At 38.9% G+C, this 72,089-nt stretch overlaps 3 protein-coding genes across 4 annotated transcripts in view; 2 read left to right on the top strand and 1 right to left on the bottom strand.

The window, feature by feature from the left end:
• Positions 1-7,004, top strand: part of LOC309500163 (uncharacterized protein) — a gene marked incomplete at its 3' end in the record, with an annotated part of 19,511 nt that extends 12,507 nt beyond the window's left edge. The window contains exons 7-8 of the mRNA XM_082171727.1: positions 3,998-6,013; positions 7,000-7,004. Coding sequence (XP_082027853.1) covers positions 3,998-6,013; positions 7,000-7,004 — 2,021 coding nt within the window. The remainder of the gene's footprint in view (positions 1-3,997; positions 6,014-6,999) is intronic.
• Positions 7,005-25,318: 18,314 nt separating this feature from the next.
• On the top strand, positions 25,319-39,334 carry LOC309498987 (uncharacterized protein). The gene is made up of 8 exons (XM_082169983.1): positions 25,319-31,696; positions 31,826-31,939; positions 32,601-32,714; positions 34,745-34,903; positions 35,057-35,139; positions 36,609-36,753; positions 36,970-37,152; positions 37,732-39,334. Exons 1-8 carry the CDS (start codon positions 25,525-25,527, stop codon positions 37,878-37,880), a joined length of 7,119 nt encoding a protein of 2,372 aa, XP_082026109.1. The 5' UTR covers positions 25,319-25,524; the 3' UTR covers positions 37,881-39,334.
• A 1,482-nt stretch (positions 39,335-40,816) lies between these two features.
• Positions 40,817-49,303, bottom strand: hapln1a (hyaluronan and proteoglycan link protein 1a). Of its 2 annotated transcripts, none has more exons than XM_082170061.1 (4): positions 49,046-49,303; positions 45,248-45,571; positions 42,945-43,271; positions 40,817-42,863 (listed from the first exon to the last, which is right to left on the bottom strand). In XM_082170061.1, the coding sequence occupies exons 1-4, from the start codon at positions 49,107-49,109 to the stop codon at positions 42,574-42,576; spliced, it is 1,005 nt and encodes a 334-aa protein (XP_082026187.1). In that variant the 5' UTR covers positions 49,110-49,303; the 3' UTR covers positions 40,817-42,573. The 2 variants fall into 2 exon arrangements, with proteins under 2 accessions (XP_082026187.1, XP_082026188.1); XM_082170062.1 differs by having other exon boundaries at positions 42,945-43,247; positions 49,046-49,300.
• Positions 49,304-72,089: the final 22,786 nt, after the last annotated feature.

Below are 72,089 nucleotides of genomic sequence, written 5' to 3'. Positions count from 1 at the left end.
AGCAGTTTCTGCCAACGAACCTGTATTTTTGAATGGGCTGAGGCTGGGATTTAGCGGGTTTGAAGGGAAAGTATATGATGAACATATACTATGTGCGGAGAGCATTCGCTCAATATCATCTCATTTTTGACAGAGGTGGCATTTAGCAGCTTTGCATCGGAAGTCTTCACTTTAATCGTACAGAGAAATGATTTTTGACACTGTGATTCTGTGAGGAAAAAAAATATGCTTTCATGATGATTCAAACTGGTCCACGTTGTGTTCCATAGGACTTAGCATTAAAAAAGGAAATCAAAAAACAAATATGTGTTTAAGTTTAACAAACAAAAACACATGCATATTTATAAGCACACACACATATTCATGCTGGGATGAATTTACGATTGACTGTCTGCCTCCATTTGGCTTGTTTTCAGTACATATAACATTTAGTTTAGAGAGCTGTGTTTTAGGGGATGCCTTAGCAAATCTGTTCTCCCAGTGATTTCTGTCAGTGACTGCAGGCTTGGCAGAATAAGGCTTTGGACCCTTACCAGCGGAAACATAGAGTTCTGTTAGTGCACTGATGTCTGGACACTACAACATGGCTGATGTCATCTCTACAGCAGAGTCTCATCTGTATAGAGACGGCTGAGTAAGTGGTAGTGAAGAGAATGTGAGAATAGCATTTTTCTGTTGGCCTACTTGTTTGCTTGTAAGAAATAAGCATAAGACCAAAGGAAAGCAAGGGTGTAATAATAATATATTACACATTTTTTGTCAAAATATTATGACACAAAGATTAAACTAATGAGTCCAGGACATTACCCAGGATGCTTAGGCCAGTGAGGTAATGATTTAGGTACAAAAGCACATTTGTGCCTGCCTTCAGCCCTATGTACTGCTCCCTTTTTTGAGAATGCTCCAGCTTGTTTTAACAGACGCATAAAATGATGCTGGGAACTTTGGGTTTGACCATTCCCCTGTGTCTGAAAGTTGGGCAATAGGCAAACGAATGACAATGAGAGGAGGTTTTTTTTTCTTTCTGCATTCAGTCCGTCCAGACTACTATTTGCTTAACCAGGTGTCTCCAGATATTAACCTCTGTCCCTGCAGGTGTTCCCAACATCAGCTACTAATCTCGAAACTAATCAAAAGTTTGGCTTGTGGGAAATATTGGTCCTTTTCCAACCTTGAAATATATATCAGTAGCTGTGTGGGATGTTTAACTGATATGACCAACTTTTCTGTAAGATGAAATGGTAGATATTTAGGGCTTTAGTTTGTGGCAGCCGGTCATGTTTACTAAGTCAAGAAGGAACCGGATGTCTGTCTTTCTCTGGGCTCTGATGACACAGTCACAACAAGGAGTTTTTGTGGAAAGGATCAGTTGTTGTGGGGTCTGTTAGTGTGGATGCAATGAAAAGCCCAATTGTGTTGTTGGTTAAAAGGATCCAGTATATAACTTAGGCAGTTTACTTAAAATATTTGCCATTTCTTTTTGGCTTTATTGGGCCAAGATTTTTAATATGGCATAAATACACAGCCTCTACTATTAAATCCTGTGAGATTATAATGTGCCTATACATTGAAAAAGGGGGGTGTTTAAATTCCACTCCAGGCAGTCCAATTCCACCAAATCTCCCTCTGGGATGGACATGGGTACTGGCTCACACACCTGTTCATATTTTCATAATAATAGATTATATTTATAATGCAATGATAATCGATATAGCCTTTATCATTATGCAGAATACTATAAAATAATATATTTTCTGTCAGATTTTTTGATCCGACGCCAAATCAGATCACAGAAGGTTATTTAAAACACTCGACTTTGTGTTATAAAGTAAGTTTGGAGCAAAAACATGGTTTTAATCTCATAAATTGTCATACGTTGATGGTGTGCTAAGCTAACATGCTAGCGAACCCTAAGATGCACCTGCCTCCTACACTCTTAATAAAAATGGTTCTAAACAGTACCAAATTAGGGTTCTTCAGCTTGTAACAATAGCAGAACCCTTTTTTGGTGCTAAATAGAACCCTTTTTATAAGGTTTCATAAATAATCATGCTTTGAAAGTGCTGTATATAGAACCTTAATGGTGTTATAAATAACCTTTTCAACAATTTATTTTCATTACTATTAGTATATTATCTTCATATTATTAACATTAATATTATTAATATTTTTTTCATATAAATTATTTATTAATATTGTTTTTTAGCCCTCTATCTGTCTGGACTTAAATCTTGTTGTGTCTATTTGGGTTTTAGGTTTTTTTAAAAACAGCATGTTCTTGTTTATGTACTTTTATTTTTTATTGACATGGCAGATTGTACCAAAAATGACAGTGCTCTAATAACAGTTGTTGAATACATTAATAAATAACAATTGACATTTAACACGATATGTGACCCTGGACCACAAAACCAGTCACATGGGTGATTTTTTTTAAATTGAGATTTATACATCATATGAAAGCTGAATAAATAGGCTTTCCATTGATGTATGGTTTGCTAGGATTGGACAATATTTGGCCGAGATACAACTATTTGAAAATCTGGAATCTGAGGGTGCAAAAAATCTAATTATGTGTGTATTCTGAGTGGCAGTTTATCTCTGCAGATGATGAGGTTATGGTACGGGACAGCATCTGAAAAATACAATTGAGTTTAGAGTTACATTGTGTCTCTTTCATTTGATTATGTAAAAACATTTATGTTCATGAAGGCCAAAATGAGCAAAAATGGACAGAATGATCCTTTTACCATGTTAAAAGGTAAAAGTAATATAAAGTCATGGTATAGCTTTAATGTTTTTTTTGTGACTGGGTATGTTTAGGCATAAAGTCATAATAAAAAAAAAATCAAACAATATGGATCATAAATTCCATATCTCTGTTACTTGTGGAGAAGAGAAGATGAGTATCCTTAACTGAACAGAGCTGCTCACACTACATGTTCTGTTAAACTAAAAGAGAAAAAGACATGATTGTTAGGAAATGATTGTTACAATTTTGAAAGTTATAATTTATAGACATTTTAAGAAATAAATAATTTACCTGTTGAAAGTAAGTTGACAGTCTGTGTAGTAACTATAGTTGTATAGCTGAGCTCCAGAAAATCAGTAATGAGGAGGCTTTGACAGTCACAGATTCTAAACTCTACCCTAAACTCTAACACAAAAAAACCAAAAACATTTCAGCATATAAAGGGTTCTTCAGGACAATACGGTACTAAATAGAACTGTTACTACATGTAAAGAACCTTTAAAGAACCATAGTTTTTTTTAGTGTAGCTGTTATTTTTATGAATAATTTTGAATAGGAATGCTCACAGAAATGTCAATTTTTTAAAGAAGGTCATTTGATTCAAATGTGAAGTGAGAACATTGATCAAAGAAATTAGGATTGAAACAGCGTGAATAGACAGTCGTTAGTAATTATAATGAAGACAAAAGAAAATAATAATTAGAGCCATAACCAGGCCAGAGAGGTGTGAATGTGTGTAGGAAAGACTGCGACTGAATTGGGCTCATTTGCACCACAAAACAATAAAGACAATACACTGAATTGATGCTTAGAAAATGACAATAAACATCAGTTAGCATTTTAGAGTCTTCTCAAAAAAAAAAAGAAAAAAAAAAAGAAAAAAACAACAACAACACATAAGATTATCTTTATAAACATTTAATAAAACTCAGTTTTATAGACTTATCATCTTCAGATTTAAAATATAACATGGTCAGACGTAGCTGCAATGAATTTCTAGATTAATACAATGCCAATTTTATTCTCCTTCATATATTTCATAAAAATACATTTCTAAAAACTTTACAAAACTTTGAAGCTATTTATAACTATTTTTTCATTATGACAATAATTAATTCTGACTTTACAAAAAAAAAAAAGAACAAAAAAAAAAAAGTGTATGCTTTCAAATGAGACCATACTTGTGCTTTTGAATTTAATGAATTTAATCCCATGTTTCTTTGATCCCCCATTTTTTTTCAACAGTTAATCAAAACCTGATGCCTTTTGGAGAACAACATCCTTACATTCCCCAGTTGGTACAAATTCCCGACATACCTGCTGATCTTTTTCCGGTTGATCAGGAGACTGTTGTGGCAAGTGGGGATTTCTTGTCCTCTCTAGCCATTTCCATGACCCCAACAGTCAGCTTCATAAACGGCAAGCTTGAGGTGACACTTCATCCTAAAGATGTGGCAGAAGAAGTTAGAGGAGATAAGTTTGGAAGTGATTCCCTTAGAGTAAACAACTTAAGTGAACAAATGGAAACAACATTTGAATTTGATAGTTCATTAGTGGAGGCTGGCAGAACACCACATGAATCATTGGTGTCAGGATCTTCAATGGTGTCCCCCTTGTTTTCCACAACCCTTGATCCAGACATTGATTTTGGTCTACGAGGAATAGTAGTAGAATCCACTCCGCCATCACCTCCCATAACAATTAGTGAAGAGGAGATTCTCATATCTGAAGGAACTGTCATTCCAAGCATATCAACCACCACAACTGAAAAACAACCTTCTGTAAAAGATGTACACCCAATAGGATCCACAGATATTCCTTTGGATCTTGATGACTCTACTAAGTCATCTATATCTCGTTCAGTGCACAGTACTAGCTCTATAACAGAAAACAAAGCCAAAGATACAGCTGCTATAACACAGGTCATGGGAATGACAACTCAGAAAGATGATTTGTCTAAAACGGCAACACCCACAGTTATTACTGCCCTAGAGTCTACTTCTGAACATATGGACCATTTGGATACAGATGAAGCAGACGTAAGTGTTCAGACACCTGAAGTGTTCACTTTGACGCTGCCAACTCAAGTACGTAGTACAACAGTAAGTCAACTGGGCATAATATTTACACTTAGACCATCATCGAGTGAGACTGTTAAAATGCAGAAAGAGGCAGCTTCACAATCCATGATACCATCAACAAAGAATTTAGGGATGACCACAGCAAAAGATGAGCTTTCACCATCACATTTTTCTAAAGTTTTACAGTCTTCAGAGTCTGAAGCTTCAGTAGATGAGAAATCTTATATGTTTAAAACCACAACGATAAGTTCAGAATTATATACAATGACCAAATCAGACCAAGAGCTCAACAAAACCACAAAAACAATCTCAGCATCAAGCTTAACAGATGCTGAGACTAGAAGAGATCAGACAACTGAGGTACATAGTAGAGAACCTGTTTCCTCTCCTGACTCTACTTCATCAAACACAGTACATACATTGAGTACTAGGGCATCAACAGGGCGAATGGTCACAAGTCAAGATATTACATCACATACAGCAACAACCACAGCGACCGTGATGGAGGACAAAGACTTGTCAGCAAAACCATCTGTGCCCACCATCATTAATGTTTCAGAGTCTATGTTCTTTTCTGCCCAGACTGAACATTTAGACAAGACATTATCTGAAAGTTCAGTCATAATGACCTCAGAGATGACAGCTGCCAAAGATGGTCTTACACCATCAAGTTTTTCATTAACCATGCCACCAACAGAGTCTGAAGGTTCAGGAAATGAGACCTCTGATATGTTTATCAAAGAGATCTTGACGACAAGTTCTTCCATTTATGCTGCAACCAAATTGGACCAAGAGATTACCAAAACACCATCTGATAAAGCAGAAATCTCAGTGTCCAGCTCTTCAGATGCAGTGAGTACAGGAGATCAGACAACTGAGACACATAGAAGAGAACCTGTTTCCACTCTTGACTCTACTATAACTAGTACCATATCTACATTTACATCATTGAACACTGGGGTCTCAACAGGTAGAACAGTCACAAGTCAAGATGTTACTTCAAATACAGCAATAACCACAGTGACTATTATGGAGGACAAAGAGCTGTCAACAAAACCACCAGAATCCACCATCATTGATGTTTCAGAGACTCATTTCTCCTCAGCTCAGACTGAACATTTAGACAAGACATTATCTGAAAGTACAGTCAGAATGACCCCAGAGATGACAACTGCCAAAGGTTTGCCGCCACAATCAAGTTATTTTTCAAGCTTGCCATCAACAGAGTCTGAAGCATCAGGAGATGACACCTCTGAAATGTTTAGCAAGGATTTGTCAACCAGTTCCTCACATCATACTACAACAAAATCAGACGAAGATCTCACTAAAACGCTGTCTGACAGAACAGAAACAATCTCAGTGTCCACCTCATCAGATACTTTAGTTACACAAGATCAGACAACTGAGACACATAGTAGAGAACCTGTTTCCTCTCTTGACTCTACATCATCAAGCACAGTACACACATTAACATCACTGAGTACTGAGCACTCAACGGGACAAACATTCACAAGCCAAGATGTTACTTTACATACAGCAGCAACCACAGTGACTGTTATGGAGGACAAAGAGCTGTCATCAAAACCATCTGAGTCCACCATCATTGATGTCTCAGAGACTATTTTCTCCTCTGCTCAGACTGAACATTTAGACAAGACATTATCTGAAAGTACAGTCACAATGACTTCAGAGATGACAACTGCCAAAGGTTTGGTGTCACCATCAAGTTATTTTTCAAGCTTGCCATCAACAGGGTCTGAAGTATCAAGAGATGACACCTCTGAAATGTTTACCAAGGATTTGTCAACCAGTTCCTCACATCATACTACAGCAAAATCAGACGAAGATCTCACTAAAACGGCGTCTGACAGAACAGTAACAATCTTAGTGTCCACCTCATCAGATACTTTAGTTACACAAGATCAGACAACTGAGACACATAGTAGAGAACCTGTTTCCTCTCTTGACTCTACATCATCAAGCACAGTACACACATTAATATCACTGAGTACTGAGCAATCAACGGGACAAACATTCACAAGCCAAGATGTTACTTCACATACAGCAACAACTACAGTGACTGTTATGGAGGACAAAGACCTGTCAGCAAAACCATCTGAGTCCACCATCATTGATGTCTCAGAGACTCTTTTCTCCTCTGCTCAGACTGAACATTTAGACAAGATATTATCTGAAAGTACAGTCACAATGACCTCAGAGATGACAACTGCCAAAGGTTTGGTGTCACCATCAAGTTATTTTTCAAGCTTGCCATCAACAGAGTCTGAAGCATCAAGAGATGACACCTCTGAAATGTTTACCAAGGATTTGTCAACCAGTTCCTCACATCATACTACAACAAAATCAGACGAAGATCTCACTAAAACGGCGTCTGACAGAACAGAAACAATCTCAGTGTCCACCTCATCAGATACTTTAGTTACACAAGATCAGAAAACTGAGACACATAGTAGAGAACCTGTTTCCTCTCTTGACTCTACATCATCAAGCACAGTACACACATTAACATCACTGAGTACAGAGCACTCAACGGGACAAACATTCACAAGCCAAGATGTTACTTCACCTACAGCAGCAACCACAGTGACTGTTATGGAGGACAAAGAGCTGTCAGCAAAACCATCTGAGTCCACCATCATTGATGTCTCAGAGACTCTTTTCTCCTCTGCTCAGACTGAACGTTTAGACAAGACATTATCTGAAAGTACAGTCACAATGACCTCAGAGATGACAACTGCCAAAGGTTTGCTGTCACCATCAAGTTATTTTCCAAGCTTGCCATCAACAGAGTCTGACACATCAGGAGATGACACCTCTGAAATGTTTAGCAAGGATTTGTCAACCAGTTCCTCACTTCATACTACAACAAAATCAGACGAAGATCTCACTAAAACACTGTCTGACAGAACAGAAACAATCTCAGTGTCCACCTCATCAGATACTTTAGTTACACAAGATCAGACAACTGAGACACATAGTGGAGAACCTGTTTCCTCTCTTGACTCTACATCATCAAGCACAGTACACACATTAACATCACTGAGTACTGAGCACTCAACGGGACAAACATTCACAAGCCAAGATGTTACTTCACATACAGCAGCAACTACAGTGACTGTTATGGATGACAAAGATCTGTCAGCAAAACTATCTCAGTCCACCATCATTGATGTCTCAGAGACTCTTTTCTCCTCTGCTCAGACTGAACGTTTAGACAAGACATTATCTGAAAGTACAGTCACAATGACCTCAGAGATGACAACTGCCAAAGGTTTGCTGTCACCATCAAGTTATTTTTCAAGCTTGCCATCAACAGAGTCTGAAGCATCAGGAGATGACACCTCTGAAATGTTTAGCAAGGATTTGTCAACCAGTTCCTCACATCATACTACAACAAAATCAGACGAAGATCTCACTAAAACGGCGTCTGACAGAACAGAAACAATCTCAGTGTCCACCTCATCAGATACTTTAGTTACACAAGATCAGACAACTGAGACACATAGTAGAGAACCTCTTTCCTCTCTTGACTCTACATCATCAAGCACAGTACACACATTAACATCACTGAGTACTGAGCACTCAACGGGACAAACATTCACAAGCCAAGATGTTACTTCACATACAGCAGCAACTACAGTGACTGTTATAGAGGAAAAAGAGCTGTCAGCAAAACCATCTGAGTCCACCATCATTGATGTCTCAGAGACTCTTTTCTCCTCTGCTCAGACTGAAGATTTAGACAAGATATTATCTGAAAGTACAGTCAGAATGACCTCAGAGATGACAACTGCCAAAGGTTTGCTGTCACCATCAAGTTATTTTCCAAGCTTGCCATCAACAGAGTCTGAAGCATCAGGAGATGACACCTCTGAAATGTTTAGCAAGGATTTGTCAACTAGTTCCTCACTTCATACTACAACAAAATCAGACGAAGATCTCACTAAAACACTGTCTGACAGAACAGAAACAACCTCAGTATCCACATCATCAGATACTTTAGTTACACAAGATCAGAAAACTGAGACACATAGTAGAGAACCTGTTTCCTCTCTTGACGTTACTTCATCAAGCACAGTACACACATTAACATCACTGAGTACTGAGCACTCAACGGGACAAACATTCACAAGCCAAGATGTTACTTCACATACAGCAGCAACTACAGTGACTGTTATGGAGGACAAAGAGCTGTCATCAAAACCATCTGAGTCCACCATCATTGATGTCTCAGAGACTCTTTTCTCCTCTGCTCAGACTGAACGTTTAGACAAGACATTATCTGAAAGTACAGTCACAATGACCTCAGAGATGACAACTGCCAAAGGTTTGCTGTCACCATCAAGTTATTTTTCAAGCTTGCCATCAACAGAGTCTGAAGCATCAGGAGATGACACCTCTGAAATGTTTAGCAAGGATTTGTCAACCAGTTCCTCACATCATACTACAACAAAATCAGACGAAGATCTCACTAAAACGGCGTCTGACAGAACAGAAACAATCTCAGTGTCCACCTCATCAGATACTTTAGTTACACAAGATCAGACAACTGAGACACATAGTAGAGAACCTGTTTCCTCTCTTGACTCTACATCATCAAGCACAGTACACACATTAACATCACTGAGTACTGAGCACTCAACGGGACAAACATTCACAAGCCAAGATGTTACTTCACATACAGCAGCAACCACAGTGACTGTTATGGAGGAAAAAGAGCTGTCAGCAAAACCATCTGAGTCCACCATCATTGATGTCTCAGAGACTCTTTTCTCCTCTGCTCAGACTGAAGATTTAGACAAGATATTATCTGAAAGTACAGTCAGAATGACCTCAGAGATGACAACTGCCAAAGGTTTGCTGTCACCATCAAGTTATTTTCCAAGCTTGCCATCAACAGAGTCTGAAGCATCAGGAGATGACACCTCTGAAATGTTTAGCAAGGATTTGTCAACTAGTTCCTCACTTCATACTACAACAAAATCAGACGAAGATCTCACTAAAACACTGTCTGACAGAACAGAAACAACCTCAGTATCCACATCATCAGATACTTTAGTTACACAAGATCAGAAAACTGAGACACATAGTAGAGAATCTGTTTCCTCTCTTGACGTTACTTCATCAAGCACAGTACACACATTAACATCACTGAGTACTGAGCACTCAACGGGACAAACATTCACAAGCCAAGATGTTACTTCACATACAGCAACAACCACAGTGACTGTAATGGAGGACAAAGAGCTGTCATCAAAACCATCGGAGTCCACCATCATTGATGTCTCAGAGACTCTTTTCTCCTCTGCTCAGACTGAAGATTTAGACAAGATATTATCTGAAAGTACAGTCAGAATGACCCCAGAGATGACTACTGCCAAAGGTTTGCTGTCACCATCAAGTTATTTTTCAAGCTTGCCATCAACAGAGTCTGAAGCATTAGGAGATGACACCTCTGAAATGTTTACCAAGGATTTGTCAACCAGTTCCTCACATCATACTACAACAAAATCAGACGAAGATCTCACTAAAACGGCGTCTGACAGAACAGAAACAATCTCAGTGTCCACCTCATCAGATACTTTAGTTACACAAGATCAGACAACTGAGACACATAGTAGAGAACCTGTTTCCTCTCTTGACTCTGTATCATCAAGCACAGTACACACATTAATATCACTGAGTACTGAGCACTCAACGGGACAAACATTCACTAGCCAAGATGTTACTTCACATCCAGCAGCAACTACAGTGACTGTTATGGAGGACAAAGACCTGTCAGCAAAACCATCTCAGTCCACCATCATTGATGTCTCAGAGACTCTTTTCTCCTCTGCTCAGACTGAACATTTAGACAAGACATTATCTGAAAGTACAGTCACAATGACCTCAGAGATGACAACTGCAAAAGGTTTGGTGTCCTCATCAAGTTTTCTTTTAAGCTTGCCATCAACAGAGTCTGAAGCATCAGGAGATGACACCTCTGAAATGTTTAGCAAGGATTTGTCAACCAGTTCCTCACATCATACTACATCAAAATCAGACAAAGATCTCACTAAAACAGCGTCTAACAGAACAGAAACAATCTCAGTGTCCACCTCATCAGATACTTTAGTTACAAAAGATCAGACAACTGAGACACATAGTAGAGAACCTGTTTCCTCTCTTGACTCTACATCATCAAGCACAGTACAAACATTAACATCACTGAGTACTGAACACTCAACGGAACAAACATTAACAAGCCAAGATGTTACTTCACCTACAGCAGCAACCACAGTGACTGTTATGGAGGACAAAGAGCTGTCAGCAAAACCATCTCAGTCCACCATCATTGATGTCTCAGAGACTCTTTTCTCCTCTGCTCAGACTGAAGATTTAGCCAAGATATTATCTGAAAGTACAGTCAGAATGACCTCTGAGATGACAACTGCCAAAGGTTTGCTGTCACCATCAAGTTATTTTCCAAGCTTGCCATCAACAGAGTCTGAAGCATCAGGAGTTGACACCTCTGAAATGTTTAGCAAGGATTTGTCAACCAGTTCCTCACTTCATACTACAACAAAATCAGACGAAGATCTCACTAAAACACTGTCTGACAGAACAGAAACAACCTCAGTATCCACATCATCAGATACTTTAGTTACACAAGATCAAAAAACTGAGACACATAGTAGAGAACCTGTTTCCTCCCTTGACGTTACTTCATCAAGCACAGTACACACATTAACATCACTGAGTACTGAGCACTCAACGGGACAAACATTCACAAGCCAAGATGTTACTTCACATACAGCAACAACCACAGTGACTGTAATGGAGGACAAAGAGCTGTCATCAAAACCATCTGAGTCCACCATCATTGATGTCTCAGAGACTCTTTTTTCCTCTGCTCAGACTGAAGATTTAGACAAGATATTATCTGAAAGTACAGTCAGAATGACCCCAGAGATGACTACTGCCAAAGGTTTGCTGTCACCATCAAGTTATTTTTCAAGCTTGCCATCAACAGAGTCTGAAGCATCAGGAGATGACACCTCTGAAATGTTTACCAAGAATTTGTCAACCAGTTCCTCACTCCATACTACAACAAAATCAGATGAAGATCTCACTAAAACACTGTCTGACAGAACAGAAACAATATCAGTGTCCACCTCATCAGATACTTTAGTTACACAAGATCAGACAACTGAGACACATAGTAGAGAACCTGTTTCCTCTCTTGACGTTACTTCATCAAGCACAGTACACACATTAATATCACTGAGTACTGAGCACTCAACGGGACAAACATTCACTAGCCAAGATGTTACTTCACATACAGCAGCAACTACAGTGACTGTTATGGAGGACAAAGACCTGTCAGCAAAACCATCTGAGTCCACCATCATTGATGTCTCAGAGACTCTTTTCTCCTCTGCTCAGACTGAAGATTTAGACAAGATATTATCTGAAAGTACAGTCAGAATGACCCCAGAGATGACAACTGCCAATGTTTTGCTGTCACCATCAAGGTATTTTCCAAGCTTGCCATCAACAGAGTCTGAAGCATCAGGAGATGACACTTCTGAAATGTTTAGCAAGGATTTGTCAACCAGTTTTTCACATCATACTACAACAAAATCAGACGAAGATCTCACTAAAACGCTGTCTGACAGAACAGAAACAATCTCAGTGTCCACCTCATCAGATACTTTAGTTACACAAGATCAGACAACTGAGACACATAGAAGAGAACCTGTTTCCTCTCTTGACTCTACATCATCAAGCACAGTACACACATTAATATCACTGAGTACTGAGCACTCAACGGGACAAACATTCACTAGCCAAGATGTTACTTCACATACAGCAGCAACTACAGTGACTGTTATGGAGGACAAAGACCTGTCAGCAAAACCATCTGAGTCCACCATCATTGATGTCTCAGAGACTCTTTTCTCCTCTGCTCAGACTGAAGATTTAGACAAGATATTATCTGAAAGTACAGTCAGAATGACCCCAGAGATGACAACTGCCAAAGTTTTGCTGTCACCATCAAGGTATTTTCCAAGCTTGCCATCAACAGAGTCTGAAGCATCAGGAGATGACACCTCTGAAATGTTTAGCAAGGATTTGTCAACCAGTTCCTCACTTCATACTACAACAAAATCAGATGAAAATCTCACTAAAACACTGTCTGACAGAACAGAAACAATCTCAGTGTCCACCTCATCAGATACTTTAGTTACACAAGATCAGACAACTGAGACACATAGTAGAGAACCTGTTTCCTCTCTTGACTCTACATCATCAAGCACAGTACACACATTAACATCACTGAGTACTGAGCACTCAACGGGACAAACATTCACAAGTCAAGATGTTACTTCACCTACAGCAGCAACCACAGTGACTGTTATGGAGGACAAAGAGCTGTCAGCAAAACCATCTGAGTCCACCATCATTGATGTCTCAGAGACTCTTTTCTCCTCTGCTCAGACTGAAGATTTAGACAAGATATTATCTGAAAGTACAGTCAGAATGACCCCAGAGATGACTACTGCCAAAGGTTTGCTGTCACCATCAAGTTATTTTTCAAGCTTGCCATCAACAGAGTCTGAAGCATCAGGAGATGACACCTCTAAAATGTTTACCAAGGATTTGTCAACCAGTTCCTCACATCATACTACAACAAAATCAGACGAAGATCTCACTAAAACGGCGTCTGACAGAACAGAAACAATCTCAGTGTCCACCTCATCAGATACTTTAGTTACACAAGATCAGACAACTGAGACACATAGTAGAGAACCTGTTTCCTCTCTTGACTCTACATCATCAAGCACAGTACACACATTAATATCACTGAGTACTGAGCACTCAACGGGACAAACATTCACTAGCCAAGATGTTACTTCACATACAGCAGCAACTACAGTGACTGTTATGGAGGACAAAGACCTGTCAGCAAAACCATCTCAGTCCACCATCATTGATGTCTCAGAGACTCTTTTCTCCTCTGCTCAGACTGAACATTTAGACAAGACATTATCTGAAAGTAGAGTCACAATGACCTCAGAGATGACAACTGCCAAAGGTTTGGTATCATCGTCAAGTTTTCTTTTAAGCTTGCCATCAACAGAGTCTGAAGCATCAGGAGATGACACCTCTGAAATGTTTAGCAAGGATTTGTCAACCAGTTCCTCACATCATACTACATCAAAATCAGACGAAGATCTCACTAAAACGGCGTCTAACAGAACAGAAACAATCTCAGTGTCCACCTCATCAGATACTTTAGTTACACAAGATCAGACAACTGAGACACATAGTAGAGAACCTGTTTCCTCTCTTGACTCTACATCATCAAGCACAGTGCAAACATTAACATCACTGAGTACTGAACACTCAACGGAACAAACATTCACAAGCCAAGATGTTACTTCACCTACAGCAGCAACCACAGTGACTGTTATGGAGGACAAAGAGCTGTCAGCAAAACCATCTCAGTCCACCATCATTGATGTCTCAGAGACTCTTTTCTCCTCTGCTCAGACTGAAGATTTAGACAAGATATTATCTGAAAGTACAGTCAGAATGACCTCAGAGATGACAACTGCCAAAGGTTTGCTGTCACCATCAAGTTATTTTCCAAGCTTGCCATCAACAGAGTCTGAAGCATCAGGAGATGACACCTCTGAAATGTTTACCAAGGATTTGTCAACCAGTTCCTCACATCATACTACAACAAAATCAGACGAAGATCTCACTAAAACACTGTCTGACAGAACAGAAACAACCTCAGTATCCACATCATCAGATACTTTAGTTACACAAGATCAAAAAACTGAGACACATAGTAGAGAACCTGTTTCCTCTCTTGACGTTACTTCATCAAGCACAGTACACACATTAACATCACTGAGTACTGAGCACTCAACGGGACAAACATTCACTAGCCAAGATGTTACTTCACATACAGCAGCAACTACAGTGACTGTTATGGAGGACAAAGACCTGTCAGCAAAACCATCTGAGTCCACCATCATTGATGTCTCAGAGACTCTTTTCTCCTCTGCTCAGACTGAAGATTTAGACAAGATATTATCTGAAAGTACAGTCAGAATGACCCCAGAGATGACAACTGCCAAAGTTTTGCTGTCACCATCAAGGTATTTTCCAAGCTTGCCATCAACAGAGTCTGAAGCATCAGGAGATGACACCTCTGAAATGTTTAGCAAGGATTTGTCAACCAGTTCCTCACTTCATACTACAACAAAATCAGACGAAGATCTCACTAAAACACTGTCTGACAGAACAGAAACAACCTCAGTATCCACATCATCAGATACTTTAGTTACACAAGATCAAAAAACTGAGACACATAGTAGAGAACCTGTTTCCTCTCTTGACTCTACATCATCAAGCACAGTACAGACATTAACATCACTGAGTACTGAGCACTCAACGGGACAAACATTCACTAGCCAAGATGTTACTTCAACTACAGCAGCAACCACAGTGACTGTTATGGAGGACAAAGAGCTGTCAGCAAAACCATCTGAGTCCACCATCATTGATGTCTCAGAGACTCTTTTCTCCTCTGCTCAGACTGAAGATTTAGACAAGATATTATCTGAAAGTACAGTCAGAATGACCCCAGAGATGACAACTGCCAAAGGTTTGCTGTCACCATCAAGTTATTTTCCAAGCTTGCCATCAACAGAGTCTGAAGCATCAGGAGATGACACTTCTGAAATGTTTAGCAAGGATTTGTCAACCAGTTCCTCACTTCATACTACAACAAAATCAGACGAAGATCTCACTAAAACACTGTCTGACAGAACAGAAACAACCTCAGTATCCACATCATCAGATACTTTAGTTACACAAGATCAAAAAACTGAGACACATAGTAGAGAACCTGTTTCCTCTCTTGACGTTACTTCATCAAGCACAGTACACACATTAACATCACTGAGTACTGAGCACTCAACGGGACAAACATTCACTAGCCAAGATGTTACTTCACATACAGCAGCAACTACAGTGACTGTTATGGAGGACAAAGACCTGTCAGCAAAACCATCTGAGTCCACCATCATTGATGTCTCAGAGACTCTTTTCTCCTCTGCTCAGACTGAAGATTTAGACAAGATATTATCTGAAAGTACAGTCAGAATGACCCCAGAGATGACAACTGCCAAAGTTTTGCTGTCACCATCAAGGTATTTTCCAAGCTTGCCATCAACAGAGTCTGAAGCATCAGGAGATGACACCTCTGAAATGTTTAGCAAGGATTTGTCAACCAGTTCCTCACTTCATACTACAACAAAATCAGACGAAGATCTCACTAAAACACTGTCTGACAGAACAGAAACAACCTCAGTATCCACATCATCAGATACTTTAGTTACACAAGATCAAAAAACTGAGACACATAGTAGAGAACCTGTTTCCTCTCTTGACTCTACATCATCAAGCACAGTACAGACATTAACATCACTGAGTACTGAGCACTCAACGGGACAAACATTCACAAGCCAAGATGTTACTTCAACTACAGCAGCAACCACAGTGACTGTTATGGAGGACAAAGAGCTGTCAGCAAAACCATCTGAGTCCACCATCATTGATGTCTCAGAGACTCTTTTCTCCTCTGCTCAGACTGAAGATTTAGACAAGATATTATCTGAAAGTACAGTCAGAATGACCCCAGAGATGACAACTGCCAAAGGTTTGCTGTCACCATCAAGTTATTTTCCAAGCTTGCCATCAACAGAGTCTGAAGCATCAGGAGATGACACTTCTGAAATGTTTAGCAAGGATTTGTCAACCAGTTCCTCACTCCATACTACAACAAAATCAGATGAAGATCTCACTAAAACACTGTCTGACAGAACAGAAACAATCTCAGTGTCCACCTCATCAGATACTTTAGTTACACAAGATCAGACAACTGAGACACATAGTAGAGAACCTGTTTCCTCTCTTGGCGTTACTTCATCAAGCACAGTACACACATTAACATCACTGAGTACTGAGCACTCAACGGGACAAACATTCACAAGCCAAGATGTTACTTCACATACAGCAACAACCACAGTGACTGTAATGGAGGACAAAGACCTGTCAGCAAAACCATCTGAGTCCACCATCATTGATATCTCAGAGACTCTTTTCTCCTCTGCTCAGACTGAAGATTTAGACAAGATATTATCTGAAAGTACAGTCAGAATGACCCCAGAGATGACTACTGCCAAAGGTTTGCTGTCACCATCAAGTTATTTTTCAAGCTTGCCATCAACAGAGTCTGAAGCATCAGGAGATGACACCTCTGAAATGTTTAGCAAGGATTTGTCAACCAGTTCCTCACTTCATACTACAACAAAATCAGACGAAGATCTCACTAAAACGCTGTCTGACAGAACAGAAACAATCTCAGTGTCCACCTCATCAGATACTTTAGTTACACAAGATCAGACAACTGAGACACATAGTAGAGAACCTGTTTCCTCTCTTGACTCTACATCATCAAGCACAGTACACACATTAATATCACTGAGTACTGAGCACTCAACGGGACAAACATTCACTAGCCAAGATGTTACTTCACATACAGCAGCAACTACAGTGACTGTTATGGAGGACAAAGACCTGTCAGCAAAACCATCTGAGTCCACCATCATTGATGTCTCAGAGACTCTTTTCTCCTCTGCTCAGACTGAAGATTTAGACAAGATATTATCTGAAAGTACAGTCAGAATGACCCCAGAGATGACAACTGCCAAAGTTTTGCTGTCACCATCAAGGTATTTTCCAAGCTTGCCATCAACAGAGTCTGAAGCATCAGGAGATGACACCTCTGAAATGTTTAGCAAGGATTTGTCAACCAGTTCCTCACTTCATACTACAACAAAATCAGACGAAGATCTCACTAAAACACTGTCTGACAGAACAGAAACAACCTCAGTATCCACATCATCAGATACTTTAGTTACACAAGATCAAAAAACTGAGACACATAGTAGAGAACCTGTTTCCTCTCTTGACTCTACATCATCAAGCACAGTACAGACATTAACATCACTGAGTACTGAGCACTCAACGGGACAAACATTCACAAGCCAAGATGTTACTTCAACTACAGCAGCAACCACAGTGACTGTTATGGAGGACAAAGAGCTGTCAGCAAAACCATCTGAGTCCACCATCATTGATGTCTCAGAGACTCTTTTCTCCTCTGCTCAGACTGAAGATTTAGACAAGATATTATCTGAAAGTACAGTCAGAATGACCCCAGAGATGACAACTGCCAAAGGTTTGCTGTCACCATCAAGTTATTTTCCAAGCTTGCCATCAACAGAGTCTGAAGCATCAGGAGATGACACTTCTGAAATGTTTAGCAAGGATTTGTCAACCAGTTCCTCACTCCATACTACAACAAAATCAGATGAAGATCTCACTAAAACACTGTCTGACAGAACAGAAACAATCTCAGTGTCCACCTCATCAAATACTTTAGTTACACAAGATCAGACAACTGAGACACATAGTAGAGAACCTGTTTCCTCTCTTGGCGTTACTTCATCAAGCACAGTACACACATTAACATCACTGAGTACTGAGCACTCAACGGGACAAACATTCACAAGCCAAGATGTTACTTCACATACAGCAACAACCACAGTGACTGTAATGGAGGACAAAGAGCTGTCATCAAAACCATCTGAGTCCACCATCATTGATATCTCAGAGACTCTTTTCTCCTCTGCTCAGACTGAAGATTTAGACAAGATATTATCTGAAAGTACAGTCAGAATGACCCCAGAGATGACTACTGCCAAAGGTTTGCTGTCACCATCAAGTTATTTTTCAAGCTTGCCATCAACAGAGTCTGAAGCATCAGGAGATGACACCTCTGAAATGTTTAGCAAGGATTTGTCAACCAGTTCCTCACTTCATACTACAACAAAATCAGACGAAGATCTCACTAAAACGCTGTCTGACAGAACAGAAACAATCTCAGTGTCCACCTCATCAGATACTTTAGTTACACAAGATCAGACAACTGAGACACATAGTAGAGAACCTGTTTCCTCTCTTGACTCTACATCATCAAGCACAGTACACACATTAATATCACTGAGTACTGAGCACTCAACGGGACAAACATTCACTAGCCAAGATTTTAGTTCACATACAGCAGGAACTACAGTGACTGTTATGGAGGACAAAGACCTGTCAGCAACAAAACCATCTGAGTCCACCATCATTGATGTCTCAGAGACTCTTTTCTCCTCTGCTCAGACTGAAGATTTAGACAAGATATTATCTGAAAGTACAGTCAGAATGACCCCAGAGATGACAACTGCCAAAGGTTTGCTGTCACCATCAAGGTATTTTTCAAGCTTGCCATCAACAGAGTCTGAAACATCAGGAGATGACACCTCTGAAATGTTTAGCAAGGATTTGTCAACCAGTTCCTCACATCATACTACAACAAAATCAGACGAAGATCTCACTAAAACGCTGTCTGACAGAACAGAAACAATCTCAGTGTCCACCTCATCAGATACTTTAGTTACACAAGATCAGACAACTGAGACACATAGTAGAGAACCTGTTTCCTCTCTTGACTCTACATCATCAAGCACAGTACACACATTAATATCACTGAGTACTGAGCACTCAACGGGACAAACATTCACTAGCCAAGATTTTAGTTCACATACAGCAGGAACTACAGTGACTGTTATGGAGGACAAAGACCTGTCAGCAAAACCATCTGAGTCCACCATCATTGATGTCTCAGAGACTCTTTTCTCCTCTGCTCAGACTGAAGATTTAGACAAGATATTATCTGAAAGTACAGTCAGAATGACCCCAGAGATGACAACTGCCAAAGGTTTGCTGTCACCATCAAGGTATTTTTCAAGCTTGCCATCAACAGAGTCTGAAACATCAGGAGATGACACCTCTGAAATGTTTAGCAAGGATTTGTCAACCAGTTCCTCACATCATACTACAACAAAATCAGACGAAGATCTCACTAAAACGCTGTCTGACAGAACAGAAACAATCTCAGTGTCCACCTCATCAGATACTTTAGTTACACAAGATCAGACAACTGAGACACATAGTAGAGAACCTGTTTCCTCTCTTGACTCTACATCATCAAGCACAGTACACACATTAACCTCACTGAGTACTGAGCACTCAATGGGACAAACATTCACAAGCCAAGATGTTACTTCACATACAGCAGCAACCACAGTGACTGTTATGGAGGACAAAGAGCTGTCAGCAAAACCATCTGAGTCCACTATCATTGATGTCTCAGAGACTCTTTTCTCCTCTGCTCAGACTGAAGATTTAGACAAGATATTATCTGAAAGTACAGTCAGAATGACCCCAGAGATGACAACTGCCAAAGGTTTGCTGTCACCATCAAGTTATTTTTCAAGCTTGCCATCAACAGAGTCTGAAGCATCAGGAGATGACACCTCTGAAATGTTAAGCAAGGATTTGTCATCCAGTTCCTCACTTCATACTACAATAAAATCAGACGAAGATCTCCCTAAAACGCTGTCTGACAGAACAGAAACAATCTCAGTGTCCACCTCATCAGATACTTTAGTTACAAAAGATCAGACAACTGAGACACATAGTAGAGAACCTGTTTCCTCACTTGACTCTAAATCATCAAGCACAGTACACACATTAACATCATTGAGTACTGAGCACTCAACGGGACAAAAATTCACAAGCCAAGATGTTACTTCACATACAGCAGCAACCACAGTGACTGTTATGGAGGACAAAGAGCTGTCAGCAAAACCATCTGAGTCCACCATCATTGACGTCTCAGAGACTCTTTTCTCCTCTGCTCAGACTGAACGTTTAGACAAGACATTATCTGAAAGTACAGTCACAATGACCCCAGAGATGACAACTGCCAAAGGTTTGCTGTCACAGTCAAGTTTTCTTTTAAGCTTGCTATCAACAGAGTCTGAAGCATCAGGAGATGACACCTCTGAAATATTTAGCAAGGATTTGTCAACCAGTTCCTCACTTCATACTACAACAAAATCAGACGAAGATCTCACTAAAACACTGTCTGACAGAACAGAAACAACCTCAGTATCCACATCATCAGATACTTTAGTTACACAAGATCAGAAAACTGAGACACATAGTAGAGAACCTGTTTCCTCTCTTGATGTTACTTCATCAAGCACAGTACACACATTAACATCACTGAGTACTGAGCACTCACCGGGACAAACATTCACAAGCCAAGATGTTACTTCACATACAGCAACAACCACAGTGACTGTTATGGAGGACAAAGAGCTGTCATCAAAACCATCTGAGTCCACCATCATTGATGTCTCAGAGACTCTTTTCTCCTCTGCTCAGACTGAAGATTTAGACAAGATATTATCTGAAAGTACAGTCAGAATGACCCCAGAGATGACTACTGCCAAAGGTTTGCTGTCACCATCAAGTTATTTTTCAAGCTTGCCATCAACAGAGTCTGAAGCATCAGGAGATGACACCTCTGAAATGTTTAGCAAGGATTTGTCAACCAGTTCCTCACTTCATACTACAATAAAATCAGATGAAGATCTCCTTAAAACGCTGTCTGACAGAACAGAAACAATCTCAGTGTCCACCTCATCAGATACTTTAGTTACACAAGATCAGACAACTGAGACACATAGTAGAGAACCATCTGAGTCCACCATCATTGATGTCTCACAGACTCTTTTCTCCTCTGCTGAGACTGAACATTTAGACAAGATATTACCTGAAAGTACAGTCACAATGACCTCAGAGATGACAACTGCCAAAGGTTTGCTGTCACCATCAAGTTATTTTCCAAGCTTGCCATCAACAGAGTCTGAAGCATCAGGAGATGACACTTCTGAAATGTTTAGCAAGGATTTGTCAACCAGTTCCTCACTTCATACTACAACAAAATCAGACGAAGATCTCACTAAAACACTGTCTGACAGAAAAGAAACAACCTCAGTATCCACATCATCAGATACTTTAGATACACAAGATCAAAAAACTGAGACACATAGTAGAGAACGTGTTTCCTCTCTTGACGTTAATTCATCAAGCACAGTACACACATTAACATCACTGAGTACTGAGCACACAACGGGACAAACATTCACAAGCCAAGATGTTACTTCACATACAGCAACAACTACAGTGACTTTAATGGAGGACAAAGAGCTGTCATCAAAACCATCTGAGTCCACCATCATTGATGTCTCAGAGACTCTTTTCTCCTCTGCTCAGACTGAACATTTAGACAAGATATTATCTGAAAGTACAGTCAGAATGACCCCCGAGATGACTACTGCCAAAGGTTTGCTGTCACCATCAAGTTATTTTCCAAGCTTGCCATCAACAGAGTCTGAAGCATCAGGAGATGACACTTCTGAAATGTTTAGCAAGGATTTGTCAACCAGTTCCTCACTCCATACTACAACAAAATCAGATGAAGATCTCACTAAAACACTGTCTGACAGAACAGAAACAATCTCAGTGTTCACCTCATCAGATACTTTAGTTACACAAGATCAGACAACTGAGACACATAGTAGAGAACCTGTTTCCTCTCTTGACGTTACTTCATCAAGCACAGTACACATATTAACATCACTGAGTACTGAGCACTCAACGGGACAAACATTCACAAGCCAAGATGTTACTTCACATACAGCAACAACCACAGTGACTGTAATGGAGGACAAAGAGCTGTCATCAAAACCATCTGAGTCCACCATCATTGATGTCTCAGAGACTCTTTTCTCCTCTGCTCAGACTGAAGATTTAGACAAGATATTATCTGAAAGTACAGTCAGAATGACCCCAGAGATGACTACTGCCAAAGGTTTGCTGTCACCATCAAGTTATTTTTCAAGCTTGCCATCAACAGAGTCTGAAGCATCAGGAGATGACACCTCTGAAATGTTTAGCAAGGATTTGTCAACCAGTTCCTCACTTCATACTACAACAAAATCAGACGAAGATCTCACTAAAACGCTGTCTGACAGAACAGAAACAATCTCAGTGTCCACCTCATCAGATACTTTAGTTACACAAGATCAGACAACTGAGACACATAGTAGAGAACCTGTTTCCTCTCTTGACTTTACATCATCAAGCACAGTACACACATTAATATCACTGAGTACTGAGCACTCAACGGGACAAACATTCACTAGCCAAGATTTTACTTCACATACAGCAGGAACTACAGTGACTGTTATGGAGGACAAAGACCTGTCAGCAAAACCATCTGAGTCCACTATCATTGATGTCTCAGAGACTCTTTTCTCCTCTGGTCAGACTGAAGATTTAGACAAGATATTATCTGAAAGTACAGTCAGAATGACCCCAGAGATGACAACTGCCAAAGGTTTGCTGTCACCATCAAGTTATTTTTCAAGCTTGCCATCAACAGAGTCTGAAGCATCAGGAGATGACACCTCTGAAATGTTAAGCAAGGATTTGTCAACCAGTTCCTCACTTCATACTACAATAAAATCAGACGAAGATCTCCCTAAAACGCTGTCTGACAGAACAGAAACAATCTCAGTGTCCACCTCATCAGATACTTTAGTTACAAAAGATCAGACAACTGAGACACATAGTAGAGAACCTGTTTCCTCACTTGACTCTAAATCATCAAGCACAGTACACACATTAACATCATTGAGTACTGAGCACTCAACGGGACAAAAATTCACAAGCCAAGATGTTACTTCACATACAGCAGCAACCACAGTGACTGTTATGGAGGACAAAGAGCTGTCAGCAAAACCATCTGAGTCCACTATCATTGATGTCTCAGAGACTCTTTTCTCCTCTGCTCAGACTGAACGTTTAGACAAGACATTATCTGAAAGTACAGTCACAATGACCCCTGAGATGACAACTGCCAAAGGTTTGCTGTCACAGTCAAGTTTTCTTTTAAGCTTGCTATCAACAGAGTCTGAAGCATCAGGAGATGACACCTCTGAAATGTTTAGCAAGGATTTGTCAACCAGTTCCTCACTTCATACTACAACAAAATCAGACGAAGATCTCACTAAAACACTGTCTGACAGAACAGAAACAACCTCAGTATCCACATCATCAGATACTTTAGTTACACAAGATCAGAAAACTGAGACACATAGTAGAGAACCTGTTTCCTCTCTTGATGTTACTTCATCAAGCACAGTACACACATTAACATCACTGAGTACTGAGCACTCACCGGGACAAACATTCACAAGCCAAGATGTTACTTCACATACAGCAACAACCACAGTGACTGTTATGGAGGACAAAGAGCTGTCATCAAAACCATCTGAGTCCACCATCATTGATGTCTCAGAGACTCTTTTCTCCTCTGCTCAGACTGAAGATTTAGACAAGATATTATCTGAAAGTACAGTCAGAATGACCCCAGAGATGACTACTGCCAAAGGTTTGCTGTCATCATCAAGTTATTTTTCAAGCTTGCCATCAACAGTGTCTGAAGCATCAGGAGATGACACCTCTGAAATGTTTAGCAAGGATTTGTCAACCAGTTCCTCACTTCATACTACAATAAAATCAGATGAAGATCTCCTTAAAACGCTGTCTGACAGAACAGAAACAATCTCAGTGTCCACCTCATCAGATACTTTAGTTACACAAGATCAGACAACTGAGACACATAGTAGAGAACCATCTGAGTCCACCATCATTGATGTCTCACAGACTCTTTTCTCCTCTGCTGAGACTGAACATTTAGACAAGATATTATCTGAAAGTACAGTCACAATGACCTCAGAGATGACAACTGCCAAAGGTTTGCTGTCACCATCAAGTTATTTTTCAAGCTTGCCATCAACAGAGTCTGAAGCATCAGGAGATGACACCTCTGAAATGTTTAGCAAGGATTTGTCAACCAGTTCCTCACTTCATACTACAACAAAATCAGACGAAGATCTCACTAAAACGCCGTCTGATGAAACAGAAACAATCTCAGTGTCCACCTCATCAGATACTTTAGTTACACAAGATCAGACAACTGAGACACATAGTAGAGAACCTGTTTCCTCACTTGACTCTACATCATCAAGCACAGTCCACACATTAACATCATTGAGTACTGAGCACTCAACGGGACAAAAATTCACAAGCCAAGATGTTACTTCACATACAGCAGCAACCACAGTGACTGTTATGGAGGACAAAGAGCTGTCAGCAAAACCATCTGAGTCCACCATCATTGATGTCTCAGAGACTCTTTTCTACTCTGCTCAGACTGAAGATTTAGACAAGATATTATCTGAAAGTACAGTCAGAATGACTCCAGAGATGACAACTGCTAAAGGTTTGCTGTCACCATCAAGTTATTTTTCAAGCTTGCCATCAACAGAGTCTGAAGCATCAGGAGATGACACCTCTGAAATGTTTAGCAAGGATTTGTCAACCAGTTCCTCACTTCATACTACAACAAAATCAGACGAAGATCTCACTAAAACACCGTCTGACAGAACAGAAACAATCTCAGTGTCCACCTCATCAGATACTTTAGTTACACAAGATCAGAAAACTGAGACACATAGTAGAGAACCTGTTTACTCTCTTGACTCTACATCATCAAGCACAGTACATACATTAACATCAATGAGTACTGACCACTCAATGGGACAAACATTCAAAAGTCAAGATGTTACTTCACATACAGCAGCAACCACAGTGACTGTTATGGAGGACAAAGAACTGTCAGCAAAACCATCTGAGTCCACCATCATTGATGTTTCAGATACTTTTTACTCCTCTGATCAGACTGAACATTTAGACAAGACATTATCTGAAAGTACTGTCACAATGACATCAGAGAAGACAACTGTCAAAGATGCTCTTACATCGTATGGTTTGTCTATAAGCTTGCCATCAACAGAGTCTGAAGGTTCCGGAAATGAGACCTCTTATATTTTTATCAAAGAGATCACAACGACAAGTTCTTCCATTTATACTGCAACCAAATCAGACCCAGAACTTACCAAAACACCATCTAATAAAGCAAAAATATCAGTTTCCAGCTCAACAGATGCTGAAGCTACAAGAGATCAGACAATTGAGGTACATAGTAGAGAACCTGTTTCCTCTCCTGACTCTACTGTAACTAGCATAGAACATACATTTACATTGAGCACTGGGGTCTCAACCAGACGAACAGTCACAAGTCAAGATATCACATCACAAAAGGCAACAGTGACTGTGTTGGAGGACAAAAAGCTGTCAGCAAAACCATCCGAATCCACCGTCACTGATGTTTCAGAGACTCTGTTCTCCGATGTTCAGACTGGACATTTTGTACAAAGTACAATGCTACCAAAGAGGACAACATCCAAAGATTTTCTGTCCCTGTCAAGTTTAGCTTCCATTTTGCCATCTTCAGAGTATGGTGGTTCAGGAGATGACACCTCTCATAGGTTCGGTAAAGAGTTCACAACAAGCTCATCGCTTCATATTACAATTAAATCAGATGATGAAATCAGCAGCAATACAGCTTCTGTAAAAATGCAAACAGAGCAAGTTGCCACACCAACCCTTTCCACAATACCTTCTATTGACATGACAAATGCAAGCTCAGTGTGGACTTTAACTCATGCAGAGATCCCAAAAATTCAGCCAACAGAGAGACATCAAACAGAATCCCTCTCCACATTTCCCTCTACCATCTCAGAGAAAACAGTTCAACAAGAGGTTTCAAGTGATGAAGACAGGATTACACCGACAACAAAATCATATGATCATTATATTGTAGCCACTGATGAGGCAGAAATTCATGAGACTGACCAAACATCAGAACCAGTGAGGTATGAAAGTTCTTCACGTTCCACATCATCCACAACAGAATTGTTTTCTAGCACAGTCCAAACAGTGGTTACAGACTCATCTTCTGAGCAAGGCAGTGGAGAACTTTCTGAAAATGAAGTGGTTGAAGATGGTGGCTCTGGTGAAATATCTTCTGCTGTTGTAGAATCTATTCCTCCCCAAGTTACACCATCAGAGGACAAGACAACTGTTGTTGGTTTTGAGTCCATTTCTGATTTTGGAGTGCAGCCATCAGACAATATAACTGAAAGTATAGATGTTAAAACAACTGTGAGTGGAGAAGCTAGATCAGTCACAAGTCAAGAGGTCATGACATCTCAAAAAGAGATTGTCTCCTTAGCAACTGAATATGAATCAAGTTACACAACAACACAGCCTGTTAGTATAAGATTCACAGAGTATGTTATTGCCACCCAGACAGCCCCATTGTCTTCCAGACCTTCTCATACTATTACAGAATTGACACAGTTGACTAGTCACACCCCAGAATCAAGTCATTCTGCAATTGGATCAAGTAAACCTAGCCACTCTTCAGTGGCAACAGTTGAATCTGGCCACACTGTACCTCCAGCTATCCAAACAACACCTGGTTATTTTAAGCAGAGCCAAACATCAACAGTCACTGAAAGTTACGAAGCAACTTCAGCTCCTCTCAAGACAAGAACAATGATTACCCCATCTTCTAGCAAAAGCCTTAGCAAGCACACAACAATCTCATCTGTAGATTCAGAGGATGACACAACAGATGATGAAGGATCAGGGGAGTCCCCTGTCATACATGTTTCATCAGAAGCCATCAAAATGCAGACTGGTTCCCCTACAGTTCTTATAACCAACACTGGCTTTACAGTACTTGACAGGGACATCACTATAACACAAAGTTCGAGCTCCATTACATCTACCTTTGAAGACAGAGAGGGGTCTGGTATTGTTGAAGATGACCAGGAAACCACTCACCAAGAGGGTTCTGGTGAGGACGACAGAGTGAGTCCAACAGCTGAAATCTATGATAATTATACTGTGGCCACAGGTAAGGTTGAAATCAGTGAGGCTAACCGCACGTCAGAGCCAGTGAGTTTTTCTGGTTCCTCCCATTCCACATCCTTTACAACTGAATCAACATTACAATCTAGCACAGTCCAAACAGCAGTGAAATCCTCATCTACTGAAAGTATTGAAATCACAGCTGAAAGTGAAGTTGATGAAGATACTGGCTCTGGTGGTGAAATATCCCCAGCAGCTCTTGAGACACAAACACAGAGAACTGAAGCTTCACCTGTTGCAGTAGTGTCAAGCACATCTGAAGCTTCATCAGTTTCAGAGACACAAAAGAGTTCCTTACAGCCAAGTACTCCAGAAATCAACTTCAATGGGTTTTCATTATTAACCACAGAATATGACAAGGAATTTTCCTCACCTGAAGATCCTACTGATGAGATATCTAAAACAGCAACAACTAAGTCATATGAGGACCTAACTGTAATAACTGATGAGGCAGAAGTTTATGAAACTGAGGATAAAGCAGGAATCTCAAGTGCTGCATCTTTCACTGGCAGTACAGACTTCATACATCAGTCAACTTTATCCCAATTTCCCTCGTCCCTGAGCTCCACCCTGTCAACTGTAACATTTACAACTTCACTTTCGGAGGATGGCAGTGGGGAAGACTCAACTGAGGGGGATGGAGGAGAAGATTATGGATCAGGTGATGACACAACTCCTGTGACATCGTCACCTTTGCTCTCAAAAACGAAAGAAACAACCATCAGCATTACATCCTTTAGCTCAGTCAGAGGTGGACAATACAGTACATACAAAGTTGTTTCACACAGAACCACAACACCTCAAATGCAGAGTGTGTTCTCAAGCTCAAATGCTGAAGGTTTCACTCTGGTCTCAGAGACAGCACAGACAGAGAAGGAACTTTCTGGTGGTTCTGTCTCAGAGTCAACAGCCACTAGCTTTACTGCTCCTGAAACACATTCTGATGTGGTAACCAGACACACTGTATTGCCTTCTTTAGTGACATCTCAAGGTCCTGTGTCCACCCCTACTCCATCTGTCTTCTCTAAGGACAATGCTGATCAGCAAGTCCCTCCAACAAGCCCAGTCTTAATATTCACAGGGGAGGATGAAGATGAAGATATGCTGTTTTCAGCTGTAACAGAGAGTATGAGAGATCATAGCATCCAACCAGATGTTATCACTAAGGATGAAATTATCCTTGATGCAGATACTATGTCTGTTTTAGAGCAGTCTTCACCTTTTGCCCCTACAATTGTAACAGAAGAAGCAGGTGGAGCAACCCCAATTGTCATGATGCCACATTCCTCAAGCATTATGACAGAAGAACCAGAAGGATCTGGAATGGATGGCACCGAGTTACCTCAGTTACATGTGCCATTTGAAACCTCCACAGATGAGTTAATAGTTCAACAAACAATATCAACCCCAGACATCCTGCAGAGCAGTTCAACATATGTAGATGAGGAAACACAAGCAACACAAACAGAAACTCCTGAGGCTACTGATGCTGATGTAAATGAACACACAATAGATCGTCAGATCTCCACAGAATCCAGACAATTTACAATGGAGACACTGACTGACGACTTCTCGAGAGACACTGTGTCTACTAAAGATTACAATGTGAAAACATCCATGTTAACCCCCAAATCATCTCAAGTGTCCACAGACAGAGTCATAGACATAGTTTCAGCTGAAGAGCACCAATCTGAGGATGTTTTAAACATTCAGACCCTATCAACACAGGCTCCCAAGACCAGAAAGGAAACAATGTCACCAACAGCCCTAGAAAGAAAGACAACACCTCTACCCCTTCATACAATATCTTTAGAGGTGGAAGCTTCAAGTGAACTAACAGACCTATATGAACCAGTTCAAACAACTATGTCCAGTCACCATTTCACTTCATCCATTGCTGTTACAAGTAGTTCTCTATATGTTGATTCTGTTTCACCTGAAGAATCAATTTACTTTACTGGAAAAGATGCAACATCTGCCTCATCAATTTCTGGTGTGAATGTTTCTACTCAACATTCAGATGAGATCACAGACTCTGAACAGTCAGTCTCTCAAGATCAGACGTCTGTCACAGATTCAGTAACAGTACTTATGGATTTAGAAAGTGTTAGCATGGCTGAACCTGCCAAGACCACTTCAAGTACACACACTGAAACAGCAGTTACAGATGTTAATGATTTAACAGCTGACACAGAGGAAACATTAGACATCACAAATGTTGATTTCACAAATGACATTGTATCAAGTAGTCCCACTTCTGATGAGGTAATTCAGGGAAGTGAATTAACAAACACAGATATTACATCTGGTATTTCAGAGGAAACCACAGGCACATTATTTTCTTTAACAGATGATGGCTCAGGTGATCAAACTATTGAAATGTTTATAGGACTGTCTGATTCAACAGACTCTCCTTTATCAGCTGCAGATGATTCAGTTTCAACATCTGTGGAGGCTGTGACCGCCTTGCCTGAAGCAATTACAGTAACTGATGGGGATCCAAATCAGCAAGCTTTGTCTGAAATGACAGTGACACATAAGCCCGACACAGACACTATGACGGATGAAGATATGCCGTTGCCATCAACAACCATTCCCACACCTCGTATATCTGCATCAATAATTAACATGACTACGGACATAGTAACATTAGTGGGGTCTCCTTCATCTACATCCATACCAGGTCTGAGTGACAAAACAGAAACTCCGCTTTTCTCTGAGGAAGGGAAAGACGATGTAATAGATTATGACACAAAAACTGAACCTTACAAAGTTGAGTCCATACCAGATTTCATGAACAAAACAAACATTGAGAATAAGACTGCCTTAGACATTAGCTCAGAAGATGTGACCAGCATTGATGACATCACCAAACCTGTAGGGGTGAAGAGCTTCACCACCCCACAGCTTGATGTTGCGACTGATTTTGAGACCACATCACAGCCTAATTTTGAGACAAGCTTTGAGACCACCTCCCAGCCTGATGTTGAGACTGGTTTTGAGTCCACTTCACAGTCTGAAGTTGAGACTAGATTTGAGACCGTTTCACAATCAAAAATTTACATTGGCATTGAGATCTCTACAAAACCTGAGAATAGTGCAACAAATATTGATGGAAGCACACAAGTAGAAGTTTGGAATACAGAGACCATCTCTCATCTTGACATTGAAAAAAGCTTCGAGATAACCGTGCAACCCGATATTGAGAGTGTCTCAAGAACTGAGAGTGATGCTTCACTCATCAGCTCACCAACCAGTGGAACAAGTGGTTCAGATAGAAGCATGTCTGGGGAGTTAAACACAGTCTCATCCAATAAGCATCTCATCACAACAACAACAAGACTTTTTGATGTCACAGATAAACCAAGTTCTGCTTCTTTAAGTGAAGAAAAATCATTGGAAGAAGAAAGAGCCATACAAGAGGAACATACAACCCAACCCGAACAAAATTACACAGAATTCAGGACCACCACACAACCTCAATATGATGGTTCTGTAACTTCCAGTGGCTTGAAAAGCAGTTCAGAGGATGATTCAGTTATCACAGATATCCCATCATCTCATGAGGTTCAGGCAGTGATTATGTCCACTGCATCAACCTCACCTATACCTCTGACACCTGAGACTGATGTAAAGATTGTCAGTAAGGAGACTGCCTCAAGGAAACAAGAGGCAGCTGGTCAGATTGAGGAAGCTGTAACTCTTGCAACTGAGATTCCTTTTCAAGAAACAAAAGATCAGATGTCATCATCAGTGCCTACAACTCCGAGTGAGACTGCAACACCATTTGCTTCTCATGAAGATGTTTCTGAGGCAACTTTGGTTGAAAGCTCATCCCCAAGGTCACAGAATGAAAGCAGTGCAGCAGACCTTGCATTCACAATGATCGGGCAAACAGTAGATATTCCAGGTAGGATGTAAACACTGTTTTAAAAAGAAATTTAACATAAATTATATTATGCTACTTTCTATACCTATATCAATATACTGGTTTTTCATGTGCACAATGGCATGCCTATATCTTTCCCTCTTACTGCAGGTGTTCACTCCTGTTCTGATGATGTTTGCTTGAATGGCGGTTCTTGTGCAAAAATAGGCAGTGCTCAGATCTGCAGCTGTCTACCTGGATACAGTGGTGAACTCTGTGAAATCGGTACGCTGCAGTGATATTCCATGTATTTATTAAAAGTGCACTGCATAACTTTGGGCTCTCTGTTGCCATCTGTGGCCGAAACATGAAAGTGCATGTTACTTGCAACCTTGTTTATTTTTGTATCCGTTATGCTGATACAAAATGCACTTGCACTTGAAGCAATGCTGTTCTCCGCTGAATAATCTGGTAGTTTGAGTAAATAAGTAGTATATCTGTCGCTATAATGCTGAACCTTCTTTACTCTGTTTATGGACATGGCATAAATAGGCCAAGGCAAATGATGTAAACCATTAATTTCCCACCAAATACATCCCAACAGCTATTTTTCCATCCAAAGTTGCATACGTTTTCTTATTGGATAAAAAAGGTATCCAACTCAAATGAGCGCATACGTTTTTTATGCGCATTTTTAAAATTATAATAGCATAAAAATAGGTGGATGGAAACATAGACACTGTTGTGAATCAAAATTAGACAACTTTTAAACTGTTTCAAACTGATTTTTTTTTTTATGTACTTAGTCAATAATTGGATTTAGTTCATTTTTACTCAAAAATATTTGGTAATGCATCTTTAACTTATCATCATCTGGCTTTTTGAATTTATCTTATTGCACTTCAGTACATTATTTAATCATCATATAATTTTATTTATTTATTAGACATTGATGAATGTCACACAAACCCTTGTCGGAATGGAGGAACATGTATTGATGGCCTAAACTCATTCACCTGTGTATGTCTTCCGAGTTATGCAGGAGCACTGTGTGAGCAAGGTAAGATTATATTTATCAAATAATCACTTGTTCAATATACCTAAGAGAGGTAATCAATCAATGTAGTCACAATACTAGATCTTTCAACTTGCTGATATTGCGTGACACTACTGTAGCCACTGAGGTTGATGTGGAGATGTAACAAGTGAACCTCTGAACTTTCATATGAGGTCATTGCTAGATGACATATGCGTGTGACTCGCAGTTTGGTAGATTCTGAAAGTTGATAGATTTTTTTATGAAGATACATACATAGATTTATGTAAGAAACTGGGTGTGTTCCAAAACCGTTTTATGCTAGCAGACAGACAAAGTGATGCTGTACTTTCCACTATTTAAGAGGATACCATTTCTCACAGATCATTTGAGCACAGCTGTTAAGACCATCAGCCATCACTCTTTCCCTCATTACACTGTAGACGTTGATTTACACTTTACATGAGTGAGATTACCTTCTTGAGAGTTTTATCCCCGTCAAACCATTACAAGTGTTTATACACATTAAAATGCTTCATAAACTAAAATATTAATCATATCAAAATCTCTCACATCTGACTTTTGTCAGAATTAAAACAATTGTAAACTGTCGTCATGAATGCATTACCCTCTTGAGTACGCTGAACAATCTCTTTATCTTAAACTTGAGATAGCATCAACATTACTGATATGAAGAAGTGTCTCTTGTAGAGGAACTGCCTCCTGTTACAACTCAGTGATTCAGCAGTGACCCAGAATGTAAGGGGTTCAGTCTCAGGGGCCGTTCACACAGAACAAATTTTTGCATTTCCTCTGTGCTTTTTGTCCATTGCTTTTCTATGCACATGCGTTAGAAAGACATGTTTGACCATTGCACTCACGTCAGGCATCTTTTGCAATGTCTGGCACATGACACAGTGTTTATAAAACGCGTTTTTAATTCCTCTGACCAGTGTCTCTTGTTATAAACTGTAAAAAGGAGTTCTCTGTGAATGCCCCCTCAGAGTGTTAGTGCGCAGACAGCTGTTTACAGAGAAAGCAGAAATGCAGCAAACTGCTGAATGCAATCTATGCAAAATAAAGTAATTATGTCATTCAAGTCATAAGCCAATTATGGTTTGTGTATTTTAACATATATTTTTACTGATGCATAATATATTGGTTAATAATTTGTTAATGAGAGTTTTAATGATTTTACTGTTTATTTCAAACAAGCAATCAAAGCTATCAGCCTGATGTTGAGCAGGGCTGGTCCACAAACAGTCAGTAAGTGCGTTTACATGCACTTTAAAAGTTTGTTTTCAGTTGGGCTAAAACAATAATTTGTCTTTTCAAAATATCATGTGAACGCTTTAGTCTGACTGAAGTTGTACCAGTAGAGACTGTGGCTCAAAAACCAGCTGTAGCTAGCTTGATTGTACCGGCGTACATAAACATACTTTCTGTTATTGAAAGGACACACTTTATTTGCAAATTTAATGCAACCAAATTCTAATCTAGAAACAAGACTAATAACTTGCTGGGTTGATAATATGTTTACTTTAAAACTCTTTGAGTTTCCCAAGCGGTTACAGTGGCTATTTGTTTGACAGAATTTACTTTGTTATAATATCTTTCTTAAACAATGCCTCAGAGCAAAGCATCCAATCTTCTCCACAGCACTGCAGACATTCGTATGCAAAAATGAATTGGCTTCCTGATTTGATAGACACATGGGAGTAACTTTTGCTCTAAGTGATATTGCTGAACTGGCATGTAATTTAAAATGAGGATGAAAGGGAGTTATATCATATTCCCTCTGGTCCAGTGTGAGGGGGAAATCATCTCACTTGAAAAGAGTGCCACTGAACAAAAGAGGTTTGATTTATTGTACTGATAAGAACAGCCTTACAGTGTAAGCCCAAAGGTAAGGACTAATAAAAAGAAATTGACAGCAGACTATACGAAGCACCTTTTTTTCTGACTTGCAACAACAGGATTATCTCAGTTTCAGGATCTACATGTCAATCTTATGTGTAGTAAATCAACAGTAATGCATACATGCTTTTCCACAGACACCGAAACATGTAACTACGGCTGGCACAAGTTCCAGGGCCACTGCTACAAATACTATCCTCATCGACGTAACTGGGACACAGCAGAGCATGAATGTCGTCTCCAGGGGGCACACCTTGCTAGTGTTTTGTCCCATGATGAGCAGCAGTACATCAACCGTGAGTATGCATAAAACAAGTTATGGACATTCTGTCTATCATCAGCTCTAATTTACATCTTCAGTTACATTTCCATGCAAAAATAATGATGCTTATTTATGAGGAAGGATACTTTGCTAGTGAATTTACCTTTGTTTCTCTCTCCTCTTGTAGGCCTCGGCCATGACTACCAGTGGATCGGTCTAAATGATAAGATGTTTGAGAACGATTTCCGGTGGACAGATGGTAGAGTTGTGGTAAGAAAATTCTTCAAAACGTACTTATTAGTTTCTAAAATGTGTTTTGAAAGAATGGTGTTGATGCGAACATACAAAGTTTACTTTTTTTCTTTAAAAAGCTATTACTAAAGCAATGGGAACTTTAAGCAATAATATGTAGATGTGAAAAAAAGGAAAACAGAAGACATATTATGCAAACAGCTCCCTGGTTCTAGAGGTGTTCCTCCATTGAACATGAAAGTGGCCAATTACAGTCGTTTAGTCCTGACTGGGCTCTCACTTCAAAGATAATGGCAGCATTTTGTGGGGAAGGGCCAAAAAAGCCCTGGGGGGGGGGGGGGGGGGGGGGGGTATGAGATAAGAGTTTTCAGCTGTGGAAGTCCTCTCCGGACTGGAGGATAAAAATAAAATGAGTTGAGAGGAAGCTTACAGGTGTGAAGGATGAGCAACACCTGGAACAGGCTGCACTAAAGATAATACAGACCTAGAATGTGAGTGGGTGACATTTCAATCCATTTGGTATCAGTGAGGTACTATAAACAAATCCGCTGGAGTTTGCTCTACTCTTTTTCTATTCTGTTTACAGAAGAGTTACTCTATTAAGAGTTTGTTTCTTCATGCATTTAAGTATGTGCCATTGGAGTTATCCAGACGGTCAGAAACTGCATTACGTCAATTTCCAAGCAGGGAGCGCACATTCCTTTTGTAAGAGGATAATAGCAGGACGTTAGGTGAATTGTGTTTGAAGAAGGTAATATTCACAGGCTTGATGAAAGATTGTAGCTCCGACCTGCGTCGATCAGATATAATTAGCCTACGCTATTTTTAATATATGTACAAACTTTGCAGTTTTAATTTAAGCAAAAAATTAGATACCCTAGATATAGAAGAATGCCAATATACATTGACATACATATTTATATTGTCCACAGTGCATTTGTCCACAGCTGAGAAAGATGACTGCAGACATCACATCTGCACCATGTGGTGTGTGCAGGGGGAAAATATAGTAGTTGGACAAGAAAAAAGAGGATGCAGAGAAATATAGCGAATAAAGTTTGTCCATGATAGTAAAATACTCTTACCTTGACTGCTGGCTGTTTTTTAAAATGTCTTTCAAATGCATTACACTTCTCTCTGCAGCTCCATATTGCAGTTTAGTAGATGTACTCAGCGCCCCCTACTGATGTGTCTGTATCATTGTCATTTTAATGACCTCCTATGTGTTCCAGTATGAACATTCTCTGCTTGAAAGCCTTTGAAGGCTTTAACACTGTGTTCAGTGACTTTAATGTAACAGTACTGTATAGTGCTGTTTTTGAGCCAGATTGAATTTGAAGTGGTGCGGCTGTAACAATCAAATACTTTTTAAACACTGTCACAAGTGTACATCATATCATTATTATAAGATCTAAAACACATTTCTTTAGGTTTGTTGTCTCCCTCACCTTGCCGTTCTCATCACTAGCTGTATGCTTCCCCTACAGCAATATGAAAACTGGAGACCGAACCAGCCGGACAGTTTCTTCTCCTCAGGGGAAGATTGTGTGGTAATGATCTGGCATGAGGACGGCCAGTGGAATGATGTTCCCTGCAACTACCACCTCACCTTCACCTGCAAGAAAGGCACAGGTGAGGTTTCAGCTTCTGGATGAAGATCATTTATAGAATACTAGGGCATGTAAAGATATATGATTATTTTCAGTCAAGGTTTATCTGTGGTTGTGGTTGAAAAATCTAAAACTGCTCTCATCTTACAGTCATATCTATAGTGGTTTAAAGCAGCTAACATTTGAAAAGAAAATTTCTGATTCAGTGCTCCACTGATGGTTACTCTGTTGTCAATAGTGTCCTGCAGTCAGCCTCCTCTTGTCCATAACGCCCGCACATTTGGCCAGCTGCGCCCACGCTATGAGATCAACTCCCTGATCAGGTACCAGTGCATGGACGGCTTCATCCAGAGACATGTTCCCACTGTTCGCTGCAGAGGTGACGGCTCATGGGATTTGCCTAGGATTTCCTGCACGAGTCGTAAGTATTCTGTGAAAATCCAGTCAATTTTTAAGAAACCATCCCAATATAAATATTGTTTTCTCTTATGCTCACCAAGGCTACATATTTGATCAAAAATACAGTAAAAACATTAGTATTGTGAAATATTATTAAAGTTTTCTATTTGAGTATATTTAAAAGTGTAATTTATTCCTGTAATGCAAAGGTGAACTTTCAGCAGCCATTGCTCCAGTCTTCAGTGTCACATGATCCATCAGAACTCATTCTAATATGCTGATCTGGTGGTCCATAAATAAATAAATAAATACATTTAAAAATGTATTATCATCAGTGTTAAAAACAGTTGTGCTGCTTAATATTGTTGTAGAAATAGTTGGATTTTAAGAAATTTTAGGATTATTTGATTAAATAAAAATTTCAAAAGAACAGCATTTATTTTAAATAGAAATATTTTGTAACAGTGTAAAAGTCTTTATTGTATATTTTGATCAATTTAAAGCAGCCTTGAAGAATACATTTTATTTTCTTCTTTATTAGTTTTTCTTTATAAAAAAAGAGAAAGGAAACTAATTCAATGTACTTGTATTTACTTTCCAGCCTCCAACTTCCAAAGGTTATATACAAAACGGCATCAGACATACAGAGGAGTGCTTCGCAGTTATCAGAAGAGATCTGCAGAAAAATCAGTTGATGTACTACGACGACACCATCGCCATGGTGTAAAACACAACCTTACACGACAATAGTTGCTATGGTGACACAACCATAATGTAAGGGCCATTTTAACGTATTTTGATAACATGTGACGGACCTGCCTGCTGGCTGAAAGAAAGGAAAAAAAAAATTAAAGAAAAGATTATGAAAAGGACCTGAAATAAGTTCAACATAGAGTGGAATATCACTGGAATGAAACAGTGCTTTTTTTCTGTTTTTTATTTTTTAAGAGAGATGTTTTTTTATAAACTATATAAAGGACACATTCAGCTGGCCTCTGAAAACACACAAAGATTCTCTGACCTGCCCTCCATCTGTTCTGCTTCTTCTTGGGAATACGCAGTGCCTTCATACATTATAACTCACAATCCAGATATAGTGAGCTATAATAGTGCAACCAGAATAATATTATAATGTTCGTGGCATTTTAGCCTGCAAACATAATGGTACATTTTTAACACACTAAAAATTGCCGTATGATTCCGTTCAGTCTTTCTTCAAGTTTACAAGAACCACAGGTGTATGCAGACATATTGCTGAACAAATGAGAAATCATACATATGAATGTGAACAAATATATTTATATAGAGAGAGTGAGCAATGGCTCACATTGAGTTAGTGTTTGTTGTGGTAGAAAAAGGTCAATTATATCATGAAAACACCTGTATGCACAATGCAGTGGATGGTTTTGATATCTGAAAGTCAACACAATATGTTTAATACTTTGACTTTAAGGTATTCAATATTGAAAAGCCATGTAGATTTTAGATTATTTATATTCCTCTGTTTGATGTCTCTTTCAAGTGTTTACAATGCAAATCTTGTTTCTCATACATTTAATTCCACCATTTTTTTTTTTTTTTTACATCTATAAACCAAAGAAACTTACTGTATGTATTTCACATAATTTCAACTTTCATGTTTTTTTTCTTGGACTTTTTAAAACTACTTTAAAGAGAATGTATTTTGTGAGATGCTTAAAAGACTTGAACAAATGTCTTTTTAACAAGATGCCTATAATTTATTTCTTGAGCTGCTCATTGTCTTCTCATTGTTGTAATAAAATACAACATACTGAGGATTTAACTTGGCCAAACTGCACATTGACAGAATTCAGTATATTAGAGTAAAGGACAGTGTGTCAATAGCTGGCGTTGGTGTGAGTAATGGACGACATTTGCAACTCACAGAATTTAGATGGATTTCATTATGACATTTGGGGTGTATCAATGGACCAAAAGAAGAGGATTCATAGTAACAGTTTGTTATTGAACTGGTCATCCATTTGTTTATTCCCAAGCATTTTTTCTTTAAGATTTACTTGTTGTCATTTTTATTTTATTTTATTTTTTTAAGTGCACATATCTTTTTATATTTATAGTATAACTTGTTTATTGTCAAATGTGATCGTCTAGAATGTTTGTGAAATGGAAAAATTGTAAGGAACGTTTTTATGCCTTCTATGTAAACAAAGTTTATTATTATACTTGTGTTCCTAGTCTTTTTTTCATTCTGATATATAGAGTGAGTTTTGGCTATAGGGAAGGGCTTAAGGGTAGACATATAATTCTCAAACATTAACTGAGGCGACTAGCATGTTAATATGGGACGCAATTCGATTTATTTTAAAATGTACATACATCTAATATATTAATCTATATATCAATATAATGAAATGCACTGTGACAGGAGTAAAGACATTGCACTTCATGTGTTTTAGTATAACTATAAAAATAACTAACTAAATAACTCATAAAAATGAGTAACTAATGTATGTGGTTTATCGGCAGTGCCTAATGTTGACCACCAGATGGTATCAGTTCACTAACACAAAGACACTTGAGCATCGGAATAGTTATATCAGATTCTTTGAGTCATTAATGATAGTCAATAATTTTTTACAAAAAATGTTTCACAAAAAAATAAATACAAATAAATAAATGTATAATAAAAATTAAAATTCAAGGTTTCTTAATTCTTAGTTAAAAATTATAGTGTTCCTAGTGTTTCAGTATTAGTGTTCCTTAGTAAAATTTTTGAAAAAAGTTCTCTAAAAGTTAAATGTCAGTTCTGAGGACAAAAACAAAACAAAAAACATCTTACATATATTGTTGGCTGATGCCATTTGGTTTGATATTGTGTTTTCTATTGTAATAACAGTCACTTAGGATCTGTTGTCAAGTTGCATACCTTTGTGGATTATAGTTTTATAAATATGTTGCATTTAAAGTCGTAATGTCATGTAGAAGGAAAAACAGACTTTTGATGTGCCTTGGGTGTTTGAGGTCCCATTGCTATATTTTCAGTTGACATGAGTGTATTTCCCTGCAGGTATACCGCTGTTTCATTGTTCATTAATACTTGTGGGTTTCTCATTTGTCTTGGAAGACAACCATTTTCCATTGCAGAATTTGTTTATTTGTTTATTTATTTATTTATTCATGTTAAACAACTGGTATTAATTTACATGTAAAAAGGCTGAATTAGTCATAGAGTATTGTATAATCAGGAATTTTCCCTGCAAATGCTTCCCAGACTTCTCATAGAGATTCTCATAGATCTAAAGTTGAGATAGAGCTACTCTGAATAAAGTATTTTAAAATCCTCATTTTATAGGCCTACACACACACACACACACACACACACACACACACACACACACACACACACACACACACACACACACACACACACACACACACACACACACACACACAAAATCAGTAACATGATGAGAACTCTCTGTTCCCAGAATAAGTGGAATATGTGGTACTATGCAATCAGCTTATTTCATGTTGTTTTCAAGTTGTTTCAATGGTTTTTGTTGGGTAATTTAATCCATGCCCAGCCAAGCTGGCATTCATACGGCAACAAACATTGCATACTCAGCATCTGGACCTTCAACATCCATGGTTATTAGGCACTGTAGATTTACAACACAGTTTAGTGGAGAATAGAACAAAAGCCATTTCAATTTTTATGGATTTTTATTTTTCATTAAAAATTTATTTCATTCATAAACCGTACACTGCACTTAAAAAAAAAAAAAAAAGAAAAAAAAAAAAGAAGATATTTTGTGCATAGACAAAATCTAACTAAATATAATGTATGTGCACTGTGGCTTCTGCAGTTCAAAGCTTAAAGGAGGAGAATCTTTTCCCCTCCCAACCCCATAAACAAACAACATCTATCAATACAAAGTGACAAGTAATAGATGTTACGTTCAAAAGATCTCATTATCTGAAGTCAGCCACACTTTGCTTGTCATACCATTCCAATGAATCTATTAGAATCAAACTGTGTGTATGTGTATGTGGTTTTTAGTGCTGTTTATCCCTTTTTACAGAGAACAGTGGCATTACAATATCATTACACTGAGATTTACATCTACACTTAAGCAACTAAGGCTCAAGCTAGTCTTGAAATGTTGATGCAAAAATACAACTGGGTCCTAAACGATTCTCTCAGAGTAAATTATGTGTGTAGTTCTCTGCCATATAGCAAAGTTCAATGCATCATCAGCAATTTGTCAAATTCTGTCAGTCTCTGGTTAAATACTTGTCAAAATTCTGTGCAGGGATGAACATATTTAAACAACTTTTAAAATCTTCACCAAGGCCATCAAGTTCAAAACTGAGAAATAGCTTCTCTAATGATTGACAAAAAACAAAACAACAACAAAAAAAATAGAGCAAGTAACAGGTGAGAAAATACATCACAATATTGCAAACAAAGGGTAGACATGAATAATGAAACAATGGAATTATTTATGAATATAAAGCATTAACACTACAGGCCAAACACATTCATTTGATATTTCAAACAGATAAAATAAGGTCACAGTTCGGAGCATTGGATAATACACCAACACAAGAAAAGAAAAATATATAGCTATATAGTTTTAAGGAAATTGGAATTTGAGTAAGATCACAAAAGTGTTTCATGAAAAGAAAGGTGTCAGGTCCATATACTTTGCTTTTCTGTTTTAGGAAATTTCAAAAACTTTCGGTCAAGTTTATACTATTTGTTATGTTTAATTATTTTATTGAAATGTCACAATTGAGATTCTTGACAAACTCACACTTACTACTTACTAAAAGGGGTTTTCATCAAAATGGTGTGACTTCAACTTTCCTTCCAGCTGAATATACTTTCTGAATGCAATTTGTGTTTGTTTTTCATACATATGGTGTAAAAATCTATATAAAATGTAAATAATAGATAAAATAACTGTTTACAATAATATTGTGATGTGAATGTTGCAGTACGGTCTTTACAGTATGCTTTCTATAATAGTTGTCACAGGATGAACGTGATTTCACCTAATGCAAGATGTTCCTGGAGCAACATCTTTGTTGGTGCTGGAACAACATTCCAATCAACCAATCAGATTTGACGTACATGTTTACAGTTTAGTTTAGGCTTACAACCAGGTTCTACATAATGCTTCTACATTAGTGTTATTCACCTGTGATTTCCCTCTGATTTTAGGGATAACTTATGGGTAAGGTTAGGTTTAGGGGTAGGACTACATTTTCGGGCAAGGATGCTGTTTCAGGATAAACAAACTATATTGACCCAGGAACATGTCTTACTTGGCAAAATCACGGTGACCATTGTCACAGTTAAGGCTAGTTCATGCAAAAAGTCCTTCATAAGTTTGGAGGAGGACACCGATGTATTGCTACTCTTTGGTTGGTGACAGGTAACGTGACATGAAGCGCTTCACTGTTGAGGCTTGTAGCAATAGACACCGTACAGCTTCTGCTTTTTGTCAGGGAAGCCAACAAAGCGAACCGCAGCCTCCGTGGGGCTGCAGTTCTTCCTGGGCCTGGTGATAGGGTAACGAACGCTACCGTCGGCCAGCCAACCGGCATCACAACGGTCGTATCCACGCAGCTTCCAGGCAGCATACATATGGCCCACCTTTGCAATCTCAGCTCCATCTCTCTCGCACGCATTGACAGCCTCCTCATAGTCCAGCTTCTTGGGCTGGATCAGGAAGTAAAAGCTGCCTGTGATGTAAAACAAAGAGTTTCAGGGTTGTGGACACAGACACTGCTAAATGTTATACAGAATTTAACTGTTTAACTCACCTTTAAGGCTGGCTGTGAAGCAGAACACATCATAGCGGCTGTTGGACTTGTCCCTCCTGCCGTAGTTTCTCAGTCCGGCTGAGGTCCTTGCACCTCCACAGGGCTCTCTGGGTTTGGTGATAGGATACTGCACGGTTCCGTCATTGAGCCAGCCGGCATTGCACCAATCCAGCCCACTTCTCCATTCATCGTAGAGCTGCTCGAAAGAGGCGACCACAGCGTCCTGCTCCAGACACGCAGCCTCAGCGTTTTGGAAGTTGAAGTTGTACCGCCCCAAACGAGGGGAGTATGGGAAAACAACCCCTGTGAATGAAAGTGAATTTTCCCCTGAGGAAAAGTTTGACTGAGTTTAACATTAGGTTGATTTGATGAATGTATTTTATGACCGCCCAAATGACCGAACGCATAAGAGCGATATTAGTAAAAGCCTTAGTTTTACAGAGTTCCCTGCTTAGTTAAAAAGATTTACGTACATGGTACAGTGTTAGGAAAAAAAAGCTATTCAAAAAGAGAGAAAATTACTTGCAGGGTTTAGGCTTTTCAATCTTATACTCCATTGTTCCAAGGTAACAATGGCTAGTTATGCCAGCCTGCTTCATTATGCTCATGCACCTCACTTTTGTGTGTAAAGATCCCCATAGTTTCTCTGGAACCAAGTCTGCAATGGTGGTCTTGGCCAAGAACAAGAACTACAGGGTATTACAGGAGAATGAGCTAATGATAAGTGGGAAATACAAAAGTTGAAAGAAACATAAGAGAGCATCTTCACATTTCAAGTGCTAATGTGTAGCTCTGTGGTAATGTTGATGACTGTTTACTAAAATTACCTGTTACCAGAATACAAATTCTGAACTATAGAAAGTAAATAAAATATGTTTGTAAAGTAATGGCAATGTGTTTTAGATTACAGTCAGTTCATTTTTCAAGTGTGCTGCACACATCCTGAAAAGTGAAGCCAAAACATTTCGATTCCGGTGGCTAACTGCAGTATAGGTCATAAACCCCACCCTCTCCATGTAATCGAATGGGACATGAGCCAAAAACACACACACACACACACACACACACACACACACACACACACACACACACACACACACACACACATATATATATATATATATATATATATATATATATATATATATATATAATTAAATTCCAATTACTCTTCAAATATTTTTTCCCTAAGATGTTGTCTGTCATTTGAGGTATTTCTTATCATGCCGATGTAAGTTCAAGTGTTTTTCCTCCCAAAAAAGTTTGGTTTTAGTTAGTTATTTGATGCTATAAAATGGGGTGTAACATCATTATTGACAGCTGTGCTTGTGATCGAATCTGCGGGAGTGGGAATATGGGCAGGACCTTGACGCAGACTTGTGCTCAGGGCTGCACGATTAATCGCAATAAAACCGCACGCGATTTGGCAAAGGCTGCGATTATCTTATGCGCAGCGGGTCAGTGGAGTGCGGCTGATCGGTAGTAAATACTGCTCCATCTGAACGCCAGAGGGCGCTCTCATGCAAACACGCTAAATATGCCCCGCTGCAGAACTACAATAACGCCGCATCATTCCAGGAAATCCCTATCGCTGTTGCTGAATAAACAGAAGATTGAAACGCTTTGATTAAACATGACTTATAATACATGACTGCCTTGTGTGTAAGAAGGCACATCTTCATCTCACAGAAGGATGCTCAACTGTCGTTATGAAGTGAGTTTGGAGTAAATGCATGTTATTAAATGTTGTCTTTTGTTGGACAAGAGGTTCATAAATGATCTCGTGTTTTGGAAAGATGTTTTGACGCGTGTTGCTTTTTAAAATGCACGTTATAAGTGACTCAAACTCACAGTGCTTTCAGATGGAGCAGCGTTTACAGAGCCGTACATTACTGACTGCACATAACAAATAATCGCAGCCTTTGCGATTTCAAAATCGCGATAATCCAAATCGATTTAAGTGTGATTACATGTAAATTGCGATTAATTGTGTAGCCCTACTTGTGCTCCAACTGATGTAATCGGCAACGACCATTTCTGGGTTTCTATTTTGGCTTCATTTTTCTATACAGTGGAAGGAACTGGAGACACTTCATCATTTTTTTTTATTTTTTTTTTACAGTCTATAATACATGCCAATGCAGACACATATAACATATCTGCTGTTTTATGACCAGTTGGCTATTGATTGTTTAATTTTCAATAGTAAGTCACTTTGGTTTAAAAGAGCCTGCTAAATGAATACATATAAATGTTACAGGTTAAATGATTACTTATGTGACAGCATAAAAAACTAAAGTTACCTTGCAGTTCAAGGTCCACTTCGACAGTCTTGTCATTCAAGCCATTGATGATCTCACACCTGTATGTGCCATAGTCCTTCAGATTTAGGTTTGTAATAACCAAGGTAGCATCATTGTCATCCGCCCCCAACAGGTAAACGCGGTCCTCGAAATTTCCGTATTTCTTCTTGTGGAACCCCATGGACATCAACACGTCGGTCTCAGTCGAGTCATCCTCAAGCTTTGTCCACTTGATTCTGTTTCCGAACAAATTGGACAGACCTTCCAGTTTGCAGGGCAGAGTGATATTGTCTCCTCTGTTGGCGTAGACCTTGATTCTTTCATCTAAAATGAAACAAATAGAGGTTTCTCTCTCAATGGCTTCTTTGTATTGAAACCACACAGTAGGTCTAGTATATTTGTTTTATATGTTTACAAGGACAGGATGAGTTTAATTATATGAGATTTCCTTCCATCCTTTTATTGGTTTGATTTTATCCATATGTCTTAAAGTTTTAAAGAAGCCTGCAATCTTCACAAAACGGGAAGAAACACAGTGCCACGCAAATCTCAGCCGAAGAAATACTCAAATTTAATGGAATCAGATGGTACACTTGCACACAAACTGGGCTACCACAGACATTATTCTCCCATTTTGTGTCAATAAGGACATATGTTCCCCTACCCCTCTAAAACTGTTTGCTAACTGATGCTGTGTCTGTATCTCTGGTAGTAGTTGCTATGTCTGCATGTGGTTAGGGGCATAATTGTCTCATTCAGTTCCACAAGATGTTTCCTGATCTCTGCTTGAGCCTTGGGAGGCCCTAATCCATCACAGCTCCATGATGGAAGATTTGATAGATATCAAGGAAACTAAAACCGACCCAAGAGTTCTCCATGCCAGCTATACACCGCTATCAAAGTGTCGATTGCACAGCAGACATAATTCGATTTAGCTTAAGGCACCATTCAGTCTCTCTTTTCCCTATGGTTTAAACTGTCCACAGATGTGCTTTGCCAAATCATTTAACCAATAATTTCAAGTAAACTCAAATCCTTTTTGTTTATCTACACCATCAACTGATTCATGTAAGCATGGGCTGGGCAACCTGTCAATCTAAAAAGATTAAGACAAAGACAAAGGCACTTTTTCTGTTAAGCCATGACCAGCATGTTCTACAAATAACCTTTATACTCAGGTGAAGTTTATCTGTAGGAAAACCTTTCCCATATGCTAAAAACAAATATGGAACTCATTAGCAAGACTTTCTGTCTTCTGCATCAAACCATTTACTTTACCGTAGTCCTTTATTACTACTCACTCGACTAAGCTGGAAACTTCTTAACCATAACCATGTGCCCAACCTGTGCTCAGAATGAATGTATACATGTTCTTAACATCTGAGCGTTTCATGGATCAGAAGCCATGTTAAACTGTACTGTTCTCCACCTTTAATTATACAGCACTTAATTCACATTATGACCAACTGATGAAATATTCTCCTCTTTCCAGAAGTAATTAAATCCTAGCCCATTTCTTACAATCATTACCACATCTGATCCCTTTTTACACATTGTGAGTCATTCACTCTCTCACTCTCACTTTCTTCCAATTAAACTCTCGCTTAGGAGACAGTGTGCCAAAGTGGCATGCTGTAACCAGAAGGAACAGATGAATAATCTCTCATCAAATACACCCTCCAGTAATGACAGCAGCTACCAGTTTTGGAAATTTATAACTAAGCTTTTTGGATTAGGGCTCCACACATGCAAGAGCTCTCTTTGTTGGCTGACTATCTGTACAGCATAGCTGGTGTGATTTTGTACCAGTTTTGCACAGCTCTCAAATATCATCTCAAATCCTCTAACCCATAATGTTCTCCATATACCCAACTCCCACTAGTTCCCGTGACACCCATCCCCCATCTCCACCCACCCTTTATTCCTGCTCTTGTAAGCAAACAGAAGGAAAGTGTTTACTCTTGAACGGCAGAATGGAAGTGCCGTGGTGGTTTAAATATTTAAGTGCCTCTTTCCCACCCACCAAGAACTCAGCTATTTGGTGTAAGAAAGGATAGATATTTTTTTTTCCCCAGAGAAAACTGTAATTGAGGTCCGTGACTAAAGGAGTCATAATAATGTAGAAATAATCTAAATGATTATAATAATAAATAAAGTATTACAAAATTATAACAACAAATAACAATAATAAATATACATTTTAATATTATTAAAAAGTTAATTTAATAAAAGTAGAGGAAGAGAATATTATTAAGATAATTATTAATATGTTGAAATAAACATATGCAAATAAAACAATGCTTGACAATTTATTAAAAAAGCAAAAGTAAAGTAAGCAAGCAGACTCCAAATAATATTTCAAGTAGTTAGACAATAGGTTATATAACCAAGTCATCAGAGACATTTGCAACCTGAAGTATAAACAGATATATTTTTTAATTAAAACAATCATTCAACATTGCCATTGTAATACACATGTTTGGGCCCCATTGGCATCTTGTACACATCTGCTGCATAAATGGGGTTGGAGTCCCACAGTTTATATGGTTGTGAGGTACACAACCCTAAATGCATAAAAGCACACTGATTAGAGCTTCACATCTGTGTATACAAGTGACATATGGAATCGCTCCCTCACAGTCAGACAGTCTTGATGGCTAAACTTCACTTCCTACACTTTGCTGAGCAAGCAGAGGTCAGTGGGGTATGAACATGAATTATTGCACACAGCTGGACAACAATCCCGCTATCATAACCATCTTGTGCACTGACATTTAGATTCTGCCTCTTTCTCCCCGTTTGCATGTGTTATAGTGAGTTTATTTGAAAGTCCTTCCTTCATTATCTCCCCTTTTCTCTCATCCATCACACACAAAGCCATTCTCTTTCTTTTTCACACACCCCTTACTCAGCCATGCCTGACTAATGGCTGAATTGTGTCTTGAACAGGGCCTCCGTGAATCAGGCCTGTCTTGAGCAGTCACTAAGTGCCTAAAACTATAAGAAACTTTTACTTCTTCATCCAGTCCCTACCTTCTCTCCATCAGCCCCAGTCCAGCCCAATCAATACACACCCATAAATTTACAGACCATTACATCAGAAGGAAAATAACTGCATTCAGAGAGGGGCTCTTTACATTTTTAGAGGCTGTTAATCTTGCTGTAGCTCCTGTCAGATACATACATTCAGTGGCTTCACTGTAAAATGGACTTGGCAACGGCCAGCATACAGCTGGGAATATAAAGGTTCACTGTGTGGCTCTTCAGCCACTAATATGCTCCTGACATCACTGGCTGTCAGGGACTGATCTTGCATTTACCCTCAAGAAAAGGTAATAGCCGCTTTCCACGGTCAGTTCAGTGTTGGCTCACATCCTCCACTAACTGTCAACAACTGTAAAACAACTGTTAAATTACCTGCAGCAGATGTTTTAGAGCTTATGAAAGTCTGTGGTGAGCTGAATCTTTGTGGGTGTGTGTGTGTGCATGTGTATAGTGGGAGGAGCCTTGGAGTATTTTAGAGATGAATAGTGTAATAGAATAGAATAATACAATTCAAATCTGGTGATAGCATTGAGGAAATTATGTTCATCCATGGTACATATTTTTTGTCTTATCCCTCATTCTTATTAGCGTTTAACTTTGTAGTCTTATTTCTATAAATGATACTGTGCAGTTTTTGAGAATTACATTTATCTTACCACATTATCATATGCACATAGACACATAAACAGATGCATGCTGAAACGTAAATTAATTAATTAATTCATGCACGAAGGGATCAAAAGTGGTTCTTACCTTGTGCTTCAACATGTAGACTGCTTGCAAAGAAAAACAATGCCAAGGAAAACAGAGCGATCATCTTGTCTTTTTGTGTCTTTGCCTAAAGGCCTCTTGACTAGAAAAGCAAATTACTAAAATAAAATAAAAAACGGGGAAAAGAAATAAATGCAATTGGGCAATAAAACTGGAGAGTCCAGACAAATACTTTCTTCCCGTTGTTGTCGATGTAGGTGTTGGTAGTTGTGCCACAAGAAAGATTGGGCTCCTAAGAGGTCCATTCAAAAGGCTTATATTGAAGCCCTGGCCAAACATAGCCACTCCCCCTCCCCTTAGAGAGAGATGAAGCCCATCACCCTACATTGTGTGTCTGTGTGTGTGTGTGTGTGTGTGTGTGTGTGTGTATGCGTGTGGACTCCCTCATTTAAGAACAGCTTCCCTTTCTGCCATGCATGGCTCTCCGTTTAGATTTAAGGGGAGATGTGCGGACTACAATGTGTTGTTTGTGCTGGCTACAGTATGGTTAACAGGATTTATATAAGGACTATAATGTAACCATGTCTTTAAAATGAGAAGAAAAAGCCTTTAAAGAATAAAAAATAAAATAAAAAAAACAGTTTAAGTTCTCCAAATGTGACCCTAGATCACAAAACAAGTCATAAGTTGCACAGGTATATTTGTGGCAATAGCCAACAACATTGTATGGGTAAAAATTATTGATTTTTCTTTTATGCCAAAAATCATTAGGATATTAAGTAAATATCATGTTCCACGAATATATTTTGTAAATTTCCTACCGTAAATATATAAAACATTTATTTTTGTGAGTGAATGCAGCACAATCGCGAACAGAAATGGACAACTTTAAAGGCGATTTTCTCAATGTTTTTATTTTTTTGCACCCTCAGATTCCAGATTTTCAAATAGTTGTCTCTCGACCAAATATAGTCATATCCTAACAAACCATACATCAATGGAAAAAGTATTTATTTAGTTTTCAGATGATGTATAAATCTCAATTTCAGAAAATTTACCCATGTGACTGGTTTTGTGGTCCAGGTTCACAAATGTTGATTGATCAACTTTATACAGGCATCTTGTCTAATAGTATATTAGTCCCAGAAACCCACTTTAAATATTTCTTTCTCAACATTTAGTCTAAGGCCCCGTCCACACTACTGCGTTTTCGTTTAAAAACGGAGACCTTTTGCTACGTTTGCACCTTCCGTCCACACTAAAACGGCAAAAACGGAGACCCAAAACGGAGAAGTTTCGAAACGCTGCCGACCCGTTTTTCGTTTTGAATCTCCGGAGGGCGTTTTAGTCTGGACGGGTCAAAACGGAGGACTTTAGAAACGATGACGTAGTAGAGGCTCACGCTCGGCTCTATGATTGGGTGTCATCAGTCATGGCGTATATCTTTGCTAGCAGCTGTTGTGCAAGTAAATTCTGCATTTTACAATGCTATAACTGCCTACATGCGCCGGAGGCAAACTATTATTCGAGCGATCTGTGACAATTCCCGTGTGCAGCGGCGGTATCGACCGTACATGGAGCGTCGGTTTTGGGTTAACCCGGGAAGAACCAGCGCATGGTGGGATAATTTTATCAATGAAGTTGTGTTTACACCGGCACGCGCATGCCCAGTGTTGGTGAATGGTCACGTGATCCGCGTTTTCAGTCGTTTTAATGTGGACGGAGATCAATTCTAATACGCGCAGCTAAAACGCTGGTGTGGACGGAGATCGTATTCGTTTTAATTCTCCGTTTCTAAACTAAAACGCAGTAGTGTGGACGGGGCCTAAGGTCTTCAAAGTAAATCTGTCCAACAGTGAGCATGTCTCACTGGAAACAATGGACTCCCCACTAATAATTCAAAACCTTGAACACCATTCATGCTCTCCAAATGCTGAATTACACAACCTCTCCACATGCTTGTAATACATGACTAGTGCAGTGTGACTTTGCTGATTGTTTTTTCATGTGTATGTACTTGCTGTGTTATGATGTTTTACATCAAGGCCTGCCAGACATATTTTTGATCAGCCAAGAAATCCAAAAAACATCCACCTTCTCATCTGCCCATCTTCTTTGTTCCTCTTGAAACCTCTTCTTCACCTAACATAACTCCCTTTTCAGATTACTTAATTGAAGCTTGTACTGATAAGTAAATATATGGCCCACTTCACCTAAATAAAAGTATGTCTGGACTCTAAAAAGACCTCATTATCACAGGAGAAGAGATAGGATGGGGATGTGGAAGGAGAATGTGTGGTCCATCAAGGATGTTTTCTTAGTGGTCTCGATGGAGTGACGGTGAAAGGGAGTAACCTGTTCAACGCAAATGATGTCCATAGTTATTTCAGCTGTGATTTACAGATTCTAGGTGAGAAGACACCCTTCATCCCCACAAGGCCTTGTCTTAGACTAAAGCTCCATCGAGTCATATGTTCCCCACCCTGAAAAAAAAAAAAAAAAAAAAAAAACTCACAGAAGACAGAGGCCGTTATTTCTTACACACACACTATGGAAAATGAGGAAGGGTCTCTGGGTTGCAGCATGACTGACTGGAAATGTGGGTCTAAAACATTTATTAATTCTTGATTACCCCAGATGATGTCATGAGTTGCTTATTTCTTTCCAAACACTTAAACACAAAAGGACCAATTTGCAGAAATAATCATGGCAGTTATGAAAGCTAGTTTAGGCAATTTGTCTGTTTGCTCTTGAAGCCAATTTTATTTTTGGTTAAAAGGTGTAACAAGGTGTAGTTTTGAGTTGTTAAGCTAAAAGAAAACAGATTTTTCCACTGTTGAAATCTATGAATGACTTGATAAAAGAGAACAGTTTTAAAATATACTGTACAAATCTTTAAAGGCTTTATGAAAGTAAGGAAACCAGGATATTTAACTAATAAATTATTTTGTTATCTCTATCAACGACAAAAAGTGTAGAGCTCATCAGAACATTTAAGTCTGGACTAAATCCTTCTGCTTTATTGAATTATGAACCCAAAGTCTTATTTGGAGCCAAAGGCTAGGGAGTTGAAACCATGTTTAGTTGTATGTGGCTATAAGCCATACTGCACATCTGGAACATTTGTGGTACATGTAAGCATACAGTTCATTCGGGTTTATTTAGCAGACTCACAGTCTTCATCAAGAACTAATTTTTTAGACTTGAAATGCCCCTAATTCTGCCTAGTGATGGCAATAATAAAAACACAAGCTTTTATAGCAACACCTACCAAACAAGCTTCCCAGTGTTTAATGGATGGCGCATGGAGGTACTCACCTCATAATACAGTAAAGGAAAAGTTCACCCAAAAATCATTTACTCACCCTCATATGGCTTTCTTTCATGGAACATGATAAGATTGAGAAGAAAATCAGAAGTTTATAGTGGAATTTCTAAGTTGCTCTTTTTCATACATTGAAAGTGAATGGTGGCCATATAGCTATCAAGACATATTTTTATAATATTTAGTAAATACTTAAAACTTAAATTTATGTCACTCAAACAAAGCTACCATGTGGCTACTGAAGATTTAGTACATGGGTTATATGAATAAATTTGATGATGTTTTTCTGATCAGGAGCTTTCCCTGATCTCAATCCACTTTATATGGAAGAGATTGGTATTGTGCCAGATTTCTAAAATATTAAATAAATAAATAATTTCAAATTTAAAACAAAACCTTTTAGGATTTTTTTTTTGGGGGATACTTCACAAAAAATGAACATTCTGTTATTTATTGTGTCACTGATATAACAACCTCATCAACACCAGACCCCTCACCACAGCCACTCATCAACACACAGTAAGCAGTTACCTTTTACTTCCCAATCGTCTGGTCTTGTTGTTACCACCTGGCACCTTACCTGAATTACTCACCTGCTACGATCCCTTCTCTTCATCATCCTTCGTCTTCCTCATCTCACAGCACAGCACCTGCAAGGAACACACAGACTGTTATCACTCAAGTTAAGTCTACTGAACGATCTGTATGCTGAACACTCACCTGCTTATCTCGGCTGCTCTCTGCTACCTGTAAATACAGTAAATCACCGTTACCAAAGTTACCTGTTTTGTCTCCTTCTGTACGTTGACAGAAGACCAGACCACCAAAATGCAACAAGGGACAGAGACGAGCGAAGATGGCCCACCGGACCCGTTCACGGAAGTGGTTTACGCCATTCGCCAATCACTGTCATCCACCACCGTTGTAACTACTTCTTCTGCCTCGTGAGGCCCATGGCCGTGGATTGCAGCTGGTTTCTTCTCCAATGTTCCTTATTCTTCAAAATGCAATCTCAACTGTTTCCCACCGAAAAGGGGAAAATCGCCTATATCATCTCACTACTCTCCGGACGTACATTGCAGTGGGCGTGGTTGATTTGGGACACCAACGGACCAGCAACCAGCTCACTAACGGCCTTCACCAACCATTTTAAGGAGGTATTCATTCCTACTGCTACGTCATTATCTGTGCATGATGAATTGTTCCATGTACGTCAAGGAAGAGCCTCTGTGAGTGATCATGCCCTCAGATTTCACACGTTGGCGGCCGTTAGTGGCTGGAATGAGACTGCTTTGCTTACAGCCTACCAGAGAGGTTTTAATGCAGAGATCCGCCGACAAATGGCCAACTACGATGATGTGATAGGACTTGAAGCCTTCATCCAAAAATCGATTTGCATCTCCCAACGTCTCACTGTATGCACGCTGGATCTGCCCGCTGCACATTCTCTTCCTGCCACACCATCTGTAGCCCTTCCAGCACCAGAACTGATGCAGATTGATTCCTTTCATCTTTCCTGTGTGGAGCGTCAGCATAGAATACAAAACCAACTGTACCTCTACTGTGGATCAGATGGATATCTGATTCCTAACTGTCTGGTCCGTCCGCCATGCCCAATGCTCTGGTTCAGCGCAAGCCCTCATAGATACTGGATCAGCTGGAAACGTAATTTCCCCTCAATCTTCTTCACCAACTCCAACTGAAAAGGAAACCCTGCTCACACATAATGAATATTCACTCCATCCTGGGAAGACTGCTGGGCCATGGCAGCATCAAGTTCTGCACCCCCACCGTGACGCTCCTCATTGGCTGCCTGCATCGAGAAGATCTCTTTTCTGATTCTGGAAAGTTCCACCACGACACCATCGACTTCCTGGGGTACATCTTCACCCGGCGCAGTGTACAGATGGACCAGAGGAAAGTGGATGCCATCTGAAGTTGGCCTCAGCCCACCACCATTAAGGACCTTCAGCGCTTCCTTGTCTTCGCCAACTTCTACCGCTGTTTCATCTCAAACTACAGTTCGATCAGCTCTCCACTCACCTCTATCCTAAAAGAACCGGCCCAAGTCTCTGTCCTGGAACCCCCTTGCCTCGAAAGCCTTCCAACAACTCCAAGAAGCCTTCTGTTCAGCTCCAACCCTGGTCTACCCCGATCCAGCATCACCCTTCATCGTGGATGTTGCCGCCTCTACGACTGGGGTTGGAGCTGTGTTATCACAGCAGCAGGGTGATCCACCAGTACTCCATCCATGTGCCTTTTCCAAGAACCTGTCCTCAGCAGAGCGGAACTTCGACATCGGAAACCGTGAGCTGTTGGCAATCAAACTTGCCTTGGAGGAGTGGAGACACTAGCTGGAGTGGGCTAATCATCAGTTCGAGGTGATAAGAGGTTAAATCCTCGTCAAGCACGTTAGGTTTTCTTCTTCACCTGATTCAATTTCATCGTCACTTACCATCCAGGAGACAAGAACCTCAGAGCAGATGCCCTCTCTCGCCTACATTACCTAGAGCCAGACTTGTCAAAAACCTGAACCTATACTCCCTCCAGCCATCATTGTGAGTCCTATCCAATGGTCTTTGAACGAACAAATTGCAGAAGCCCCATAATAGGAACCCGCTCCACCGGGAGGTCCTGAGTGACGAGCCTACGTTACACCGGCTATACGTCTGTCCCTCATGGACTCAGTCCATACGTCTCTGGACATCCAGGCAGCCAGCAAACCCTCTTGCTTCTCCGAAACAAGTACTGGTGGCCAGAAATGTCTCCAGATTCATCAAGGCCTGTTCAGTCTGTGCCATTTCACAAACTCCCCGTCATCTTCCTGCCAGTAAACTGGTTCCATTACCCATTCCCAATCGTCATTGGTCCCACATTGGCACTGACTTCGCTGCCACCTACCTCCCTCCGAATCCTACACTTACATCCTGGTTGTCGTCGACAGATTCACAAAAGCTGATCCCTCTGAAAGGGTTACCCACAGCATTGGGAACCGCAGAATCCTTATTTCAACCCGTTTTCTGAAATTTCAGATTACCGAAGACATAGGGCCCTATCTTGCACCCAGCGCAAGTGACTTTGTACACCGACGCATGTATCATTCCTATTTTGCACCCGCGCAAAGCGGACTTTTCCCTCCACAGAAGCACGTCGGTTAACTAAGAAATACACTTGCGCTCCCGGGGGCGGTTCAGCGCAAAGAGGAGGCGTGTTCCGGCGCAAACGTTCCTTCTTGCTATTTTGCAGGTTTAGAAAACAATTGCGCCACTAACCAGGAAAAAATAGTTTAAAGTCAGTGGCGCGTTGCGCATGTTATTCATAGGCTATTTTAAGGGCGCATGCTTGGCCATAATCAATGTAGCGTGTGCACAACGTGCACTTTGATTCTCTCATCTACACAGAAGCAGCAGTTTTCATTTTTGCAAATCATACATTATTACGATAGATAGATAGATAGATAGATAGATAGATAGATAAACAATTTATTATAAAAGCATACATCTAGCTTACACATTTACCCAAATTGACCGAAGTTAATTTGGGTGGGTTTCTCCATTTCAATGTAACTTCTCTCTTTTACGGCCGTGACGAGAGTGTTGCTCTCCTTGGCTGTGAACCGCTCCTGGCGCGCGCCTGGCAAATCCGCCGTTACAATAGCAATCCGCTATGGAAAAAGCGCATCTGCTCTTAAAGGGAATGTGAGATGACGCTCTGATTGGTTTATTTCACGTTACGCCCAAACCACACCTATGAATAATGAAGCTACTTCAGACCAACCCATTTTAGATTTGCGCCTGGCGCAAGAGTCATTTATCCCGCCGGGAAAATAGCAACAGCGCCGAGACCCGCCCACAAAGTTACTTGCGCTTTGCGCTTTGACACTTGCGTTTCAGATCGTTAAAATAGGGCCCATAGTCTCCAACCGTGGACCCCAGTCTTACTGCCACCAACACATACTCTCACGGATGCAACACCCTCATCAACACCAGACCCTTCAGCTCCACCCACTTGATCAGCTTCACCTGATTATTTACCCCACTGCACCTGCACCCACACATCAACACACAGTTCTTAAGTAGTCACCTTTCACTTCCCAATCGTCTGGCCTTGTTGTTACCACCCGTACAACCTACCTGACTCATTCCCTGAACTACTCACCTGCTATGATCCCTTCTCTTCATCATCCTTCGTCTTCCTCATCTCCAGATCATCGTCACCGTCACAGCACCTGCAAGGAACACAGAGACTATTATCACTCCAGTTAAGTCTACTGAACGATCTATATGCTGAACACTCTCCTGCTTATCTTGCCTGCTCTCTGCTACCTGTAAATAAACTACCATTACCAGAGTTACCTGTGTTGTCTCCTTCTGTACGTTGACTAACTAGTCTTATGTATGTGGATTCATTAATGTTTATATGTTAATAAAAGCCTAAATTAAATCTGTTTATCGTATAAAGTAATCATGTCTCTTAAGAAGACTGAATAAACTGTTTGATTCATATGGATTACTTCAACAATCTCTTCATGAACTTTTTGAATCTTCAAAGGTTTGTTGGAATGGACTTTTGATAGAGCGACATAAATCTCTCAGGTTTCAATAAAACTATCTTGTGTTTTGAAGATCAACGAAAGTCTAATGGGTTTGGAATGACATGAGGGTGAGTAGACTGTGACATAATTTTCATTTTTGGGTGAACTGTCCGTGACATAGGACATTCGGAAGGAAAAATATCAAGCAAATATAAACCTTACACTGAATGACACATCTTGTCCGAAAAATAAAGTCTGAAGGCTTAAATTTACAGTCTTAACCCCCTAATGTTATTTGTTTCAGCAATGATTAATGAATAATAATTACACAACAGCAACATGTAAGTGATCTATTATTTTAAAATCGTCAAACTGATCCCTTTTCCCTTAGAAGCATTGGTGTCCTTATAGTTAAATTGCCTCTGTGTAGAGATTAATCTTGATAAGCAATGGCAAGAGATCCCAATTTGATATGCTGCTTGGTGCTTTGCAGTGGGAAAGCTCCCAAAACAAACAAGGCACTTAAGTCTGTGTGTGTTGGCTGAGCCAACAGTAGAGGAAAATTATGTAGCTTTCCCATGTAACATAGGGTTCCTATTGCACCAGTACAGTTATTAAATGACTCATTTGTGCATGTGTTTCTGACTCAGAGTGTGAGTAAGCGTGTAAGGGAGTGTAACCAAACTTTTGTGTAGATGCAGTGATACTGTGCATAAAAAAAGCAATGAACATCTATGAGATAAATCTCTTCTGCCCCACCCAGGACCCTTCCCCAAACTTGCACCATTTCAGAGCCAAGTGTCTGAGGTGCTGAGCGTAATAACAGCTGGCCAGCAGTTTCAATATCATGCAGATGCTTTCTGCATTTGGCAGGGTGGTACAGTTCCCATCACCATCATGCTGTTTTCTGGTTGCCTTTAGGAGCTCTGCCAAGACAGCTAAAAAATGAACAATCCAGAGACTTCTTATGTAAAACAGTGCAATATCAGGTTTGATAACATTCATAAAAGGTAGAACGACAAAGACAAATGTGCATTAATGACATGAATAGATTTATGAATGAGATAAGATTCAGAGATAGATAATATACTATTAAGAGATAGTAGACATTTTCGTGCTGCACTTTATGTCCTTTAAACAGCTACGTAGAGTTGTGACTAGTGACCCATGAAACTTGAGCTCATACGTGTTACCTATACGTCATAGTTTGAGTGATAATTAGAAACACAGGCACTGCTCTCAAGGGTAAGTTGTGTGACGTGCGAGCAGACCTAAAAGGACTTTACTGGCGCATGAGAGACAAAGGCCCTATTGTGATTTTTATTGCTCCAGATTTTCCTGTGACTTCAAAACACAAATAATGAGATATCAAGACTGATTACCGTTAAAATGGTTCTCAATAGTGAATTGTATCATTAGTAAAAGCTCTCCAGAGAAGGAGGAAAGCAGCACAGAAGGTGCTGACTGATTGTGGGAGTGTGGGATGATGCAGTACTCTTGTCAGCATTAAAAGATCATCAGAGAAGAGATGAAGGGAGTATCTCTAGTGATGTCAATGTGGATTCACTGCATCCCCATATGCATTTCATTAGTTGTGGTTTTACATGATTGGCACAATTGTGTGGATATACCATCTGTGCATACCTGGCATATAAGGTGGTGATGGCATCAAAGGGCCTTCATCCCTTCCATTTACTTGTCATTGTGTGAGCCCAAAACCATCATCAGGGTGGCCTAGACACAGTTTGGCTGGATGATAGAAATGTGATCCTACAGCTGTAAAACCACTGGGGCATTTGGGGTTATTAAACAGTTGCATCGTGCCATCAAGTACAGACTTCTTTGGTAAAATAACAAACAATGGGAGAAATCAAAACTTGATCTTCAGATTAATGTTAAGAACTTTTTCCCCCTTCACAACCTCAACTCGCCTATGACCATTCAAACATACTGAATATACACACGTCTTACAAAGCCAAACCCCCCGGTTACATAATGTATGAAGCTTTCACTGTAGAGTCATTAAGGTTATCATTATTAATGTACAGTCATTTATTTGTACTTTAACTTTGGTTGTATAATATTGCATTTTTATTGTGTATATAATATTGTATTTTTCCTGAATTAATGTAACACTAAAGGCTGACATTTGAATAATAGTCAGATGAATGAATGAATATTTTTTTATTGGCACACTTTGTTGATCCTATATATATAATAATTGATAAATAATTGATACGTCAGGCTTTTACACTCTTATAGTATGATATAGAAGAATAGGGAGCTCATACTTAATAAGGGGAAACCACTTGATCCAAACTGAGCAAAAATATGCATTTTGATGCAGTTGCTGATTTTTATATGTCCAAAAAATAAGATGAAATTCGGATAGCTTGTAATCAATGAGATCTTTATAACAGTTTATTACACGGCTCTGTGGAATACTTGATTCTGATTGGTCAATCGCGCCATCCAGCGGTATGTTATTCCCAGATAACAACCGCTGGAAACAGATAACACAAGCTCATCCGGGTGACTGAAGTTAGCAGCACTTGTTAGAAACGTTTTTTTTTTTCTTCGTGGAAGTTTTGCATTTGGTGAACTAATTAAATATTATAATTATTGTGTACATTGAGTACAGTTATTTAATTATGCCATCCAGTACCTTGGACTCGCTCACTCTTGTTTCATACAAACACAGCTGCTGCCATTTTGTGACTATTGTTTTGTACACTGTTGGATTATAAGATACAAACAGGTACAATTTTAAAACAGTTTAATCTGAAATCAATATCTCTTATCTCCATAATTATTTATGTGGCGAAATGCAGTGTAATAAGTGGCATGACTGTATACCGTATTTCTTAAATGTCCATCTAGTTTGAACTAGCAACTGCTCTCTCGCGGAAGCTTTGCGTTTAAAGACCTAATCAAATATTTCAACTCTGATCAATATTTTGTGTCTAATTATTTACTTATGTGGCAAGTAGCCGTGTAATAAGCGGGATAATGTACATCCAGCTGGTTGTTATCTCAGAATCCTGAATCGGGGGTTTATTCTGAGATAACAACCGGCTGGATGTACATTATCCCTTACATAGCCGACTACTTACATACAATGCACACACACACACACACACACACACACACACACACACACACACACACACACACACACACACACACACACACACACACACACACACACACACACACACACACACACACACACACACACACACACACACACTGTATAGATATATTACCAGTACTGATACACACCAGTACTGATTACCAGGGCCCCGAGGGGAGAGATGGCCCTTAAAAGTCTGTAATATATTTTATTTTACCTGGATATTTTCATTTCCTAATTAAATTTCCAAATGAATGTCAGATGAAATGTAAAGTTAGTGTATTGGCTGAATAACTTGGTTGATTATATATATATATATATATCACTCTGTATCTCCCAATACATATTATAATATGATATTTAAATTCTTAGTTTTATGATCAAAGGACTGTAGTTTTCATTGTAAGTTTCAAAACATATAACATATCGTCGCTGTCGGGCGGAATCCTCGTATCTCCAAAACCATTATTTTTCAGGAAATTAAAAAAACTGCATATTTTTTGAGTTATTAAACATTGTATCGTTAAAGTTGGTATTATACCATATATTGCTATCATATACTGTTGTATACCAACATTAACAAAACATTTCCCTAAAATCATGTTTAATCGGAGATACGAGATTTATGACTTGGGAGCGGGGAGATACGAGGTTACGCTGTCATTGATTAGAATGGAACGGACACAGACGGCGCTGCTGCCAGCAGTGTTCATCACAGTCTGCGGTCGCGTTCAGCCTTTTGATAAGAGATAAGGCTTTAAGAGCTATTCAAATCTAATGATTGTGGTTACATACATCTTCCTAAACTCCATTTTAAACGTTTAAGAGATATGAGTGATGCAATAACAAAATATTAGGCTGTCTAAAATAGGCGGAAATTATCTGCACGCAAACAAAATCGGCGGTCGCGTTGAGCCTTTTGACAAGAGAAAAGGCTTCAATAGTTAATCAAAGCTAACGACCGTGGTTACATACATCTTCCTAAACTCCATTTTAAAGGTTTAAGAGCTATAAGTGAAGCAGAACAAAAAATGATGATCTGACTAACGTTGTCTAATAGGTGGACATTTGCCTAATCTGCACGCAAACTTACCTCCGTGGCTCACGGGCTTCCTTCTGCACCGAAGCATTACAGCTATCGATTTGTAACAAAACAAGCCTACTCAAATGTATCTAACCTAACTATTTTCACTCGTTATTGTCTAAAAAACAGACAGAGTTATGCAAAAATAGGCTTAACTTACTGGCGCCAGTAGACAGACCCTTTTTCTCCCATAAATAAAACCTGCTACTTGGGGTATTTTACATGCACAGTGCCAACTTCGAGTCAGTAAAATAATAATAAAAACAATCATTTAAAGCTGGTATCCAAAACATTTAATTCAATTCAAGTATAATATTAGATACATTTTAAAACTTCAATGCACAAGTATAATGAGCCTAATAATAAGCCTAGTAATACGTAGACATTTAAAATGCATCAATAACTGATATCATAGTTTAACACAGATAAAATCAGAGTTAAGGCTTGCTTTACGTGTTGCTCGACGAGGGTTTCTTAATCGTTGCGAGTTTCAATCCTGAGGAGACAAAATGCCGCGAGGCTCCCGCCCCCCGCGGAGTGAAGAAGAGGTGGAGTTACGAGGATTCTCAGACAGTTGAAGTGTCCAATGGAGTTACGAGATTTGCTCTCAAGCTATTTTCAACACTTTAGATTGGTTAATAATTTGTAAAAATAACAGAACCACGTGGGGACTGACCAATAGCATCGATTTGTGAAAAAATATGAAATTGACCAAATTTGGACATACGAGGTTTCCGCCCGACAGCGACGATATGTACAAACATGTTTTTCAAAAGCCTGATGTATCGCATGATTTTTCTTAAAATACGGATTAGTTTCTTCAGTTCAGTATTAATCTTAAAATAATACTAACAATATGAAAGTTATTCTTTTGTTTACTTCATAAGAATAGCAAAAAGTATTTCACACAAAAAGGCAGAAGGCATGTAGTAGCAAACTGTTGACAATTTTTATAATTTTGAGGTCTTAGAATTTTGCACATCAAATATGATAAAGCAGGCTTTATAGGGTTAATATTTTAAAAACACACACACACATATGCATATATATATATATATATATATATATTGGTGGATTCCCTGAACGGTTCAGAAAATGAATTTGGGTCCATTTTATGAGAAGGCGTGACACGCAAACATGCTGCATTAATAACGCAATTATAAATTCATCATAAAGTAAAGGGAACTTTGCAGAGTCCCCCCTCCCCCCTTCCCTTGCCTTTCTCCAGCCTGGCTCTCCATCTAGTCTCTAGGAGCCTGTGTCAGTACGCAGGCTGCACTCCATGACTTGCCGTATAACTGTTGAAGCCCAGAATATGCTATCATGCCTCTGATAACCCGTAATACCTTTAAATCATGCATTCATGTGATGCTCATAATTTGGCTTTCAGCACTCACTGCCAATTCTTACTAAATGTTTTAAGCCTGCACTGAGAGCGCAAGCATAACACTATATTTCTTTTCATGAGTTTATTGAACATATTTGTTGTAGTTATGTAACTGTTGGTGTTGAGAGTGAAGGTTGGCATGCACGGTTTGGTGCGAGTGAAATAATGAGATCATTGCCAGGCTTACGCTGTAAAGTGAGGCCAATGAAATAGAGAGTGTAATTGAGAGGTAACCGTCCAGAAACATGCTGTGGCAATTGTCTGTGCTTGCCTCTCACTGTGGTGCAGAGTCACTAAATTGTGTTCTTTGTGGCTTTGGTGCAACAGCCACATAAAGACTAGGTGAAATCAATACAGCCTTTGCCTGAATGAAAAACAGATGGGTCAAGCAAGATTTTGGAATAAGTATTCTAGAGTAACACTAAACTGTTATGAAAGAGTAACACTACAGGAAATTATACTTAATATTTATGCCTTTAAACCCGACTATTACAGTTTTTCTTAATCGCTTTGGCACATTTTTCGAAACAGTCTTAACATTATCTAAACTGTAACTGCAAATGCCACAACTGTTTGCTTGAACATAAGAACTCTATTACATGTCGGCAAAATGTAGTTACTCACCCAAACTTTTTAATTCATGCTTCAAAACCTAGTTAATGTGTAAGTAAATTGGCCAATGCAACCAAAATAAAAAAGTGCTTTTGTCATCGTGTGAGCCACACTGGTGGTCAAAATGTTTAGATATATTTTCACCATGGAAATATTTCATTTCATGTGTTTTCTACTTTTTAGTTGACAATCTGTTTTCTACATTATACAAGAATGTCAGTTTTGTCTAGCTGAATACTCTTTTGTATCACACTGAGCTTTTTTGGTACAGATTTCAGCAGTAGGTATTTACTAGGAAAACTCAATATTGTAGTACACAAAAAGAAAATGGACATTTGGTCACACTTTAAATTAGGTGTCCTTATCTACTATGTACTTGTATAAAAATAATTACAGTGTACCTACAGTGTTTGCAAAACACCTTTGCTGCTATTGAGGTGGATTGGGTATGGGTAAGGTTAGGGACATATTTGGTGGTATGGTTAGGTTTAAGGGTGGTTTAAAGCCCAATTTATACTTCTGCGTTGAGTGTACGCCGTAGTGTACGTCGTAGTCGTACGCACGTAGGCGACGCCGTCGTGAGCATTTATACTTCTGCGAATGTCTGTGTTGCTCTGCAGTTACACCGCCGAAACGCTAGTTGGCGCGGGTGGGTTTTAATGTTCCAGTTCCACTGTGTTTACATTCCTCGTGGCTGTTTTGAGTTTAGGTTTCTACGAGCAATGGCGCCTGAAGGACAGGAGTCATACAGATGGCTGTATTTCCGCACTTCTTCAAGCAATCTCTCGGTCACTTGGTCTATTTCCATGGCTCTTCACTGATCTTCGGAATTTAAAAATGGCGGGCGGGCGGTGCAGAGTGCAGAAGATCCTTCCGGAAATGCGTAGGAGGAAACGCGATGCTATCCAGCCGACCAATCACAGATCTTGCGGTCCGCGTCGCCGCGACGCGTAGTTACATTTTTGAGGAGGTGCGCGTCAGGGTACGGCGAAGGGTACGACGTATGGTACACGTCAATGCGTATGCTACGCCGTACCTTCTACGCGAACCCGACGCAGAAGTATAAATTGGCCTTAAGGAGTAAGGGAAGGGTTAACAGTGTAATTATTGATTTAATTACAGATGTAATTACATGCAGGTATTCTTAAACTATAAGTACAATGTAAAAACATGTACACAATATGTGCGTTGTATCAAAAGATTAATTTAAGATAATGTTAGAACATAAAGGCCTGGTTTCAAAGACAGGGCTTACATTAAGCCTTAGTTCAATTATAACATTTAAGTGGCTTTTATAAACATGCATAAAAAATAAAAAATAAAAATAAAACTTTACTGATGTGCATCTTGAGACAAAACAATGGCACACACAAATGTTAAGATATATAAGTGCTAGTTGCTTTCAGTTATTGTAAGACTGCTCAAACATGCATTTTAGTCTGGGATTAATCTTAAACATTGTCTGTGAAACCGGGGGAAAGACACTTAATAAAGTGGGACCAAACATTTTTATTGTTTATTTATAAACTGAAAATTCCCAATTGCTTTTTACACACTATATGTCTTCCCATGACAGCACCACTTCCACCACCACCACCACACCACATTCTTACATATCTTCCTATTTCTCTTCCATGACAAGCAACTGTGAATTTTCAGTTTACCTGTAATGCATTTCTACAAAAATAAACTGCTGTTGCTGTTTAGGATTATTTGTAACGTTCAGTGTCTGATGAAGACGAAGAAGATCCAAAAAGGTTCTAGAAAATTTGTATTTATTAAATAAAACAAACGTATTAAATAAAAAATAAAATAAAAAAATAAAATAAAATAAAAACGAACTAGTGTGTAACACACGGCAATATTGGACAATGCACAGAAGGGGAAGAGGAACTAAAATACACAATGTAATGAACTAACAGACTGACAGGTGTGATCGTTAAATGAATAACCATGGTAACTAATGACTGGTGGGAACAAAGGAACTGAGGTGAAGTGAAAACACAACCAATATAGAACTTTATGACATTCCTCCATGTTCAAAAATGATAGTGATTGTGCTGGGTAAACTCCATATAGCTTACTTTATGCTTCCAGACTTGATTGGTTGATTGGTAAGATTGTTTCATTACAATTGCAGTCCATTTGCCAACTTAGCAGACATTACAAACATTCCATGTTATGGGTATTTATCATGTCCGACAGATTTTGATAATTGAATGGATCATTTTGCATGGCTCACACGATGAAATAATGTTTAGAAGTTGTGAAGAGTTAACTTAAAACTTTAATAACACATTGTTATTGTCAAAATTGTTGACAAGTACTTGCTCTTTTGCACACGTGCCAAAACACATGCGATTTTCTGAAATCAATAAGAAATTCAAATCATATGTGAACAAGAAATGAATTGTTCAGAGATCTGAACTTATTGTTCTGAGAAAAAAAAATATTGCATTCAAGAACTGAGCCAAATCCATAAAAAAACTATATAAAAAAAAAAATGTAAAGACATGACCCATACTGGAAGTGTCTATAGTATTTAACTGGCACTAGACCTGGATGTTTACTTGAATTACAAATACTCAGTCACTTTTCTTCAGCAGGATAACTGTTTTCATCAGTATAGATGTGTAGTTTGGAGGTGGTCTCCACACAATGGGCTGTGTTCTCAATGCTTGTCACATCCAAGAGAAACTAGGGCACATTTCCTGACCAGCCTAAGGGCTTGCTTAAATTGACTAATGCCCACATATTGCTTTTCTGCATTGAGTTGAGTTTTCTTTGCCAACTAAAACATTGAATCTAAAACATTTAATGACTGTAAATACTAACCATCACATTTTATTTCGCTTTTTATTATTATTAATATTATTTTATTATTATTATATTAAAGTCTGACATTAGTGAATTTTTTTTTCAAATTATGTGAAAAAAACCCCACCAAAAACTCTTTATCGAAAAGGTTTGAAGCCATTTAAAATATGCACACTTAACTACCTGTAGTAGAATTTTCTAATACTCATACATACTCTTTCTCATACTCTTACATAGTTTCTTTATACTTTTATGTGAATTTTAATATTGCATAAAAATGCTTGATGAAATCTCACCGTGAGAATTAGTGACAATCATCCTCTACATGGTTGTGCCTTTTCAGAACACCAAAAGCTGATCTACATCTATGTTTGACCTTTCCTAAGAATGACCCTTCTGGTGACACAATTAGACCCACCATCTTTTTCCTTCACCTTTCATTCATTAGTGAATGCAATCTGTTCTTCGTGTTCTGTTTCGTTTTCCTGTCCCTCTAAAGTTTAAACACAGATTAAAGACAAGGGCAAGGATACTGGTATACATTACATTCAGTAGTGCTCTTCTGGATTCCCTTAAAAAGATCAAAAATGGCCCTTCAAGCCATGAGAACAGCTGCTGGTACTGTATGGCGCCAAAAGCCAACAAAGCAAAAGATGATGACTAACCGGCAACAGACTTGGTTCCTTGACGTCTGAAATAAAGAACATGATGAACAAGATAATGGTTATGCAGATGCCAAGGACAACAGGAATACAAGTTTGGAAATTGATTTAAATTGTGGTTTCACACTAGATGATGCTCTCACAATAAAAAAATAATTAATTATATTTGCCCAATTGCGTTGGCTGAGGGATAATTGATGACCAGGGATGTCAGGATAAGGAGTGTCTGCTCGAGTTATTAGCAAGGTTGGCTAGGTTGGAAACAGAGCAAAGACATGTGAGAAACCAACTGAGGTGAAGAAAGGAGTCACTGTTCTGCTTGGCTAATGCTACGTTGAGTGAAGAAAATGGACCGTGGATGAATGAGAAATTGGGTGGACATAATGGTTGATCCAGGACCCCTGAGCCCCATCCACATTTACAGTCACACAAGTTTTTCTTTTTTCTTTTGCATAAATGCTGTCATAACACTTCAAGCAATCTGTTTATCTATTGAGCCCAACTCTAGTGTCTGCCAAAGACATGGGCGGTGGTCTGCACCACCACCTGCTTTCTTTAGCTCAACATCCAAACCTGTAAATGATATCCAGGCTGGCCATTGTTCTCATTTTGTTTCATATAGCTGTTATGTCATTTAATTACAAACTGAGATTAAATTGAAAGCAGTAGACAAATGTGAATCATCCTAACAAACAAAAAAATCATTAGGCATGTTTGCGTGAAAAGAAAAACATGTGTGCTCTTTTTTTGCAGTATCACACCGATAGATGAAATGGATAGATGAATATAGCCTACTGTATGTTAATCTATCTCTCTCTCTCTCTCTCTCTCTCTCTCTCTCTCTCTCTCTCTCTCTCTCTCTCTCTCTCTCTCTCTCTCTCTCTCTCTCTCTCTCTCTCTCTCTCTCTCTCTCTCTCTATCTATCTATCTATCTATCTATCTATCGACAAACTAGGAACTCATATCTCTATTTCTTTCAATTGCTTGCCTTATGCTAAGTCGTCATCTTTATTTATAAGTGCTTTATACAATACAGATTATTTCAAAAAGCAGCTTTATAGTGATAATAGTAGACCATAGTAAACAATAGTAAACAGTCATTATTCAGTTAAAATCAGTTCAGAATTGATTCTGTTTGGTTCAATAACTGTGTAAAGTTAATCAATGTATGTCAATGCAATTTTACTCAGTTTATTAATGTTTTTACTCCCCATTTTGACATTTTTACTCCACAAAATGTATATAAATAAATAAAAATATATATTTTTAAATAGGTTTTTATAAAAAATAAAAAAATAAAGTTTTTATGTAAAATTCACCTTCACCCACATTTCTAAATTTCATTCATGGGTATAACATGGTTAATTTGACATGGTTTAGTGTTTTTTATGATTTTTGCCAATATTTAGCAAAATGCAGTTTTAAAAGTAAAAAAAAAAAAAAAAAATCACTTTAACCAGTAGATGGCTGCAGAGCTCAAAAGTACTAACAGTTTAAAACTAAAAGACATCTTTTCACAAGTTTTTCCCGTTAGATTCATATCTACATATTATGAAATCACAATTACAACAATAAAATTACCAAAAAAATCTGTTTTTCAATAATGTTACATTATGATTAGAATCAAACCTGATCAGGATGTTACAAAGAGAAGATGGAGTTTTTAGAGTTTATCATTTATTTCAAACATCTGTTTTCATATAATTCTACAAATTTAAAGTGTGCCACTTCATTTCTGTCTATGTGTGTTCTGTGTTGTTTCTGATTTTAAGGATGAATTTTGTCCAATAACAAAATTCATTTGATTCTAATCATAATATAACATTATTGAAAAACAGTTTTTTTTTCAGTACAAAAAGTGCCTAAACTTTGACAAAAAGTTACTTTTATTGTTATAATTGTGATTTCATAATATGTAGATATGAATACAACTGGAAAAAATTGTGAAAATATGTCTTTCAGTTAGCAAATAGTGGAGCGCTGCAGCCATCTACTGGTTAAAGTGATAATTTGGTACTTTTAAAACTGAATTTTGCAAAAGATGGGCAAAAATCTTTCACTAAACCATGTCAAATTATCCATGTTATCCCCATGAATGAAAGTTAGAAATGTGGGTCAAAAAGACCCTGAACAGCGCACAGTTGTTAAAGGGGTGGTATAATGCCCTTTTCACAAGATGTAAAATAAATCTCTGATGTCTCCAGAGTGTGTATTTGAAGTTTTAGCTCAAAATACCCCAAAGATATTTTTATGTAGCATGTTAAAGTTGTCACTTTTTGAGGGTGAGCAAAAACGCACCGTTTAGTGCCTATCCCTTTAAACGCAAATGAGCTGCTGCTCCCCTCCATAGATATCCATATAAGGCTAGATGTCTTAAGGTGGAGTCTCGAACGGCATGACCGGCGGCCATCTTGTCACAGGGAAGCTTTCTGGCGAGCTCTGTCGTATCTGAAGTAAGGTGAGTGGTCAGCACGAACACAAATTCTCTTATCTCGCTGAAATCTTGACAAATTTACAAACGGTTTGGTTTCTTACAAACGTTATTAGCGTGGCTATAATTCTGAATGCTGGAACATGTTGAAATTGCAGATTTACTTAATTATTCATATGTATGCAGTGTCATAACTACATCTCTGATGTTTATAACAAACCAAACCGTTTGAAAATCGGTAGAAAATTGAGCAAGTGGGAGGGGATATTGTACATTTTAGGGTTTGTGATGTCACTAACCCGGGAGGAATGTCATGTAGTCCCTACCATTTGTTGTAGTCCTTAAAAAGCAATTTCTTTAAAAGAAAATATCTCCCTTTGCTTTGAACTTTGAGCGTCGTAACTTTGCAGATGTTGTTTATGTTGAACAGCAACATTACACACTAACTAAGGTTAGAAAAGTGAAATCATAATCAACCACCCCTTTAAGACAAATGGATTTGTTGTTTGTTGTGTTTTCACATTCAAGAGATTATAAGCTAGATGCAGTTTTTTTGGGGTTTGCATCAAATGTTCTTCGACTTTTATACATAATAAATTTGTTTATGAATAAAGATTGATCTGTTGAAAGCAGTTATTTTGAGATAGATGCCAAATGTTCTCCTATTCATATTTGACATTGCCCCTAGGGGGTGCATACAACATATTTGCCCACATATTTGTGCACATTCAAATATGATTTTCAAGAAAGAAAGAAACAACTAAAATCAAGGTAAAATTAGGTTAACTAAATCAAATCATTATTTGGTGTGACCACCCTTTGCGTTTAAAACATATTTTTTCCTATAGGTACACTTGCACAAACAACAACAAGAGGTATCCAGAATTAAAAATAAATAAAGATGCTACCTATGACAAATAGGGTAGTCACTAATTGGGTAGTGAAAGAACCTTCAAAGAGGCATCAAAGCCAAATGCTGAATCAAAGCCTAATAGCCTACTGTATTGAAAACTCAAGGACATAATAGTCCTTTAGCCAGAAATGAAGATATTTGTTAAGATTTTTTATTTGCACTGTATCTGTGAATCCACAAAAAAAAAAAAAAAAAAAAAAAAAAAAACCTTATGAACATGGTCTTCACAAATACTCTTTGAAGGTACTTTCTCCTTTTTGAAGTCAAGTTGCCTCAGGTTGTGTGCCATTACTAACTCAATTAGCCTTTCTTAATAAGTGGTCTGATAATTACACACAGACTTCAAAACTAAAATGTGGGTTTGTATACTAGGAAACCTTTAGGCAACACATGGGCTCACTGAATATCACCAAACTCATTTTCAAGCTTAAAAAATGGCAGCACCAGTATATATATATATACCAATATATATACCAGCACCAAATATATATTGTGTGTTGGAGTTATTCCAAGACTTTGAATGGATTAAAACCATTCCCATACTGACAGTTCTACACTTGCCTCAGCTCATTACAATTTTATAGCCAGGGTGGACCTTTTCCTGGCAACTGAAGTTTTAGAGGGTCAATAACATATTCGCCCACTGATGCAGATGCATTGTGATTTTATAACCAATCAAAACCATTTTTTTTGTTGGCAGCTCTTATGAAATAAGAGCTACAAACAGGTAGGACCACAGGTATCTCAGGTAGGTCCACTTCTCTTCCACATTTACATGACATCACTATCTGTTATTCAGAAACATGGCTTTTCCCATCACTGCTATGCTGATGACACACAACTACCTCTCATTCCAGCCAGATGATCCGACGGTAGCTGCTCACATACTATCCTGCCTAACAGACATTTCTTGCTGGATGAAGGACCATCACCATCAACTCAACCTTGTCAAGACAGAACTGCTTGTGGTTTCGGCCAACCCAACACTTCATCACATCATCTCCATTCATCTAGGCTCATCAACCATAACGCCTTCCAGGACAGCCAGGAACCTCTGAGTTCTGATTAATGATCAGCTAAACTTCACAGACCACATTACTAGAACTGCCTGGTCCTGCAGATTTGCCTTTTGCAACATTAGGAAGATCAGGCCCTTCTTATCGGAGCATGCTACACAACTCTTTGTCCAAGCTCTTGTTCAATTCAGAATGGACTAATGTAATGCTCTCTTGGCAGACCTTCCAGCATGTACTTTCAAACCTCTGCAACTGATCCAGAATGTGATAGCGCACTGAAGAAAGCATGTCACATCTCTCATCACCTTGATTTATATAGCGCTTTATACAATACAGATTGTTTCAAAGCAGCTTTACAGTGATAACAGGAAAATTATTCAATGACGCAAACAGTTAATTTCTGCTGTACAGCAGCTCTAAAAGAAAATAGTGTCATTGTTCAGCAGAAGTCAGTTCAGTGTTGATTTAGTTCTGTTGTAAAGATCAACAATTATTCAATTAGTTCATTTAATCTATAAATCAGCTCTGTGGAAAACAGTGGCAATTGCAACCCAAACTCCATCAGGTAACAACTAACCCCCCCCCATTCGCCATTCTTCTTATGATGTAACAAGTACATTGTGAATGTGATGTGTTACATGAATGTCAGGTTAAAGAGATGTGTTTTTAGTCTAGATTTAAAGGTGACACATCATGTAATTCTGACTTTTTCCGTGTTTAAGTGCTATAATTGGGTCCCCGGTGCATCTACCAACACAGAAAACGTGAAAAGTGACAACCCAGTAACTTTGTTTGGTAAGCCTTTCTCTGCAAGCATCTCAACAAATAAGACGATCATATTTCGCTCCCTTTCTGATGTAGGAAGGGGATCTTATTATAAAATTATTGCCCCTTAATCTGCACGTTTCCATCCACGGCGCCGCCATTTGGTTTTTCGCAAGCAACAATAGTGTAACAAGTTCTAACGCAATGGCTAAAATTCGAGCAAAGCATGAAAACTGTTCTGTCGTTGGCTGCACAGATGAGCACAGAACACTATTTAGAGTCCCAGTCTCAGATGAGACAAGAGAGCAGTGGATTCATTTTATTTTCAACGGAAATCCCACATAAACAGATGAATCAATGTAACTCCACAACAACTACATACATTTATCCACTAACCATTCAGAAAA

The sequence above is a fragment of the Leuciscus leuciscus genome (genome assembly GCF_965113295.1).
Source record: "Leuciscus leuciscus genome assembly, chromosome: 5".
In the NCBI taxonomy this organism is placed as follows: Eukaryota; Metazoa; Chordata; class Actinopteri; order Cypriniformes; family Leuciscidae; genus Leuciscus; species Leuciscus leuciscus.
This window is presented reverse-complemented; position numbering and strand designations above follow the sequence as displayed.

What these genes read in the sequence shown, in the direction of transcription:
- LOC309498987 (XM_082169983.1), top strand. Translation starts at nt 25,525, where the DNA reads ATGAGTACTGACCACTCAATGGGACAAACATTCAAAAGTCAAGATGTT. An exon ending in GCAAACAGTAGATATTCCAG is followed by an intron (nt 31,697 to 31,825) that starts GTAGGATGTAAA and finishes CTCTTACTGCAG; the next exon opens with GTGTTCACTCCTGTTCTGAT. An exon ending in TGGTGAACTCTGTGAAATCG is followed by an intron (nt 31,940 to 32,600) that starts GTACGCTGCAGT and finishes TTTATTTATTAG; the next exon opens with ACATTGATGAATGTCACACA.
- hapln1a (XM_082170061.1), bottom strand. Translation starts at nt 49,109, where the DNA reads ATGATCGCTCTGTTTTCCTTGGCATTGTTTTTCTTTGCAAGCAGTCTA. An exon ending in TCTACATGTTGAAGCACAAG is followed by an intron (nt 45,572 to 49,045) that starts GTAAGAACCACT and finishes GTTTCATTTTAG; the next exon opens with ATGAAAGAATCAAGGTCTAC. An exon ending in AGTGGACCTTGAACTGCAAG is followed by an intron (nt 43,272 to 45,247) that starts GTAACTTTAGTT and finishes ACTTTTCCTCAG; the next exon opens with GGGAAAATTCACTTTCATTC.